The following is a 72,089-nucleotide window of genomic DNA, read 5'->3' as shown; positions in this document are numbered from 1 at the left end:
AGAACTGCCCAGCTGACCATCCTGCCAGAAGCGCCCTGCTGCCTGGAGACCCGATCCGTGATGACCAGATCCTGAAGGTCCAATCTTAAATTACAATTGGACTGTAAGTATTATTAGGAATCCTAGTAATCCATAGTATATTTGCCTTGTCCTATCCCAATCTATAACCCATCCTCTTTTTAACTTACTTACCTCTAATATTGTAAGAACCATTTTTGCAATCCTGTTTGTAATCCCTAGTGTTAGCGCTGATTTTCTTTCATTTGTTTTACTAGACCATGAGCCAGTAGGATTTGGATTATATAAAGTAATTCCCATAACGAAAAACTGAGTATCCACCACGTGAAGGGTTACAATTGGCCGTGCGTAACTTTGGAGATTCACGGGTGACATTCTCTTTTTCTTAGTCATTAATATAGTTTAAATAAAACCAATCTGTCATTTTTAAAACCGAATTTCTGCTTTTCTCTGTTCTATTTTTTTCAAAAACACCCCTCATTCAAACTTGCATAACTTCTTCAATTTTATAGCTAGAAACTTAATTTCAACTCTCAGTTAAACCTACGACCTCTAGCTATATCCACAGCCAATAACCGCATTATGTAACAGTGTATTTGACCCGTTTTTATTAAAAATCGCATAGTGAAATTTAGGCGCGAATCTGCCTTTTTGCAAACGTATTACATGTGTCTTTTCCCATTCAAAGTGTTTCTTAACTTACATTCTGATTTAAAGTATGTTCTGTTGCTCATATTGTAGCTCATGTTGGTTAGAATCTGTTTAGTGTTGCTCCCATAGGAATTTATATAAATTTAATGATGTTTGCACACTTTTCATTGTTTCACAAAGCCATTTTTCAACTGTCATTTTAAAAGTGTCAAATTTCCCAAAACACTTTTCTCTCTTGTTTGGGGAGGCGAGATTATATTCAAACACTGTACACTGTTCTTTTATTCCTGAATACCTGCTGCTTACTTGCATCTGTGTAGAATTGCTCATTTGTGAATTAAGAACTTTGTAGGGGGACATCTTTACCTAAGCACTATCTTTTCACAAGCCAAAACTGTTCTTTTTCCTGTGTTTTATCTTCTTCTATTAATTTGTGTTTGATTTGCATTTTAAATAAATAAAAAAATATTTACCTTTACCAATCAGCCTGCTTCCTGATCCACTGTGACCTGCGAGGTATTTTGAGACGGGTGTGATATGAGTGGTATATCACTCAGAATATTGAACCTATAGGCACAATAAATAAGTATTTCATTTGGGCATTACATGCTAGGTGATACCCGGGTGTGTGCCTGATTGAAATCCATAACAGATTTGGGGGCTTGTGACTTGATTCTGAGTTCAAGTTACCACCTGTGACAGTCTAACACAGCATACTAGCCTGCGGGGTACAGACATCTTGTTTGGTTGGTGTACTGTGCTACACTGTACAAACGACTCTCAAAATAAATACTCCAAAATCAGGCCTGTTTTTAAATGTAAATTCACCCTAAAATAAGTCATAAAATAATTGATTTTTTCAAAATGGCGATCCCAGTAGAAATCGATATGGTTAGGGAACACCTTCTGCATAAATGTATGTCAGGGATGAGTGGCCCGAACAGAATGAACAGGTATGGTTGCAGGAAATCAAAGAACAGGTCACTGCCATGGACCTGGATTAATGGCAGGACAAGGGCCCATTACTCTAAGCTACTTAGTGAACTGTACATGGCCCCAAAAGCAAAAGAGGAGCAGAGTAAAATTGCCTAAATAGCGGCCTACCTGTACCTCAACATAGGAGTAATGGAGGAAAAGCATACAGAAAACATAGTTCTGGCAAAGAATCAAGTGGAAACACTAGAAAGAATCCCAACTGATCTGGCCTCTGCAGAGCAAAGGCTACAGAAGAGCTAAGAATCAGAGACAGAAGCTAGGCAGTTTCTGACAAAAATAAAGGAAGATCTGGCTCTCCTACAGCAAAAAGAATGCAGACCAAGACACCCAATTACAGGCACTGAAAGAGGAGTGTCGGGAAAGCGTGGAATCTTTACAACAGAATCAGTAGAAACGGGTGCAACAATTAAATTATAATAGATTCTGCGCAAAACAGATAGCCACCTTACAAAACCACATAGAATCCGTGAAAGAGGAAAATAATACATTAATTATTAAAGACCTCCACTCTCAAGAGGAATTTGATGAGGAGCACCAGAAATCCAGTGCATTCAAAAAACAAAGGGATGACTTGGCTGAACAGAGGGGCACCCTAAGTCAGGAGAGCGACACCTTAGGCAAGGAAGTGAGCCAATTAAAAATCATGCTAGAGGAAAGAAAGCTGGCTCTACAGGAGCTCCATGAAGCAGAAACCGAATATGAGAAGCTACTAGAGCACACCAGGCGGGTGGAGGATGCTCTGGAAAAGAACACCCAGACAAATAATGATAAAATTCAGGTGGTGAGACTCCTGCAGCAGAAATTGGCCCAGTATTTCCAAACCAGGCAGGAAGCACAGAGAGACAACGAGGCTCTCTGTGAAAAGAATGATGTGCTCCAGAAACAGATACAATGCAAGAGCAAATTATTGAGACCAGTAAGGCCCTGATAGAGGAGCAAATGATTCCGATTTTGGCATATCACCAGGGAATAGGGGCTGAAAGAGAAGAGGTAGGGAGGGACAGAGAAACCCCTGAGCATAACATCAGAACCCCTGTGATCAGGGACTCTAACCCCTTCAGTAGCATGGACTCTGCCAGCTTCATGTCCGCTGGCTCATATGAACCAAGGGCCCTGGGGATGGTAGACTTCAGCAGAATTGGTAACATTGGACTGACAGATCAGCACCTCCCAGAAATTGATGGACAGCGTCTCTGTACAGATCCCCAAATGTTAGGGCAAACCTCTCTGATCAGGAGCACTCATGTGAGTGGAGAGTCAGGGAATTGGATCCTCGAAAATACCACCTACCAAAGCATCAGTTTGTAAAAATTTGGGGGGAACTCCAGGAAATCAAACCCAAGAAGAGTATCTTAAAAACCTCTTCCCAGGTAGGGCAGTGGGGGTGGGGGGTACTCTGCCAATCCTGGGAGCAGGGGACAGTCAGAAGACTCTTCTGAGCACCACATGAATAGGGAAACTAGCCCCCGACATTCTGCAAGCCCTTCTCAAGCTCATAGAATCAGGCAGAGCCTAGAGGATCAGATAGACACCTCCAGTAGTAGTGCCTCTGAGTCAGAGGATGAGTGGACTCTGGTGACTAAGACCAAAAAGGCCAACACAATTAAGAGGGCTAAAAGATCCCCGGAAGCAGATCAAGGCCATTAGGAGTGTTATAACTCCCTATCACAAAAATGCCAAGTATTCAGTCTGGGAACACGATGAATTGTATGAACCGATGATGGATACTTTTCATCCGAAAGATAGTCAGAGTTGCATCCAATATATGAAATGGGCCTTCTCACCTGAGTACTCCAGCTTCTTTGCGGGGATGGGGGATCAGAACTACTTAAGATGGTCCACCTATAGGGCATCCATCTTAAAACACTTCTCTGTCCATAGAAATCCCCAAGAGGCCCGCAATCTGCAGTGTGGGGAAGACCAGTCCCCACAAGAATTTGTGCAAGAACTAAAATGTGCCTGTGCGCAGACCACCAGGAGGGTGCGCACAGACAGCAGGGAGTTCATTAACACCTTTTTACATGCACTCCCCAAATACATCATGACTCAGATGGTGAGGGACTTTCAAGATAAGAGATCACTGGACTGGGTCATTGAACAGGCGACCCGTATTTATGAAGTGCAGAAAACTGTAGAGAACAAAAACACCAATAAAAACCGCAAACCAGCCAACACCCCTGCTACTGCTAAGGTGGCAGAGGTGAAGGTTGCCCCCATTTCAGATCTGGAGATGGGGGGGCCTAAATATATACCTGCACAGAACCCATCCCATCCAGGAACCAGAAGGCTCTCGGGCAATCCCAATCAGGAAGTCAGGAAGGTAATCCCACAAATGAGACCCCTAACTCCCTTGATTATATTAGCCCCATTACAAGGGCAACAAACCCATCCTGGGGTATGTGTGGACTCCACCAGACCAAGGGGGGGTCCAATCAGGTAGGCACCACCCCTGGAAACTTCCCTCCTAACTTTCCCCAGGAGGGCAGTAATCCCCCAAATGCCGGTTTGAACTTCTTTCCCCAGTACCCGCAAAATTCAACCCACAAAACAACCCTCCTTTCTTTCCCCACTTTCCTGAGCCTAGACAGCTCAATCCGGGATAGTGGAAGCCAAGGGTGGAGGGTTACCCAAATTATCCCAACCCAGGGTATTATGGGAGAAGGGACATTTACCCTTCCCGTGATCCACCTAGGATGGACCAGAGACGACGTACCTGCCAGAGCTGGTGTCCCAACCTGAGCGCAAGGTCCAGAACTTGTCCCATGATCTGGGTCGCATTTTGAGGGCTCAGCAGAACCCTCAGTTGAACATGGCAGCTCGGAACCCCTCAAACCAAGGGTCTGGTACTCCAGAACAATGACGGGGAGAGAACCCTGACAACTCACCGGTTCCAAAGGAGGAGGCATGGGGGCAGTGGGGTGTAAAGCCTTAGAGGAAGCTTCCTTCCCCACTTGTGAAAAGCCCCTGGAAACCCAGGAAGCAGAACCAAAATCTCCTGCCCCCGAAAGTCTGCAACCTAAGGAACAGAAGGCGGGTAGGAGAAATAAAAGACCTAAAAAGACCCATTTTGTGGAGGAGGTTAGTGTCCTCCAATTTGACGGAGAGGGGTCCTCAGAGGATTCTGGGGAAAAGATCTTCTCCTTCAGGGATGGGGGAAATCCTCCCAAAAAAAGGGTCCCGAGAGATCCTAATCAGGACTGGGTAAATGTGGGGACTGAGTTGGAATCGCCCATCATTGAACCCCAGAATGTTAAGCCAGAAAACTACCTTGCCCAAACATATTCTGGGGACTGCCTCCAAAAAGGGGGGGGGCAGAATCAGAACCAGGGGAGCCCAAAACTCCCCCAATAGCCAACTGCCACATTTTCCTTATAGATCCCCAAGCTCCCACACAGAATCCTGCCCAAACTACCCCGTGTCAGAATCAAGAGTCAAGCAACTAACCCACCAATTGGCCCAAAATGCACATTATCTTTGCCCCCTTGAGGAGAATGAGGGAAGCTTTTATGCCCCGGTCCAAGTACAAGTTCAATGCACATTTTTGGCACTGGTGGACACGGGATCCCAAGCCACTCTTCTGTCAAAGAGAGCCTTTGATCAGCTGAATTCAGGAAGTGGGGAGAGATACCAGATCCCTCTCACAACTCTTCCTGGACAACTTCAGAACTTTGATGGGAATGAAATTCCTGTTGAGGAGACTGCGGATTTGGAAATTAAAATTGGGTGACATAAGGTAAAACACCCGGTCATAGACGTGAATCCGGAGGGCACACCATGTTTACTGGGGAATGACATCCTCCGTAGGTTGTCAACCCTAATAGACAGTGTAAATAAAGTCCTCTGGACCCAGACTAACTGACCAATAAAATTAAAACATAGGGCCTCCTTACACGGACGGCGGTAAGGGTTTACCGGTACCGGTAAGGGCACCGGTACCAGTAAACCCTTGCCGCCTTACTACGAGGTCCCTTTGCGGGTTTGTACTTTAACGCCTGCTGTTTAGCAGGCGTTAAAAAGCAACCCGCAAAGGGACCAGGGTGCTAATTACGGTACCGCAATTTGCGGCACCGTAATTAGCGCCTTCCCCATTCCCATAGAGCCCTATGGGGCAAAAATGGGAATGGGGAAGGGCAATGGGGGAAGGGGGAATTACCGCCCCGCCAACCTTGGAATAGGGCGGTAATTCCCCTTTCCTCCAAGGCGGTGCCAGTATTTTACCGGCATGGACCAAGGAGCTAGTAGCACCTTGGTCCTCCGCGTACCGTGTAATGAGGCCCATAGTGTCAACCATGTTAGTTTAAATGGCACATGCCACATGGTTGAACAAAAACAGGATCATATTGAAGTCCATTTTCAAAACAACCAAATCCCTGACGTGACAGAAATTGCAGTAGGACAACAACTGGTGATGGGAATTCCTCTCTATTTTTGAAAATCAACGTTCCTTCCAGTTTCAAGAGGCATTCCTCACTGGAAGGAAATATCCTGAAATTCTATTCAAATTCAAAATCAGAAAATCCCATTTCCGTAGACCAAAATGATGAGAAACCAGCTCAAAGCTTAGCTGACATTCAGAAGATTAGAGAACAGTTGTTCATCCCTATTCAGTTAAATGAGTGGAAGGACTCTGTTCTCGCCTGAGTGTGCATGAACAACGGTAAGAGCTTCACCAGCGAGGCCATGTTCCATAAACTCCCAAAAGATCCAGCCATTCCCACATTTAAATTGATAGACAAATGGGAAATAGATCTGGAAACTCCCAATTCTAAAAGTCTCCTGCCTAGCAGGTGTATGCTCAAAATTTGTATAGGCAACAACAGTATAATACATAATTGTTGGGATGGGCGAGATGTCCCTGCTGCATTTTATTTAGGCAGTGACATTCTCAATTGCTTTGCCATTAGTTTGGACCTGATAATCTAGTGGGTAATCTCATGGACTTTGATGATTCAGAAAAAGCATTTTGGTCAGATCAATTGCTGCCGTATGGGGTTGGAGTTCAAATTGGAGAGGAAGTCACCATCCCAGAATGTACCCGACTAGCCCCACTTAAAGTAAAAATTAAAAGAGAACAGAAACTGCAAAATCCCTGATGCATACGTTCACCTCAACACCCATCTCCAACAGCAAGGGTTGGGGTTCAACACCATTAGTCAATACAGAACACGACACCATTCCAATATTAGTGGATAACAGCGACCTTAGTGGGTGCAGGAACCATTATTGGAATGGTGGTTGATGACCAACATTTTTCCATAGATTTAGGTAATGAACTGATAGGACCATTCCCTAATGACTGTTTTGACAGTGACAGCGAAAATGACACAATACCAGACAGGATCTTCACCCGGCATGGTGGAATTTCCTGGTGTACTCTTCCTGCCCTTATGGTAAGGTAGAGGTGACCTGTGACTTCAGGAGGGATGAGGTGATCTTCCAAGGACTAACTTCCCTGCCTGGAACCCTCAGTCCAGGTCAACACTTTAACCAGGGACTTCTCCACTCAGCTGGAGGAGGCCCCTGAGAAAGCCAAAGCAGAGGTCTTTCCGGGCTTCAGGAAGATGGTTGAAGAGAGAGTCAACCTAGCTGATGCCTGTGAGACTCTGGAGCAAAAGCAAAAGTTGAAACAAGTTTTCTTAGATTTTCAGGATCTCTTTACGGTGGGCTCATATGACTGTGGTCGCACCAAAATCCATACAACAGCAATTCCCACGGACCCTGGTATGACTCCAGTGTTTGTGAAGAAATTCCACTTGCCTCTCACATCCATAAAGTCCCTCACAGAAAAAATGTAAAACCTTGAGTCCCGTGGGATAATTTGTCCAGTCCACAGCACCTTTAATAATTCGGCTCTGGGGATTTTAAAACCAAATGGCCAGTGAAGAATCTGTGCTGACCTAAGTGAGCTAAACAAACGGGTCCACACATCCCGATGGCCTTTTTCCTACATTGACCAAGGGCTGGCCCAGATCCAGGGGTCGAAGGTATAAACTGCCATTGACCTGACCAATGGGTACTTGACCGTACCTGTCAGTAGGGAGGACCAATACAAGCTGTCCTTTACCTTCGGGGGCAGCAGGACAAATGGACCCGGACTCCCTTCGGATACATCAACTCTGGCAATGAGTTTAATATCTTTTTACACAAGGCCATGCCGACTTGAGTGAAAGGGGTAACCTGGCCTATGTAGATGATGTTCTGATCAAAAGCTCAACTGTGGAGGAACACATAGCGGAGATCGTTATGTTCTGACACAGTTGAGGGCTGCCGGAGCAAAGCTATCTTTCCAAAAGGCACAGTGGTGCAGGACCCGTGTCTATTTCTTGGGGCATGAGATAACTCCTGTGGGTCTCTGTCCCCAGGAAAAGGAAGTGGAAGCACTCCGGAAACTAAAAGACCCCACAACTCTGCTTGAGCTAAGGAGACTCCTTGGACTGACTAATTAAAGTAGAAAGTTCATTGAGGATTACGCAGAGATCACAAGAGACCTGATCCATCTGTTGAAGGGAGGGTCAAGTGGGAGTAGGGTCCAGAACAAGCCGAGGCAGTAAATCAACTCAAAAGAAGCCTCTCACAAGCGCCTTGTCTAGCTTACCCTGTCACAAAATCAAGGAGTTCTTCTTGGAGCAGGGTTCTCAAATACATGCTTGACCGCAGTATTATACCAAAAGCATGACAAGGTCAATAAAGTCATCTGCTATGCAAGCAAGACTTTATCCTCTGTGGAGGAAACATTCAACGATTGTGAGAAGGCACTCCTTGCAATGGTGTAGGCATTGAAAAATGAACGCCCATTCATCCTGGGGGAACACATCATGGTGTAGACTCCATACCAACCTCTGCAATATCTTCAAAGTGACAGAATACAGGCCGGAAATGTGAGTAATTCCCGAATTACTTCCTGGATTCTGTCAATGCAAGGCTTTCCTGTGGAGGGCAGATATGGCCAAAACAAGAAGAGTCCCCTCACACAAGGTCTGGCTGACTTGCATGAGTGTGTCAGAGAAAACTGTCTCGAGGACAAAAGTCTTAAAATGAAGGACAACATTGAGGCATACCTCAATTCTCCACACAAAGTCTATAAAGAAGACAAGTGTGAGGGAATGCCCACTGTCTACGTGGATGGGTGCTCCTACCATGTTGACAACAACAGGGAAAAGGAACTAATGGCCGGTGTGGGGAATTCCTGGGTGAATGATGGCCCGGAACCCTCCGCTGGGTACCAAATCGGTCCCCATAGTTGTGAGGTGGCAGAGCTGATGGCAGTGCATCAACCAATCCTCACTGCTGTCCAACACCAACTCCATGAACTGGTCATAATCACTGATTCAGATTATTTCCGGAACAGGTTGGTGGAGCACCTGGTTTATTGGAAAACCAGAAGCATGCTATATGCTAACAACAAATCACTAAAACATGGAAAATTAATACAAAATATTGATGATCTGGTCATCTCTAGTGGGATGACCATCTACTGGTAAAAGATCAAGGGTCATTCCAAAGTAGAGGGACCTGCTACGCTCAACTGGTCTCTGCGGAGGCGTTGGAGCACGGTTGCAGACCTCCCTGAACTTAAATCACCCCCTTTAGGCCTTTCTCTCAGTAGAAAAGCTGTGAGTGGTGGTACATGGTAATACTGCTCCTGCGTGGAGAAAGGAGTGTGTGAGTGCACCAATCTGTGATTGTCGTACCTCTCAAACACTTCACCCCAAAGTGCGGTTTCTGTGAGCATATGCCGGCCCATAAAGCTCACCTGTGAATTATGGAAGATAAGCTCTCCGTCCTGCTACTTCTGGCAGGGGCTCGTCGAATGGGATCTAGTTCCTTCACGGATCCCTGATAAGGATTAGTCCAGTCGAGCTGCAACTATGCTTCTCCCTATGATATGATATGATATGATATGATATGATGATATGATATGATATGATATGGCATTTGTAACGCGCCTATACACAAGTGTTTCAAGGCGCGACGAGGCAGGGAGGGGGGACAAAGGGAGACAGACAACGATCCTACTAGGCCAGGTGTCATTCAGATTGTGCAAGTGCAAGGTTAAGGGGACGGGAAAAGTGCAAGGGGGAAAGGGAGGGGGGAAAGTGCAGTACACGGTTAGTAACGAACAAGATAAATAATAAGGGCCAGCTGGTGGCAAGTGCAAGATAAGTGCAGACAAGTGCTGTGGAGAGGGGCTGTAGCGATCCAGAGACAGTCCCGCAGTGCAGGGGTTGCCGGGAAGGCAGTGCAGGGGAGAGTGGCTGGGCCAAGGACCGAGATTGGTGAGTGGCCCAGTTGCTGATTTAGTACAATTTCAGTGATTTAGCAGGGGAGAGAGGGAGAGAAAGCAGAAGCAAAGAGGAGGGTTTTGAGGCACTTCCGGAACCGGAGATGGTTCTCCTCAAGTTTTAGGGAGGCAGGAAGGCTGTTCCAGAGGGAGGCCCCTGCAGCAGAGAGAGATCTCCCACCAACTCGTTGCTTAGAGAAGTGGCTGACCCTGAGGGAGTTGGAGACGGATGAGCGAAGTGCAAGAGAAGGAAGATATTTAGGAAGGGAGAGTTGAAGGTATTTTGGCCCCAGGCCTCAGAAGGCCTTGTGGACAATGCAGAGGGTTTTGAACTTAATCCTCGCAGCCACAGGGAGCCAGTGTAGCGATTTCAGTCCTGGAGAGATGCGGTCCTGGGGCTTGAGGCCAAGGACAAGTCTCGCAGTCCTGTTCTGGATGAGTTGCAGAGGGCGGAGAGTAGAGGCAGGCAGATTTAGGTAGAGGCTGTTACAGTAGTCCAGCTTCGAGAGAACCAGGGCTCTGGAGACAGTGAGCATCTGGGAGAAGGAGAGGAAAGGAGGGATAGCTCTGAGGAGGTGCAGCAAGTAGTGTGACTTCTTAGAAACATCAGAAATGTGAGGCGAGAAGGAGAGAGTGGAGTCAAAGATGACCCCGAGGTTTTTAGCCTTGCAGGTAGGAGCAGGAAGAGGGCCAAGAGAGGCCGGCCAGAGAGCTGCAGGGAAGGAGGGAGTGGGTGTGCCGATGAGTAGAATCTCGGTCTTACTGGCATTAAGGCAGAGGTCGTGAAAGACAGTCAGAGATGAGGGAAGGAGAAGAGGAGGCCGAGGGTAGCCTGAAAATGAGCTGGGTATCATCAGCATAGCACTGAAAGTAGGGGCAGAGAGCAGCGATGCGGTGGGCGAGAAGTGCCAGGTAGTGGTTGAACAGCCAGGGAGAGAGGTTAGAACCCTGGGGGACACGACAGGTAGAGAAAAAGATGTCAGACAGGAAAGACCCCAGTTGGACCTGGGAGGGTCGATTTGAGAGGCAAGAGGTCAGCCAAGCCAGAGCCTGACCAGTGATACCCAGGTTATCACGGAGACGGTTGAGCAGGATGGTATGGTTGACAGTATCAAAGGCAGAAGAGAGATCAAGCAAGATGAGAACACAAGGAATGTTAGAGTCAGGGTTCGAGAGCAGGTCCTAACAGATGTTCAGGAGAGCAGTTTGCGTGTTTCTGGCAGCTCTGAAGCCAGACTGGTGGTCAGGAAGGCTACCAACAGATTCAGCATGGAGATTAAGCTAGGAGATGGCAAGTTTCTCCAGGAGCTTGCCCAGGAAAGGAGTGATAGAGATAGGGCGATAGTTAGCTGGGCAGGATGGGTCGGAGGAGGGTTTCTTAAGAAGGGGGTGCACAAGGGAGTGCTTGAGAGGGGATGGGAAGACTCCAGAGGCGAAGGAGTGATTGCAGAAGTCAGCAAGGGCAGGAGCCAAGGAGTCGATGTGGTCCTTAATAGTTTTGGAGGAGCAGGGGTGGACCTGTGTTGACGAGACTTTCATAGATCGGACTTGTCTTGAAACCTCTTCAACAGAAAAAAGGGGAAAGGCAGAGAAGGAGAGAGGAGGGGTGGCTGCAGAAGGGCGTTAGGACGGGCAGGGAATAGAGGGGGGGAGGTGATGGGAGGAGAGTGAGGACAGGATGTCCTGAGTTTTTGAAATGAAGTGAGAGGCCAGTGCCGTACAGAGGGCCTGGGAGGGGACAGGAGAGGTAGAGACTGCAGCAGGGTTGGCCAGCTCCTTGCAGATTTCAAAGAGTTCAGCCAAATTGTTAGATGCTGCAGTGATGCGGGCTTGGATAAGGGCTCTCTTTTTGGTGAGAACGGAGAGCCGGTAATGCCTTTGGAGTAGGCGACAGGCCAGTTTGTCAGAGGATGAACATGAAGCAAGCCATTTCCTCTCTGCCACCCTGCACTTGCGTTTGAGCGTGACGAGATCCGAGTCAAACCAGGAGTTACATTTGGCTTTGGGCTTCAGGCGGATTCTCATGACAGGGGCAAGGATATCAAGAGTATCAGATATAGCAGAGTAAAGAGTGGAGAGGGCTGTGTCAGGGTGGGTGTCAGCCGAAGGGGGAAGAGGGGGTCAGAAGGCGGCAGCAAAAGCCTCAACTGACACACGCTTCATGGGTCGGATGACCGAGAAGGAGGATGGCAGTGATGAGGGTGGCTTTGCCTGCGGGGTAGGGAGGGTGAGGTGGGAGGAGAGGAGAAAGTGATCACTCCAGGAGAGAGGAGTGGAGAGAGGGACAGAGAGGGGAAGATCAGAAGAGATCAGGGCATCAAGAGTGTGCCCAGCAGAATGGGTCGGCCCCGACGGGAGAATAGAGCGTGAGAGAGAGTCGCAGAGGTCGCGAAAGAGTCCAGAGGGGGGACAGGAGGCATCCAGGTGGATGTTGAAGTCTCCAAGGAAGAGGAGTTGAGTGGTTGAGGACAGGAGTGAGGAGGAGAGGTCCGCCCACTCGGAGAGGAAGGAGGAAAATTGACCAGGTGGCCGATAGATAGTAGCCACGGTAAGGGAATGGCTAGGAGAGAGATAGAGTCGGCAGACAAGACATTAAAAAGAGGAGTAGGTCTGCGTGGGAATAGCAGTGGCAGGAATCCACTCAGGGAAGATAAGGGCCACACCCCCCCCAGCACGGTTGGGCCTGGGCACGGAGAGGATCTTGTAGCCATCAGGTAGGAGTGTGTCAAACCTGGTGACAGAGTTGGCCGTGAACCATGTCTCAGTGAGACCGAGTATGTCAAGGTCCAGTTCCTCAAGAAGGTGGCAGATATCAGAGGAATGTTTGACGGCAGAGCGAGAGTTAAGAGTGGCAATGTGGAGAAGGTTGCCATCTTTGAAGGACTTCCGGGGAGGGGTACAGATCAGAGGTATGCCCTGCGAAGGAGAAGAAGGAGCAAGGGAGGGGGCAGGGAGGGAGGGTAGAGGCAAGGTAGCCGAGGACAGTGGGGGGGGGGACAACAGGAGAGGAAAGGAAGTTGATGAGGCGCGGGAAGCGTCTATCAAAGAGGTGAAGGTTGGCCTGAGGGCCTTGGACCAAGACGGTCCCATTTGCGTAGACATTAATGATGGCCTTAGAGGAGTGGAAGGAGGCCAAGAGGACATCCCAACGGGTGCCACCATTAATGGGAGAAGAGGAGATAGGAGAGAGCACAGAGACCATATGAATGGTCCATAGGTCAGGTGAAGGCACGAAAAAGAGGATGTCAGTGAGAGTTTCCTTAGAGGAGGCACTGGTGTAGGTGTCAGCGATAGGGAGGCCTGGGTTGGAGACCAGGATGTCCTTTTTAAACTTTTTCCTACCAGGTTTAGTGATAAGAGCAGGATAGTCAATGGAGAAGCAGTTAGAAAAGATAGGTGAGATAGCGAGCACCATGGGATAGGAGGGAGAGGGGGGGTAGGACAAGCACGAGCGGACAGGAAGTGAGCAGTAAGCCCTAGTTTACCACAAATTCAGAACAGAACACAGTGAACACAGTAATGCAATATCAGGTACCCAGTGGAGAGGCCACCTAGGTTTATGATTGATAAGTTTTTCTTGAGCTCTTGTGATGCTGTTTGTTCTGTTTAATGTCTTTATATGTTGCTCCTATGTATGCCCGCAATAATGTCTCTCTACTGTTTTCTTCCTTTAGATGGAAATGCAGCCTCAATGCAGCTGTGAGACGTGAGACACGGCCGGATGGAAGATGGATGCTGCCGCAATGTTCGACAGCAGGTAAGTGATGGTTTAAGGAAAAGCACAAAGTATGGTGAAGCAAAACCTTAAACTGACAGTTTTTTCGATGTATAACCTTGTCTTCTGTTTTTCCTTGCAGGCGCTGCTGTCGACAATGGAGCATATCGTGCTGTGGTGCCAAGATGAAGATTTCGGCTCGGGAAAGTGTAAAGATGATACTTGGTTTGCTGAAGAGATGTACAGGTAAGAACAGCTTCCCCCAGTTGGTAAGTATGCTGGCAGGAAGCAGGATGTCCAGGAAGCAGGATCTTCAAAGGTAAGTCTGACCTCAGACTTACACTGCTTGCAAGTGCTGAATAACATGAAGCGTCTGTCTTGAGGATCGTGGCAGCTTATATAGCTGAGATCGTGGGCACACCCATTAGGGCCGGCTTACCAGCCACACCCTGCCACTCCTAGAGAGTGAGCATGTGCGATGGCAATCCATTAGCAACCACACCCAAGAATACACTTGGGGCTGCTTAATGAATGGAATGTTCAAGGTTAATGCATCCTGCTTAATGGATGAATGTTCAAGGTTAATGCATCTGAAGTGCTATGTCCATAATAAAAGATTTTTGGTGTTAAATGGATGTTCTTGTTTACTTTTGTTCATGAGCCTGTCGCCAAAGCCACCAGGACAATGTCCACCCAGGTCTCCTGTGCAAGCGACCCCTGCATGCCTGTGCCCCTGACTTCATGACCATGACAGCACTCCCCCTCAAGGACCCTCTCAAGGGTGGTTCTCCTACCGGTCCTGGTTTGGTGGGTATATTTCGATGGAACTGTCTGATTAAATGCGGAGCATGGACGTGTTCACTGGGTTCCCAAGTTCCGTCTTGAGGTCCGTTACCTTTCCAGTCAATTAGGTAATACAATTTTGATCCAACCACCTTGGAGTCCAGAATGGATTTGACTTCATATTCTGGTTGTCCATCTATTACTTTGTGCTCTGGTGTAGAACTAAGCCGTTTATTGGATTTCATTGGTTGTAAGAGAGAGACATGAAATACGGGGTGAATTTTCATGTGAGATGGTAACTCCAATTTCATGGCGACAGGATTGATTATGGACTTTATAGTGTAGGGGCCCAGGTATCTTGGGCGAAAAGATCATGGCCCCTTCAGGGGAATTTTTTTTTTTTTTAATTATTATTGTTGTTTTAATCAAGCATAAAAATACTTGATTTTTTCAACATTAATTCATATAAAATTCAATAGTTTCAAATTCAGTTAAAATTCATAAACATAAACAGAATTCATATACAACATTTCCAAATATTATAACATTATATCAGTTATTATTCTTTCTCAACTTTTGATTGCATAGTTTCAAACCATAAAGAAAATGTAATATTGCATATCTAACAGATTTTCTTGTTGTATGGTATAATAGGTGCCACAAGTCCAATGTTGTTTCAATTAATGATCCCTCAAATAAAGATTTGAAGTGTATGATTCTCTGTGGCAGCAATTCCACACATTCTGTACAAAGATAGCTTAAGGTTTCAGGAGCAGATAAACAAAATTGGCAAGTTAGTGCATCTGGTGGCAATATTTTCCTTCTGCATAATACCTCATGAGTAGGCCATATGTCTAGACGAAAGCGCATTTGACGCGAGTTTGGAAAGAGTATCATATAATGTTCAATCATGCCATATCGTTTTAATTTGAACGGATTATTTTTAAAAGATTTGTACATGGAGCAAGCCTCCCTTGTTTTTATCCAGTCTGATTTCCATAATTGTTTTTTGACCGCATTGGGCCTCTTAATTAACGTAGCGTCAGAGATGTTTAGTTGCTTTAGGGTTCTCAGCGCTTTCGTCCGCCATAATATTGGGAAACTATCTTTTGATTTTAGCAAGTAATTCGCTATGATGTACATCAATCCTTTATGTGTTCGAGCACTTGCTATCAAACCTTTTCTGTACATTGCGCAAAGTTTCCATTTACAAATTGCATATAATGACAATAGCCCTAGTTCATGTCTTAGTAACACTATGGAAATCGACATTGGCAGATTCAAAACTCGTTTCCAAAAGCTACTCTCCAAGGTGGACCAGTACTCAAAGGTTTTAATCTTAAACATTTCACTGCCATATGTGACAACCGGCACACATTTTTGCATGTAATATATTATGATAGGTTTCAGAGAAAACTTACAAAACTTGGCCTTAATTACTCGTGCCTGGGAAAGGGTCATGATTACTTTTTTCTTTATATAGTTTTCATAACCCAAGGGACTCGGATGTTGGGTAATTAGTGTTCCCAGATAGACATAAGCATCTACCGACTCCAATTTTTCTGATTGTAAAGGCCATTAATGATGTTCAAGTCTCTGTCTGGGAGTGCCAAATTGAATAACTTTAGTCTTTGAAACATTTATAGAAATATGGTTTTGTTCACAATAAACCCCCAAGGCATTTAATAAAACAAGTAAGCCATTCAGTGTTTTAGAGAGCAACACCATATCATCTGCATACAATAAGTGCTTGACATGAACATTATCTATTTTCGGGGAATCCGTCAAGATCAAATCGAATCGTACTTTAATATCTGCAATGAAAAAATTGAACAAAGTCGATGCTAGGAGGCATCCTTGTTTCAATCCACGAGTGGTCTTGATTGGCTCTGATAAATGACCTGTACTGTTCAGTCTGATTTGAATTGAGGTGTCCATGTGAAATTCAATTATCCATTTAAGGATTGACCATGGGAAACCATTATTCATTAATTTTAAATACAGCAGTTCTCGGGGGACAGCGTCGAACGCCGTTCGAAAGTCAATTAAGGCAACATATAGCGGTTCCTTCTTCTCCTGCGCTCAATAAATGATACTATTTAAGGTGATAATGTTTATTCCTGTACCTACTTCAGGTATAAAACCTGTTTGGAAGGTATCACGCAAGTATCTGCTATCCAGCCATTCATTAAATTTAATAAGAACTAATCGTCCAAAGATTTTACCAGGACAATCTAGGAGAGCTATGGGCCTATAGGCTTTCGGATCCGCTCTGTTGCCTTTTTTGAATATTGGCACTATTACGGATTGTTTCCATGTAGGCAGTATTTGCATGGTTGTTAGTGTATTTTGAAATATTTGCATAAGAATGCAGGCCCATTCATACAGATATGCTTTAAACATGCCATTATGCAGACCTTCAGGTCAACTGGCTCTGGAGTTACTCAAGCCTTTGATGCATGTTAAGGTGTCACTCAGCCTGATTTGGAAAGTGCATGGTATGGAATGCAGTTGAAACTCTTTGTCTAAATTCTTAAAGGGTGATTGATAAAGATATTCAAAGTGCATTTTCCAATCTTCTTTCTGTACTGAATTACTCAGAAGCGCTATTTGTGGGCTTGTAGATACACTGTTCATGCAAGCCCAGATGCCACTGGTCGATTTCTTTACCAGTTGGGTGAGCATTTGCTCACTATTCTGCTGATGCAACTGAATTTTCAGCCCCTTCAGCCATTTGGCATAGGTTTTCTTAAGTTGATTTCACATCATATTTCTTGAATTAACTGGATGGTGTATTAAAGCTCTTATGTCTCTTTTCAGATTGATTTTAGCTTGTTGGATTTGCATGTTGAATGGCGATGACTGATCCTAGTTACAGATTTCGAAGAACTAGATTGTTTGAACAATTGCATTTTGGTCACATAGAAATTCTAGGTATTGGTTAGATTGTCATTGTACATCTCATGAAGTATTTTCTCAAAATGCCAAAGATTTTGTGGATTCCATCTAAGACGATTGCCTTGATTGTTAATAGCAATACACGCAACTTTTTCGTTGATCTCCTCCATATACCATGGAATTGGGGTCGAAAAACATAAGGCTAACTTGTTGTGGTCACTTTCAGTCGCTGGCACAACAACCATTGATTGAATTTGTGGCAGGAATTCTTTGCTTACATAGATGTAATCCAAAATAGCACCGACGGTGCCCCTTTGCCATGTGTTACACAGAGAGTTGCCTCCCTTACAGGTATTGTTGAGCATAATTAGACCTCTTTCCTTCATAATTTTATTCCACATATTTTCATCGCTCGTCCATAAGGTCTTTTGAGTTGATAGTAAGTGCAGATTTAAATCTCCCATTACGAAGACTACCCCAGAATTCGTGTCTACTGCAATGTTATCAAGATGCCACAAGAGGGTGGTAAAGAAAATTTCTGGCGTAAGATTCAGTCTGCTCCAGTATATATTCATAATGGTTAGGTTAAAATTTGCCGCAGAGAAACTAACGACTTGAAAGTACGGGGATGGGGAATAGTGCATTTTCCCGATGAAACCACATGACTTTTTAATTGCTAGTAAAAGACCTCCTGATGGTCTACCTTTTGACTTTTTGAGCGCTGGAGTGTTAAAGATGATATGAGTATCCCACGCTGGAGATTCCATTAGCCACGTTTCTTGCAAAGCTATGACATCATAGTCTTCCAGCGTACTTAATTTAGAATTTATGAAATGTCTATTGCCTCTTGTGTTCCATGATACTGATTTAATGGAAGTTTGAGTGATGAGTTGTTATGATCTCTTTCCATTGTTCACTGGTAGCATTGACGGGTTTTGTCTGTCATTGCTTGGTTGGCAGATGTTTATATGTAGTTTATCTGCCAGATCATTAGAAGCACAATTTACTTGTGTTAGTGCAAATCCCATATCAAATAAGTCCATTCTGGCCTGCCATATTAGATTGTATATTAGGGTGGATTTAATATAGATGTTGGCTTCGGATGTGTTTTCTTGACTGGTAAATTCAATCAAATCGAGATCAGACGATGTTAATTCTTTCAAAATTTTAACTTCAGTGCATATATTTAATATGCTTGTGCGATTAAGCACATATGTTTGAAAGGGATGTTCTCGACATTTCAAATTCAGGCAGGGGACATCTCGCCTTTTATTTGGATTTTGCCAGTTTGGGTTCGCCAAGGCTTGTAAGGATAGCTGAGTCTGAGTAAGCGACTTTGAAGGCACACTTAGTTCTTGCTCATTGGATCTGCCCCGTATGCTCGGGCCTTGTAGTAACTGCCCAACTTCTGGGAATGCTCCATTAGACTGCTTCGGTGACATGGAGGTATAATGTCCTGTGTCACTTATATATGATTCAATAGACATTTTGATCAACTCACAAAGTTCTTGCTGGAATGAGATGTTAGGCAAAAGATTGTTTACAGTAGTTGGTTGAATTTTACAAACGTCAAGATTGGCTTGCGTATGGCACTATGAATTAACTGCTAAGCTTGTGTTCTCCAGTACTTTTCCAATTTGTTCCCGGGCATACACTCTCAATCCTTCTGGATTCTGAACAAATGATACTGTCGCCTTCAGAGAGTCAGGAGCTTTTGTAAGTATGGGTACATTATTGGTTTTAGCTACATGAGTTATGAAAGGGTCACTCTTCTGGTTGTTCTCAATTTGATGAGTCTGATATGCTTTAATATATTCTCTGATTTTCTCTCTTAAAGCTTCAACCGCCCTGAGCCGGTGCAGCTCATTGGCACTAGCGATAGGACATGATTCCGTCGCTGGTGCTGGAATCTTTTCCTTGAACATAGTTGTATTTGTTGCAGGAGTGATCATCTTATTTACATCCCAAAAAGCTAGTTCTCCACTTGCTTGAGTTAGTTGCTTGGTTAGAGCCACTTAGGAGTCTAGAGATTCGTACGGCACTATTCTTTGTATTGATGCGCTTGTTGTCTGTGATAGCTTCATTTGCTTCGGATTTTTGTGTTGCAGTCTTACATACTTGCGCTTCTTCAATTTCGCCTTTTTAGAGCCAGCTTGAGCATTGGATTTATCCTGTATTTGATTTCCAATCTCAGGCGTCTTAAGCTTACTGGTGTGGATTATTTGGCCTTTGTTACTCGATTTAAATACATTGAATATATTTTTACTTGATTGCGGTTGACTATTGCTTCCAGTGAGGAATTTACGGCTGCAATTGGTTCTTTCCCAGAATGTTGATTCAGGTGTGGTTGGGCATCCAGTTCCCGCAAGTTCGTCTCGATTTGTAATACTGAACGCTCGATGATTTCTGCTATCGATTTTTCTGAATCTTTCAGTAATAATGAATAGTATTCAAACGTTCCTAATTCTTTCGAAGGCACATAATTGCATGCAAAAGGTAAGCACTCTGGTTTTCCCTTAATATCCAATGGTTTTTCTGCAAGATTTCTTGTTGCTCCTGAGTTTCTTAATTTCTCCCGTCTTGACTCAGTAATGAAACTCTTATTTAGCAGTTTTTCGAGTAAGTTTGTTTGATTTTTCATTTTACTATCTAGCGTTTCATACAATTTCGCTATCACCAGAAGAGCCGTGTTCATTGCGCTAAGCGTGTTGTTAAGCGCCGGAGCCTCCGGGAATGAAAAAACGCTTTGTATGTGCATTATGAATGAAATAATCAGATTCCCGTGCTTCATCGAGGAATCTTGTCCGCCTTGGAGTGGGAGCAATGAATGATGGAGATTCATTTACCATTTGGGCATCTGACTGAGCTGAGGTGTTAGGCTGAGGAGAATGAGCATCATAGATGGCATTGCAAGCACACCCCTGTGGGCTAGTCATTGATGTATCTGGTTTGTCGAACAAGCTCCGTGTGCGACTCTCTTGGAGCTGTATGAGATCTCCTGTGTTTGAGCAGATATATAGAACAACGGCTTCCGGGTTGTCCGAACTCGAGGAAGCATCCATGAAATCGAACGCATCCTGATCAATTTCCCCCGTCAAGGTTAGGTGCTCATATGCATTGAACAATTTCACTTGGGCTTCGATTGAGCATATAATAGGCTCCATTGGTTGGAGAGGTGTCGGCATTGGATTATTAGTAGCCACTCACCTTGTTTTGCTTCTTTGAATGCACACTCTTTTGTTATTTCTTCTGTAGGTGCAATACTTTGGTGTGTTTCTTTCATAAGAAGATCTCCTGATGTTACTGCCAGTTCTAGTGTTGTGTCTGTGAACTCATTTTGATGGCCCGGTTTGGATGTCTGGCAGGACAAAGATTGCAAGCTTTCCTGTTCACCGGGATCCTCTTTTTCTTTTGGCGCTATCGCCTCATGCTCCATTTTGTCAATGGATGATTCACTTTCAGCTACAATCACTTCAGTGTTGACATTCGGCAAGTCTTGCGAAGTTATTGGTTCGTTAAATTCAACGGCTATCTGACTGGGCATTGTCTTAGATGAAATTGGCAAAATGACTGGTAATTGCAAATTGGAATTGGGATGATCAATTAATGGTAGATTAAATAATTTGTTACTGGCGTGCTCAAGCGGTAGTTGTCCATCGCTTTGAGAGTCCACATCCTTCCTAGCTCGGTTCTTTACTTGTCAGGATGTTTCCTCTAGTTGTTACCCCGTCATAAGTGCTTCCATTGGATTTTTGATTCTGCTTGCCTCATGGCCCATACGTGCTCCGGTTTGGTTTTCCATATCATAAAAGGAGCGAATGTCCGCAGATGCGAATGTCCGCAGATGCTGTGCGGCGGAGAAGGGAGCTCACCGCCCCCGCTCTTGGCAGTGCAGACTTTGCCTGGGAGCACTTTGTTGTTGTAGGTTGTGGTTTGAACTGCAGCAGCGGCATAGTCGCCTTCCCTGGCATGCCAGATTTAAGTGTAAACTTTTTTGATGTCATGTTTTGTTTCTAGGTATTGCTGTACAGGGAGTGGAACAATGGCAATCAATCACTTCAATGGTATCATTAAACAAAATAAGTTAATATAAATAAATAATCTAAATACAAACAAGACACTTGATTTGGTAAAAAGAAAAGAATAATGATAAAATTGTACCCTCTCTCACTCAGTGATATCGATTAGGCTTCTGTGCTTGTGCCTTAAAAATTATAAGGAGCTGTAACATGCAAGTTTGCTTTCACCACTCTACCCCAGCAGACCACAGACAGCCACAGACAGCCCTTATCAAACAGCACTTTCCGAAAAAGCGCACGCGCAAAAGCGCGAGTCCTGCAAAGTTATAGTGCTTTGTGGGTAAAAGGGGGCGGGTCCGGCAGTCTTTCCTCTAATAATTGGGAAAAAGAAGACAAAAGTCTGTCAGGACTGCAAAAGGTTGCAAAAGCTTTGACAGTCTTTTCTCAAGTTCGCTTTTCAAAGCTTGAGGCAGGAAGCATACCGTGAGTCCAATAGGTCCGGAAATCGCTTTCTGGATCCTGCAAGTCCCGCAAAGTCGGAGGTGCAACCACTGACAGCCCTTATCAAACAGCGCTTTCCGAAAAAGTTTTCTTTTCTGTAGTTCTGTCCTTTATTTGCGACTGTGCACTGAAGACCTCAGTCTCGTGTGTAGATCAGGGGTTCCGCCTCAAAACGTGCCAGCGTTGTCTGCACCAAATAAAGGTAAACACATTAAAATCGCATCTTCCAAATAAAAGATTTAAATGCAAACCGGAGTACACACAAAGGAGCGCTATTGCTACTGCTGGACAGAGTAGTATCTACGTAACTCCCGTATTTGGATGCTAACCACACCTTTTCTCCAATCTGGTAGGCCGGAGCTTCCTTCCGATGTCGGTCAGCATACAGTTTTGTCTTTCCTTAGCCTTGGCCAGATGCTCTGTCACCTCCTTAAGAACCTGAGTAATGGTTGTATGCAAGATTTTTATGGCTGGCATTTCCAGGGTATCGGGTGGATCAAATACTGATGTCCTCAGATGTCTTCCGTGCACAGTGTAGAATGGAGTTTGCCCTGTGTTGTGTGAACTGAGATGTTGTATGCATACTCAGCTATCCAGAGTATACTTTTCCAAGAATGCTCAGACTGTTGCAACATACACCTGAGATATTGCTCTAAGGTTTGGTTGGTTCATTCAGTTTGCCCATCAGTTTGAGCATGATGGCTTGTGCACAGCCAGACATCGATTTTGGCAATCGTACAACACTTTCTCCAAAAAGCAGAAACAAATTGGGTTCTGCGATCAGATACTAATATTGATGGAAATCCATGCAATCGAACAATTTGCTCTAGGAACACTGAAGCGAGAGTTGACGCAGTTCAGAGTCCCTTCAGAGGGATGAAATGGGCCATTTTGGAGAATAACTCACAACGATTAATATGGTGTTGTATCCATTGCAGGGTGGAAGATATGTGATGAAGTCCATCGACAGGGTATGCCCAGGTGCTGGCGGAACTGTTAGGGGGTGTAGTAAGCCAGCGGGGTTCTGTTTCTGAGACTTGTGTTGTGCACAGGCACCGCAGGTTTCAATACATTGGGCGATGTCTTTTTGCAAGGTTGGCAACCAGTAGTTTTGTATTACCTTAGCCTGAATTTTGGCTATTCCTTGGTGTCCTTCCACTAATGAATCGTGGTCATTTGTGATGATTTGCTTTTGCAGTTTATGGTCTTGGACATATGATCGTCCTTGGAAATACAGTAGACTGTCTTTGATGGTGTACTGGTCACCTTTTAACAGCCATTCCTGTTGTGTTGATTGATCCATCAGGGATTGCAAACTGTTTTTTTGGTCATCCACACATTTGGTGGCAGCTATTCTGATAATAAAATCATATTTTGCCTTAAAGAGAGCTCAACGAAGTTGCCACGAGGATTGTGCTTTGGTGGTTTTCAAGTATTGCAAGTTACGGTGGTCTGTGATGACAGTGACAGTATGTCTTGCCCCAAGAAGGTAATGTCTCCAGGCCTTGAATGCTGCTTTAATCGCCAGTAATTCCTCTGTGATTGTGTAGTTCAACTCAGGGGCTGAAAATTTGCGGGACCAGAATGCGACGGGTGTAGTTGTCCTGTTTCAGGGTCTCATTGTGACAATACTGCTCCCATGGATATTTTTGAAGCATCTGTCTCAACTATGTAAGGTAGGTCTGGTCGTGGTTGTCGAAGGACTGGTGCTGCAGTGAATGCTAGTTTAAACTTCTGGAAGGCTTTTTCAGCTTCTGTCGACCAATGGAACTTTTGATTTTTTTTTAACAAGGAGATAATTGGATGTACAATTTGTGAAAACCCAGGTATAAACCAACGTTAAAAGTTGGTGAATCCAAGCACGCTTTGCACTCCTTTCGTGGATGTTGGTGAGGGCCATTGGAGGATTGCATCCACCTTTCGTCTATCCATATGTACGCCTTGTGGTGTGAACATGAAAACAAGAAACTCAACCTCGGTTACATGGAAAAAACATTTTTCCAACTTGACATACAATTGGTGTTGTCGAAGCTTCTCTAAGACTGCCCGTACATGGCCTACATGTTCTTCCATGGAATTTGAGTAGATAAGAATGTCCTCAATCTAAACAAGAGTGCAAACATCAGTAGTTCACGGAGTACATCATTCATAAAGAATTGTAATGGCGCAGGGGCATTGCATAGCCCGAAGGGCATGACCTGATATTCATAGAGGCTGTACTTCATGCGGAAGGCTGTTTTCCGCTCATCTCCCTCTTTTACTCTTACAAGATGGTATGCTCCTCATAAATCCAGTTTTGTGTAGATTTGAGCATGTTTCACTTGGTCCAGGAGCTCTGGTATAAGTGGTAAAGGATATCAATCTTTTACTGTTATCTGATTGATGGCTCTATAGTCGATGCAAGTTCTTAAGTCCCCCTCCTTTTTAGGCACAAAGAATAAGGGCAAGGAGGCAGGTGACTTGGACGGGCAAATACGACCTTTTGCCAGGTACTGATCCATGTATGATATGATATGATATGATAGGTTATTTGCAACGCGCTTAATACCTGGAGGTTTCTAAGCGCGGACCCGGGGATCGAACCTGTATTGCTCCATGTCATCTTGCTTCCAAAGCGAACACGTTGCCACTAAGCTATCCTCCCGAGACCAGGTAAGTTCTAAGATGCTGATTTTCCTGTTCTGTCAGAGCGTAAATTTGGCTGCAAGGGATCTGGGCTCCGGGTACAAGATCTATTTGACAATCGTAGGGTCTGTGCAGGAGCAGAAAGTTGGCTTTCTCTTTTTTGAAGACATCCTGGTAATCTTGGTATTCAAGCAGTAAGGAGCTGATGAGGCCCAACATGATTCCTTTCTTTGGTTTCAGATTGGTGTCATCTTTTTTGTAACATGTGTTGGCACAATCATGAGCAAATGTCAGAACTGGTTTTCGCAAGTCGATTTTAGGATTGTGGGTCTCCAGCCAAAGCATTCCCAATATCATCTGGAACTGAGAAGCAGCGATGAGATCGAAAGTAATGTCCTCTTGAAACCCGTCCTGACACAGAAGCTTGACTTTTTCGGTGTATTGTGTCACTGGGCCGGATGATAGCTGAGAACCATCCACAGCAGTGACGTTTTCCGATTTCTAGTTCTTTCGGAGACGAAGGCCTATTCACAGAGCCAAATCTTGGTCAATGTAGTTACCCACAGCTCCACAAACAATATATGCCTCAAAGGCATGTATTTTTGATGGTTGCTTGTGATTCACCAAAAGCACTGCAAGGATTAGATGTGAGGTCAGTACGGATTCCTTTTTCATGCTCGACAAGCGGACCCCTACACTTGCCAGGCATTGGCGTTTCCCGAGTTGTATTCTTCTTCTTCATCAGTTTTGTCTGTTGCCACAACAATTTTTTTGGGTGGTTTTACCGGGCAGTCACGGAGGAAGTGACCTGCTTGTCCCCAATATAAGCAAAGCTGTCGTTGTCTTCTTTTTTCCTTTTCAGCATAGGTAAGGAGACTTTGTAATCCACCAATTTGCATTGGCTAAGACTGTTCATGTCGTTTAGTCTGATTCTCACGTGATCGTACGTAAACTGACCGTCCCTCTGATCCAGCTCGATCCATTTTCCGATTCTGCAACCTTTTATTGAGTTGCACCGTCAGGTCTATGTAATCCGCATAACTCTCAGGGGGATTCATCACTTGTGCCAACACATCCTTAAGTTTTCCATGTAATCCTTGGTAAAAGAGTGTCGTCCTCTTCTCTTCTGGCCAGTTGGTGTGGGCTATGAGATGATTGAAGGTTGCAATATAGGTTAATAGATCTTGACTCCCTTGTCTGAGTGACAACAACTCGTTGTCCAGAGCTTCACCTTGAGTATGACGGGCAACACATTTCACCATCACATGTTGGAAATTCCCATAGTTCCGGAGGAAAGGTTCATCTTGATTTACCAAAGGTATAGACCACTCTGCCGCACTACCTCCTAAATACGAGAGTACAAACACCACTTTTGCTTGGTCATTAGGAAAGGATCCTGGTCTGCACATGAAATGAAGGCGACATTGGTTCATAAATACAGCAAACTTTTTTGGGTCACCGATGAAGCATACGGGAGAGGCTAGAGGCACTGCTCCTGGAAGAACCACCTGAACTGGTGTTGATTGTTGTGGTGTGGAAGAATGAGAAGAATGGGTCCCTACAGGCAGTGGAACCTGTCCTGCTTGTGCTTGTAGCATTTGTCTTGTCAATTTGTCGGTTCTTTCTCGAGTTACAATAAGATCCCGCCGTAATGCATTGGTTTCCTGTCTTGAAGTATACACATCAGCCCGTAATTCCCCTAGTAAGAGGGCTAACTGATCTGTTTCTGAAGTTTCCATAATGCCCAGGTAGAGAGTATTAGAGGCTTCGCATTCGGTTACGCTCACCTGTTCACTGTGGAGGCGTTGGGGCATGGTTGCAGCCCTCCGTGAACTTGAATCACCTCCCTCAGGCCTCTACCTCAGTAGAAAAGCTGTGAGCAGTGGTACGTGGTGATACTGCTCCTGCGTGGAGATAAGAGTGTGTGAGTGCACCAATCTATGATTGTTGTACCACTCAAACCCTTCACCCCAAAGTCCGGTTTCTGTGAGCATACGCCAGCCAATGAAGCTCACCTGTGAATTATGGAAGATAAGCTCTCCGTCCTGCTACTTGTGGCAGGGGCACGTTGAATGGGATCTAGTTCCTTCACTGATCCCTGATAAGGATTAGTCCAGTCCACCTGCGACTTTGCTTCTCCTTATGATTGATAAGACTTTCTTGAGCTCTTGTGATGCTGTTTGTCTGTTTAATGTCTTTATATTGCTCCTATTTATGCCCACAATAATGTCTCTCTTCTGTTTTCTTCCCTTAGATGAACATGCAGCCTCAATGCAGCTGTGAGACGTGAGACGCAGCCGGATCGAAGATGGATGCTACTGCAATGTTTGACAGCAGGTAAGTGATGGTTTAGGGAAAAGTGCGAAATATGGCATAGTGCAACCTTAAACTTACTGTTTTTTGATGTCTAACCTTGTCTTCTGTTTTTCCTTGCAGGCACTGCTGTCGACGATGGAGCATGTCGTGCTGAGGTGCCAAGATGAAGATTTTGGCTCCGGAAAGTGTAAAGATGATACCTGGTTTGCCGAAGAGATGTACAGGTAAGAACAGCTTCCCCCAGTTGGTAAGTATGCTGGTAGGAAGCAGGAGGTTCAGGAAGCAGGATCATCATAGGTAAGTTTGACCTCAGGAGATGGTGAGCGTTATGCTGCTTGCAAGTGCAGAATAACACGAAGCATCTGTCTTGAGGATCGGGGCAACTTATATAGCTGAGATTGTGGGTACGCCCATTAGTGCCGGCTTACCAGCCACACCCTGCCACTCCTAGAGAGTGAGCATGTGCAAAGGCAATCCATTAGCAGCCACACCCAAGAATACACTTGGGGCTGCTTAATGGATGGAATGTTCAAGGTTAATGCATCCTGCTTAATGGATGCAATGTTCGAGGTTAATGCATCTGAAGTGTTATGTCCATAATGAAAGCTTTTTGGTGTTAAATGGATGTTCTTGTTTACTTTGGTTCATGACCCTGGTGCCAAAGGCACCAGGACAGTGTCCACCCAGGTGTCGTGTGCATGCAACGCCTGCATGCCTGTGCCCCTGACTTCATGACCATGGCAGGACCATACAAAACTGGAAATGACTTAGCTGATCAGCTGGCCAAAACCAGAGCCATCCAAGGGGATCTCCTTGGGATTGACTACCTGTGGGGGAAATCCAGGTCACTGCTATCACTAGGTCCCAGACAAATGCTCACAATGAACTCTCAACTGCCCAGTGGACTAAAGAGACCCCAGATGCTGATTTAATCATGGCTCAAATAGGGGATCAAATAATTGGTAAGTTTTATCAACAACTTGACGGTGACCGATTGCATTGGGAAAGAGGACCTCAGAGTCTTTATGAAATGCCCAAAAATGTTCCGAATCCAAGACGCTTTGTTGGTGAGAAGATCCATATCTGGCTATGAAAAGTGGGTGGTCCCTACCTCATTCCAAAGCCTGATGCTAAGTCACGCCCATGATGCAGCCACAGCCGGTCATCGGGAGTTTCATACTACATTAGAAATCTTGCGAGAGGTTGAATACTGGCCACACATGGGGCAGGATTTCTACCAATACTTGAAGGGGTGTCTTATGTGTGCACAATTTCAGCCAACATCACTCACGCACCATGCTCCCCTCCAAAAGAGGGGGATGACACTGCCTTGGCCAGATTTGCAAGTTGATTTCATCGGGCCCGTGATTCGCTACTCTAGGGCGAACAAGTACATGTTAACCATAACATGCTTGTTTACTAAATGGGTGGAATGTCTCCCGGCCCCAAATTGCAAGGCAGAAACAGCAGCTCCCCTGATGATCAATCACATCTTCTCGCATTTTAGACTACCCCAAAGGATTGAGTCAGGCCGAGGTAGTCCCTTCACCAGCAACGTGATGACAAAGATGTGGGAGATACTTGTGGTAAAAATGGAAATTATACATTGCATACCAACTGTCCTCTAGTGGTGGAGTAGAGAGGTACAACAAAACCATTGTGAGCATATTAAAAAAGTTTGTGTCAGACTCTGGGCCAAGTTGGGATATTCGATTACCCCTTGTCCTGATGGCCATCACATATACCCCTTCTTCTGCAAGTAAAATGTCTCTATTTGAGCTGATAACTGGACGAAGGATGGTGCTACCCCAACATCTGCTCTATAGAAGCCAAGAGCAGACATTGATAAATGCCTCCACAACTCATGAGTATGTTGAGAATAGTAGAAAACATCTTCAACATGCTTTTGATTATGCTCAGCAGAATCTAGAAAGATCTGCAGACTGTATGAAGACCCACTATGACCTTAAGACAACCAAAAACGAATATCAAGTAGAAGAGAGGGTCTACTTGTACAATTTCCCAAGGAACCAAGCCAAGGAGCGCAAATTTCTGCCCAGTTTGTGGGGACCTTTTGAAATTGTGGACAAACTCTCACCATTCGCCTACAGAATCCGCATCCCCAAGGGAAATTTGACAGAAGGGGAAGACAAGTGGGTCCACATAAACCAGCTAAAGAGTTGCCATCCTAGGCATACTTTGTGGCAAATAGAAGAGCCTACAGGAAACCCAGAGGGGAAGAATGATAAAACCTAGAAAATTGTAAAATTCTCATTGAATACATGCAAGGAATATTTTAATTTGTTATTGAGTTTATTCAGTAATATTGTAAATTGTCACTAAATGCCTGCATCTGTCCCACTGCTGAAATCCCCATGGGAAAAGTAGTGGGAAAATGTTCATAACTGGGTTATGTTCTGTTTTCTAGTATTGCACCAAGTATACCTAATCACCAAGGAAGACCTCCTTGGGTACTCAGGAGGAAAACCCAAAGAGATCCGGAATGTCGCTGCACACTGGAAAAGAAAGCATGAGAGAAGACGGGGTATCATTCCTATTCCAACCAGAGCCGGCGAGGAGAGCGTGTTGCATCATTCACTGACGGGAGAAGAAACCGTCGAAGGAAATATCCCACTAGCCCAACTTCCCCATGACTGGAAGTGAAGCCGAAGTCGGGGGGGTCTTACGTGGGATATTTTTACCCATGCCGATGTGCCCCACTACACCCCTTTACCAATCGGGAAAGAAACAGCCAAAAATTGATGCGCTAACCCCTGTGTACGCAAAAATCTGCAAAACTGTGTGTGGGTCACAATCACAAAAGGCTGCACACACCTGCATCACACAGTCAAAGTGGGGGTGAAAACCGAATTCTCACTGCAGGAGCATGCTAGTGGGTGCTGTTACATTTAACATGAAGCAAGGCCACATAATTGGGCTAAAACCCGAAAATGCCTTTAAAATGCAGCTTTGTAACCTTCAAAGTGCTATTTTGGCACTAGTTCCATTTAAGTTCCAGTGAATCCTTGAGAGTAAAAGAAGTACAGATCATCCTGTGAGGGCAGAGAAGCCGGGCCTCATTGACTGACAGCAGCTCAGAAATGTATTTCATGAAAAAGGCAGCCCAGCAACATTTGTTTGCTGTTCCACAGGAAAAATGTGACTAAAAATGGCAATATGTAACAATTTCAGCTGTGCAGAGAGAACTCCAAACAAAGGCTGGCTACATGTATCCAGACTGAAAAGAAATCCCAGCACTCAAGGACAGGAATAATGCTGAATTAAATGTGTGTGCTGCATAAGAAAATCTGATGTGAAAGACTCAGTTTAAATGTGCTTTTCCCTGAAGAAAGTGCAAAATCGCCTGTTAAAAGCATGTTTTTGTGAAAGGCCTAATTCTTTAAATGTGAAAATCCATCTATAAACTGTGTTCATTTTTATGTTTTAAATGAAAGATTTAGGTGAAACTTAAAGTAACTCAGTTTGGAGTTCAATATTTAATTCTGATCTGACAGCTTCAGCCTGGGAATGGTTGACACCTCACTGCTAGCAGGAAGGCTTAATTGCTGCTGGGAGGTTCTCGCATACTCAGAACAAAGAACTCATTAGCCATTCGTTTCTGGCCCAGCCAAGGACAATGGCAGGCTGAATACTGATCCCTTCAAGGGAGGGGCAGGAAGTGTCCCTATGGACCCCACACTGATCAAAGGAATATGACAGCTGTTGCCAGTTGAAAGAAGTAAAAAAAAAACTGCTAAATGATATTTGTTGTTTCAGTGCCTATTTGTGATGAAGTTTTGAAAAACTTTAACTTTGCCACATGAAGGAGGACAAATCTAAAAATTGGTAGTTGTAAATATAATGTTATGCTCTTTTTGTGGGTGTGAGTGAACCTTGTACTACATAAGGACAAAAAGTTACACAAAAACAATAATTGTGGCAAGACTATTGATGCTGCAAATATAATATTGTATGCCCATGTTCTAGGGGTGATTGCACAGATATGTACTGAATTAGGAATTGTTAGGCCAAACCGTTGTGATTAAAATTGACAAAATTCCACAGAACGACAAAGTCAGCTCTCACTGAGATGAGAGTTAGATGTAAGCATAACCCACAACATATGTAATATATGTGTACGATTTTATTGGAGGGCATAATTATAGAAAAGTGTATTTGTGGGAAACTTAAATTGTGGTTCAAATCATTGCAGGAGTTCCCAAATCACATCATAAAATATGACAGCTCTTTCTGGCTTCCAACCAGAAAAAGGCAAGTGCCTTTGACCTATCACAGCCATATGGGTGTGGTTTGTAATTCTGCCCTACCATAAACTGAGTGATGTCACTTGGCATGATACATAAGGAAACTTCACCAAACACAGGACACACAGATTCCTGGCTCCATCCTGATTTCCACAAGATGCTCTTTTCCAGAATTCTTCATCTTGTTCCTGTTCCAGATTTCTTTACCAAGCCAAGGCCTCAGCATTTGCTGAACTCTTTTCAGCTAGGACCAAATCCTGAACCATCGCAAACTTCAGGGAAATCATTCTGATCCAGTAAGGCTTGCTACCATTCATGCTTGCCTGCTGAAACTCGTCATACCCCCAATCTACAGTGTCCAGTGGCCAGAAGGGCCAATCCAATCCAATCCGGGCTGAGGTGCAGTCCAATTGACCAAAACCGCCCAGCTGACCATCCCGCCAGAAGCGCCCTGCTGCCTGTAGACCCGATCCATGATGACCAGAACCTTACGGTCCAATCTCAAATTACAAATGGACTGTAAGTATCAATAGGAATCCTAGTAACCCATAGTATATTTGCCTTGTCCTATCCCAATCTATAACCCATCCTCTTTTTAACTTAAGAACCTCTAATATTGTCAGAACCATTTTTTCAATCCTGTTTGTAATCCTTAGTGTTAGCACTGATTTTCTTTCATTTGTTTTACTAGATTGTAAGCCATTAGTTATTTGGAATTAAATAAAGTAATTCCCATAGCGAAAAACTGAGTATCAACCACGTGAAGGGTTACAATCAGCCGTGTGTAACTGTGGAGATTCATGGGTGGCATTCTCTTTTTTTTAGTCATTAATATGTTTTAAATAAAACCAATCTGTCATTTTTAAAACTTAATTTCTGCTTTTCTCTGTTCTATTTTTTCAAAAACGCCTCTCATTCAAACTTGCATAACTTCTTCAATTTCATAGCTAGAAACTTAATTTCAACTCTCAGTTAAACCTAAGACATCTAGCTACATCCACAATCAAAACGCATTGCAAAACAGCTTATTTTACCCATTTTTTATTAAAAGTCGCATAGTGAACTTTAGGCGCAAATTCACATTTTTGCAAAAGTTTTACACATGTCTTTTCCCATTCAAAGTGTTTCTTAACTTCCATTCTGAATTAAAGTGTGTTCTGTTGCTCATGTTGTAGCTCCTGTTGGTTAGAATCTGTTTAGTGTTGCTCCCATATTAATTTATATAAATGTAAGGATTTTTGCACACTTTCCATTGTTTCACAAAGCCATTTTTCATCTGTCATTTTAAAAAGTGTCACATTTCCCAAAATGCTTTTCCCTCTTGTTTGGGGAGGGAAGATTATATTCAAACACTATACTCTGTTCTTTTATTCCTGAATGCCTTCTGCCTACTTACATCTGTGTAGAATTGCTCATTTGTGAATTAAGAACTTTTTAGGGGGAAATCTTAACCGAACGCTATGCTTTCACAAGCCAAAACTGTTCTTTTTCCTGTGTTTTATCTTCTATATTGCTATAAGTGAATCCAATGGCTTACTTACTTTCTGAATTGTTTTGTCACCACATTGGTCATTGCTGCCCCATATATTCATTTGTGATTGATTTGAATTTTAAATAAATAAATAAATATTTACCTTTACCAACCAACCTGATTCCTGGCCCACTGTGACCTGGGGGGTATTTTGAGAAGGGTGTGATATGAGTGGTATATCACTCAGAATATTGAACCTATAGACACAATAAAAAGGTATTTCATTTGTGCATTACATGGTAGGCGAGACCCGGGTGTGTGCCTGATTGACATCCTTAACAGTAGCCCGGCTGCACAGCAGATGTAACAACAGTTATACAAGTTATATGCCACTATAAAGAGTATTGATCTGTTGTGGAGTAGATAAATGCAGTTGTTTGCTGTTCTGTGAAGTCTGCGCAAATATGTATTACATCCTGAATGTGGTGACCAGCAACCAAATAGCTAATTAGTATCTGGTAAGGGTCAATGAGCTTGTTGCAAGCAAGCTTATTGGCCTTCACAGGGGCATTACCTGGCTGACAAGGCTCACTCACTGTCACGGCTCTGAGGTTCATTCCGTGACTGACCGCTATGGGGTGGGGGGCTAATGACAAAAAGACTCTCTGGTCTCTGGCCTGTAACTATATGCCCCGGCGCATTACCGGATGTGGCAATGGCCCCCCGGCTCTAGGCTTATTGCCTTAATATTGCCGTGAAATGTGTCAATTCGAGAAATAGTATCTATTACATCTGTGCTTTTTTTATATTTCAATATCAAACTGATAGAGTCGCTATCAAAGATGTATTTTTATATCAAGTTCATTGGGTTCTTGTCAAATGTATATCAAATTTATAAAATAAATGTGAGGGGTCATCAAATTTATTGGGCTTCAATCAAATATATATCAATTTACTATAACATTTACTGCGGGCCATCAATAAACTCAATTTATCAAAATTCAATCACATTTATATTGAATTTATCGAAGATGTGTTGGTGGTAATGACATGACATGTAATTTATCAGAGTTCAATCACATTTATATTGAATTTATTGACGATGTGTTGGTGGTAATGACATGTATTCGGGTTCAATTACATTTATAGATGTTTGGATAAATCTATATCACATTTTTAAATCAAACTCATTGGAATTCTTGACAACTTTATTTTAAAAATATCATAAAAACTATATACTTTTTTGGGGGGTCATCAAATTAATTGAGGTGCAATTAAATGTATAGGATTCGGATATATATCTATCAGATGTGCTATGCAATACAGCGGGGTTCATATCACGTATATATCAAATTTATTTACCTTTTTGTTGGGGGTTATTCAATTTAATAGAGTTATTTCAACTGTATAGGGATTCGGATATATCTCTATCAAATGTTATATACACTTACCATGTTTATATAAAATGTATCTAACATTTTTGGTGGGTCATTACATTTATTGGGGTCAAATCAAATGTATAGGTGTTCAAGGGCGTGGTAAATGGGGGGGCACATGTCACTTGAAATGCTCAATGAAAGGTATGCCACTATACTACTCCGTTCCTCATTATATGTATTCACCTGGCATGCCTCATGCTTCTAAATAAGGTTTCTTTGCATTTTATATGGAAAGAGCTTAATGTGATGCTTGGATGTAAGAGAATGAGTGAATGAAAGACTTAGTGAGCGAGTGAGTTAATGATTGAGTGAATGAATGAATCAGTGACTAATCAAGAGAATATATAATTAACTGATTAAGAGAGCAAGTGGGCGAGTGAGTGTGCATATCTGAATAGTGCTTAATGCAAACGTAAACGCCCCAAAGTCCTAATCATGACCTGTATTAGAGTAAGAAAGAGGAAGAGGTAATTGATAAATAAACTATTTTGTGAACTAAGAGAGCCCAAACCCATTTAAAGTTTACTCTAATACATTATATGCATTAAACACGTTCTATTTCCCAGTTTCGAATCTATTTCAATCAGTATTTCAATTAGCAACATTATTAGGACTTTCTCTATGCACTCACACAAGTGTGCAGGTGTGTGTGTTTGTGTGAGAAAGAGAGAGATAGAAACACGAGAGAGAGAGAGAGAGAGAGAGAGAGAGAGAGAGAGAGAGAGAGAGCATTCTATACATTCACAGCGTTCTGCCTAGGCTTAATACACAATCCATTTGGCATAAACAGAGGGTTTATTAAAGTAGAGCTCTTACAAAGCCAAATAATAATCAAGTATCGAAGAAAGTGGCTAATTTAGCATCCACAACTACTCTGTAAGCTTTCTGAAGGAAACGAATAACAGAAATAGCTTTTAGAAAGGGACATTGGGCTCAACAGTAGTTTACTTATAATTTAGAGACTTGTCGCACTTAATATTTAATGCAATAATCTGCACTGTGTCATTTGTCATTTTGTCTGGGCCCCAGATTATAGCTTAGGGCAGTGCATCTGTGCACAGATCTGGCAGAAAATGGCCTAAAAGGCTTGCGCAGCTGAGCGGGAGCCCTCCGCATAGCTGGAAATGGCCATCTCTGCTCCATAGGTCACTGCAAGCTACAGTACCTGACAGGCGGAATTGGTAAGCATGTGACTAATATGCATACAGAGCCGGGGCTGCCTGATGTATGCTACAAGCGTGATGGCTGGTTAGCGACTAGTACTAATTGTATGTGACAATCCGAGGTAGCGAGGGCCGGGTGGGTGACTAAATGGAGCATATTGATGTCCCACTGGGTGTAGCCCCTGTTGTTTTGACAAATACTCCTCGGCGTTTATCAATCATGCTTGCAATGGGGAGGGTGGGGAATGGCTCATTCGGACCGGCTAGCCAGGACTCCGGGTGCGAAAGCATGTTATTCAATCTGTACTTGTTAGCAGCGTCCCACTGTCGCAGGCAATTTACCGTCACACTTCACAAATGAAAAGAGAAATGTGCTTCATTTCAAACGCTTACATGAGTTACAAGCAAAATTTTAATTAGCGTGTCTTTACAAAAATAATGTATTGCCTCTTCGGCGATGTCCTAACATGCAGATGCCCTATTCTGGTGCTGTGGGATGCCCGCTAATATTAATGCGGCAGGTCCTGAATAAAGCTAATTTACGAAAATGTGCTGACTTTAATGTTTGTCTCCATTTTGTATGCAGTAGTGGAACAAATGCACACACGGTAATTTGTAGTAAATAATATGTATTTACTCCTGCCATGTGTAGTAAATAATATGTGTTTATTCCTGTCATTATTGATACTGCTTAATAATTAATGATTTTAATTAATAATTGATCAATTCGTATTAAGCATGTCTCGCAAAGACTTAGGGCCTGATTTATAGAATAAGGGCATAGACCCCGCAAATGATGCCCCTTTGTGCATACTGCGTATTCATGGAATCCAAAACGCAAAGCAACTGCAAAGAAAAACAAGCTGCGCGCAGAACGCCCACAACACGCTCCCACGTAAACCAAATCTATTGCCAAAGACCAACCTTTGTGCAAACCTTCACGCCCACCTCTGACCCACCATCCAGCACCCTGTGGACACTCCACGTGGTCCCCAGTAAGTCAATGCTGCAACCTGGCGAAACTCTGCAAGGTCCTCCATAAGCAACGGATGCAACACTGCAAAACTGCGCAAGGTCCCCGATAAGTAACAGATGCACCCCATCAAAACTGTGCAAGTTTCCCACATAAGCAATGGATGCACTCCAGTGAAAACTGTGCAAGGTCCCCCTTAAGTAACGGCTGCACCCTTGCAAAACTGTGGACCGTCCCCCCTACTCCCAGGGCACCCAAACTGACTGCTGGCAGATATCCCTAAGTCATAGCAGCCCCCTCAAGTCCTAACACCACCCACCAGCCCCACTCACCTCTGCCACTACCCCATTCAGTCCCCTCAAGTCCTGACAGCACCCCTCATCCCTGACCTCTGCCACTACCCCCAAGCAGTCACTACCATCCAAGGCAGACTTCTCATGTCCTGACACTACCCACTAAACCTCTTCACCTCTGCCACTACGCAAATCAGCCCCCTAAAGTCCTGATACCACCCCTCACCCCTTGACCTCTTCCACTACCCCCAGGTAGCCCCCTCGGGTCCTGACCACCAGCCACCAGCCCCACCCACCTTTGCCACTACCCCCAGGTAGACCTCCATGTCCTGACACCAGCCATCACTCTCCTGAACTCTACCACCACCACAGGCAGCCCCCGCCTGTGGTGGTCTTGACACCACCCACCTGCCCCCTCACCTTTGTCACCACCCCAGGGAGCACCCTCAAATCTTGATACCATCCACCAGCCCCCTGCCCTCCACCACTGCCCCAGGGTGCCCCCACAGGGCCACACACCACCCACCAGCCCCCCACACCTCCGTCACCACTCACCAGGCAGCCCCCTGACAGTACACACCCTCTCCCCTGAGATCTGCCAGTACCCCCAGGCTGAACCCTGCTGATCGACAACTCTTACCAGTCCAATGTTGACGAGCGACTGACCTCAACAACACTGGCCTATAGCAATCATGAAGTACACTGGCCACATATCCCCCTCCATCATGAACAAGGGGGATCACAGCTGCACATCAACAGGACAGCATAAAGTTGCACCTGCAACACGGTGACCTAACAATGTACATGTGACATACTAATGAAATGGAATGCCATGAACCTATCATTTAGCCCATGTGCCATTTAAATGGACTCAAAGAGCTGTGATTGAATGCCCGTGGAGCCCCCAAGTCTGACACATCACAAATTATACTGAGTCACATGTATTGTGTGTCTGCATAGTAGCCCATACAAAGGAATCAAGGAAGGCAGTGAGATAGGCAGTCAGTGGTGGAAAATCCCCCGCAAGTGACACAAGTCCAACTGGCATGTGTAAGGGTGATGAGAAGGCTGTCTGAGAGTGTGCGAGTCAAGAAGATGAACAATGTGCACAGGCAGACTCAATAATAAAGAAACAGAGAATCCTGCATGTCAGGCTGATGTGCAGGCAGCATGAAGTGAGAGCAGGTTGAGGGGGAATGGTGTTGTGTGAGGGTGGGGGTCCATGTCTTGGGAGGGATACAGCTACCGAAAAATGAGTGCACAAGTGATGAGTGCAGCCCACACATACACAGTGGGGGTCATTCCGAGTTGGGTGGTAAGGGAAAAATGATGCCGGTAAAGGACTACCGGCATCGTTTCCCGTTACGGCCCAGTCTGACCCACCAGACCGTTATTTAAGGCGTCGTAAAGTACGATGCCGTAAATAGCGGTTTAGTGGCGCGCGCCCGACACGCCATGCCGTAATTAGCGGCATGGCGTAAACCGGAGCTGATCCCAAGTAAAGGGGACATGGAAAAAACAGCCTCCACAAGACCGCAAAGTACCTTACCGCCATGGAGTAAATACTGTCATCGCCGAGAAGGTGTTAAGGACCCTGAGCAGTGTTTCCAAGAGGAACTGGTGCACTCAATCAGCACAGGTTGAGGCAATGGAGTCTGGCACAGCACAAAAGGAACACACCACACCCCCTCCCACACCAAGATGATACCAATTGTAGCAGCATTCCTGGAGCTGGAGGACCTGCTTGCAAGGCAGCAACTACAACAACCACAACCCCCACCACAGAGGATACACAGGAGGAGAAGGAGGGTGAGACAGGCCCAGCATGCCCTACCGGTGCAGCCACCATTACCACGCTGGCAGCCCCAATCCCCCGCATCAGAGCCACCCGCTTCAACCTCACACCAGAGCAGATCCACACCCTGTACCGGCTTGACTGGGACACCATTACCAGCATAGTGGACATGATACATGATGATATAATGAGCCGCATAGAAATTCGCACTGCCATCCCCCCTCTACTGAAGGTAGTGTCTGTGCTCCACTTCCTTGCCACAGGCAGCTACCAGCATACAGTGGGGCACATGCATGGCATTTCACAGCCCATATTTTCACGGATACTCAAACAAGTGCTGGATGCCCTCCTCACCCACACAAGGGAATACATATCCCTACCCCGTACTCCCCAGGAGATATATGACACCAAAGCTGCCTTTCATGCACTGGCAGGAATGTGAAATTGCATAGGTGCCATCGACTGCACCCACGTGGAATTAGTGGTCCCGCATGCCATGGAGGTGCCGTATCGCAAACGCAAGCAATACCACTCCATCAACGTCCAAATGGTGTGTAATGCCAGTAAATCCATCACACATTGCAATGCCCGATACCCCGTATCAACTCATGACTCCTTGGTCCTGCGGAACTCAACACTACCACGCTACATGGAGCGCCATGCCGGACGACGTGCCTGGCTGCTTGGTGAGTAACCTGAATGGGCCATGGCAGTGCATTGGGGCTGTGAGTAGGTCGCCTGCATACTCCACCTGGGTGGGAAAAGGGGGGGAGGGGTACATACTCCACCTGGGTGGGAAAGGGGGGATGCATACTCATCCCAGTAGTCATCTGCGGCCATGTAAAACTAGTACAATTCTCCACCATGAATGCACACACAATTACCTCCTTTCCACTTCCATGCAGGTGATGCTGGCTACCCTCTAAAGCCGTGGCTCATGACCCCGGTCCGCAACCCACAGAACAGGCACGAGGAGGACTACAATAGATCCCATACCCATACACGGGTGTTGATAGAGCAGACCTTCGGCCTGTTGAAGGCACGATTTCGTTGCCTCAGCCGGTCTGGTGGGGCACTCATCTACAGCCACGAGAAGGTGTCCAAGATCACCATGGCATGTGTAATGCTACACAACATGTGCATCCGTCGGAATGTGCCACTGCCCCCTGACGTGGAACTGCTACCACCAGATGATGATGAGGGGGAGGAGGAAGGAATAGCAGGACAGCAGCACGGTGCCGATGCACAGGAGGGATGTTCAGTGCGTCAATCATTGATTGGACAATATTTCTGACTCACAAGACAGCTGAGGGTGTGAGGGTGAGAGGACATTGGGCACTGGTGTGTGGGGATACATGTACATACACCATGCAATGTGCGACATTAAAAGACACAAGCAAAATGAGCAATGTCCACTCTGTTTTTTGGGAATGAACAACCAGTGTATTCAACATTTATGTAGGAACGTGTACAACAAAACCACCACCCTCACCCCCCCCGTCCCCCCCAACTCCCACACACACCCTCACCCCCCCTCCCCCTCCCTCCCAACTCCCACACACACCCTCACCCCCTACCCCTCCCCCCACTCCCACACACACCCTTACCCCCTCCCCCTCACCCCAACTCCCACACACACCCTCACCCCCGTCCCCCTCCCCCCACAACAACCCCACAATAGTCCCATCAGTGCAACATAGGCCACATGTGTGTGGCAGTATGGTCATTGTGTACTTTCAGAGCCAGGGGTATCCATGTTCTGGCGGCGGAGTGTGCGCATTGACCGATGGACAGGGCTGGTCTGCGTGGAGGAGCACTGTGAGGGTGGGTACTCCCACTGGGGCTGTGGTCTGGGGGGTGCTGCCTCCAGGGCATCAGCGATCCGGCCCAGCACCTCACAGAGCCGGTTTGTGTTGGCAGTGATGACTTCGCCCAGGGCCTGCAGGTCATTGTGGCACTCCGACCTGGATTCACGGTTGTCCCGGATAAAGTCCTCAATCAGGCCCGTGAGGCACTGGGAGTGCAATCCATCCATGGCCAGTGTGGCAGATGTGCTCGGCAGCCATGGTGTTGAGCCTGCAGCCCTTTCGGGGCTTTCTGCAGAGGAGGTGGATCCAGGACTGGCAGGTGGTGCTCCTTGGCCTGTGAGGCCTATGGTGTCACTCTCCCCGGAGTCGCTGTGTGCAACTTGACTGTAGGATGGGGTGTCTGGGCTGTGTACAATGTCATAGGGCTCCTCCATGTCGGATACGGGAACTGATGTTGGGCTATCTGGCTCCTCGAGGAGGCACATGGCAGCATTCTCCCCTGCCACACTGGACTCCTCTGAGTGCACCGTGGGGCATGTCTCCGTCGGCAGTGCAGGCATGGGTAAGGGCGTGGGTGTGGGTTGTGCAGCCTCCATGTTGGTTGCTGGTGCAGGTGGTGTTGCCTGTGCCTTCTTCCTTCCTGCAGGTTTACGCTGTCCCCTGGCTGTGCCTCTGGAGGTACAGGGCTGCGTGGCTTCCTGGCCCTCACTTTCATGGCCGCTGCCTGTGGGGGGGAAGAGAGAGATGGCATGAGCTATGATTTGGGGGTCAGCATTTCTTCAAGCCTATGGTATAACAATGGGATTGCAGCGTTTTGTTGACATTTGGGTGGGGAGTGGGACAGTGATCTGGGCTTGGATGGTAAATGCATGCAGGTGTCTGGGCCACTCATGTTGGTGGAGTACTGTGCTGACTCACATTGACTGCCTCTTTGTGTGCTATGGCCAATATCGGTTGGAGCCTTGCACCTGGCATCAGTCTGGGTCTCACTTGTGACGGCATGATTTGAATGGGGGGGGGGTTCCCATATGTGATGCGACTGCTTGCCCAGCCCTTGGCGGTGCCTTACATTGGGAATGCATTTACTATATTGACTCATGACACTCACCTCCATCTGCAGATGACGGGGCACCGCACTCCATCTCGCCGACCCCCTCTATGGCTTCAGTGCCCATCATGTCCGCACACGTTTGCTCCCAGGGCATCATCTTGATGGGAGAAGCTGGGCCTCCTCCTGTCTCCAGGGCCTGTGTTCGGTTGGCCGATAGGATGGCCCGCACCCTGAGACGGAGGTCATCCCACCGTTTCCTGCAGTCCCTCGTCGTACGGGGGGTGTTCGCTACGGCGCTCACCCTCTGTGCAACCAAGTCCCAGATCTCCTTCTTCCTGGCAATGGTGGGCCTACACATGTCACTGCTGAATACTATCTCAGCATTTGCGTGCAGGGTGTCCACCAGGACCTGGAGCTCGTCCTGCGTGAAACACTCCTTCCTGATGCGGGCGGCACCTTTCTTCAGTGCTTTCGGCATGATACTGGTCAGTGATGGCTTTTTTGAGGGTCAAAATATACCTCTGGGTACTGTATTAAGAGGATGGCAATGGATTGTGTTTTTAAAGATGGCCGCCGCGCTCCTTCCCGTTCCTGTGCAATGACGTAATTTCCGTATCCGTTAATTAGCGGTGACCGTAATTTACGGATACCGTAAATTACGGTCACCGCTAATAACGGACAGCAAAGCTTTGGTGGCGGTGTTGTAATGACCGTCTCGCTTCATGCCGCTAAGGGGTTTTACGGGCCCTTTAGCGGTATGCCGCTAGGGGATTTACCGGCATGGCGGAAAGCTTGTGCCCGCAAAGTCGCACTGGCCTGTAAATTGCGGCGTCGTACCAGACCGGACTCGGTCTTTCCACCATGCCGGTAAAAACCCATACTTACCGCAAAACTCGGAATGAGGCCCAGTGAGTCCCCAACCCATGTGACAGACATAGTTGAAATGCAATACAAATACATACCAAAAGTAATTTTGCACATAGCCAAAAAGAGACAGCAACAAGTGTCTGATCATGAAACATAAAACTGCATTATGAAATGCACACAATAAAACAACAAACCAAGGTTGATACAAAAACAAAATGCAAAATGAAACCTATCACTAAGAACTATGTACACAGGCAGTGGGCCTATATGTCCTTCAGTGTGTCCTCCAGGGCTGAGTCACATTCAGCATCTTCCTCCTGTAAGCGGGCCTCCATTCATTCCTGGAGGTCTTACAGGCAATCCATCACCCTCCTCTGTTCCTCCTCTGCATCCCTGCACACTGCCTCTAGGATGGTGTTCCACCTCAATTCCCACCTCTCTAACATCCCTGCCCTGGCCCTCACAATCCTTGTCTCCCTAGCCCACTGCCTTGCTGCCATCAGCTGCCTAATGTAAGTTGACTGCATGCGCACTCGATTACTGAGCCGCCTCCTCTCTTTCTGGCAAGTGACATCCATGTACTACCTCAATTCTCTAATCGGTGTAGATTTGCTCTTCATAGATTGCCTCTGCACATCCCTTATCTGTCTCTGACTGGCTGAGTGCAAGCCCAGATACCCCCACCGTCTGGATGACACATGTCAGGGGGAACAGTACCTGTCTGGCCATTTCTTGTCCAGGACTTGGCGCCTGAGCAGACACAGTTACAGCCTCATCTGTTGCATGTGGAATTTGCACCGGAGGCAGGGACATGCGGTGTACAGGAGACGTGATGGAATGTGGCAAGGAAGGCTCCCAAGAGGATGACTGGGCACAGATGAAGAAGTAGAGGAGGGTGCAATTAAATGTGCAAGTGCACGGAGAGCACCCGAGAGCAGTGCTCTTGCCAGCTGGCCCAGGTACTGGCACATCAACTCTTGATGCTCATGATGCTAAGCCAGCTCCTCATGAGGAGCTGACACAGCATCACAAATTGTGCCAGTCTGCCTCGCCAGAGCAGCCAGGAGGTCCCACACCAAATCAGGTGTGATCTCCTCAGGCACAGAGGAGCCTTGGTCTGGGTGGAGGCATCCATGAAGGTGGTCACCGCTGCAGCAGGTGGACCAGGGACATGATTTATTGTAGCACTCTCCATGGTACACTGCACATTCTTGTGTCCCTGGCCCAGAGGTTTGGCTGAACACCCTCCTGGATGCCCCCACCAGGCACTATGTGCTGTCCTTCAGTTGTGTACTCCTCCAACACCACCTTCATCTCCCTGGATGACTCCAGAAGGTCTTCCTCCCTCGATGGCCCCTCTGTCCCGGCACTCTGGCCCACAACCGCTGAGTAGTCCCCCATCACAACCACCTGCTGTGATTTAGACCGAGCAGCTCCGCCTGATAGAACTTGCTCTCCCCAGTCAACTCTCCCTCCGAAGAGGTGGTGTAAATGGCAGCAGGCCAGGGGTGTGCACTTGGGTCTGGCAGCTTGGTCCCTGCCCTTCTGCTCCACAGCAAGGTCTCCTACCTCTATACGAGCTGCAGCAACTATGGAAAATGGAACAAAGGACATTGACATCAATTACAGTCAATGCATTTTGACATGCACGAAATCAACATTACCAATCATGGAGCATGTGTGAACCAGAAACTGACACACATACGCAACACACACACACAGCCACCCATGCAATCTGCATGACTACTGCCAGATGAGTGTAGTGTAAATGTTGAATCACAGTCATGACACACACACATGTCAACACAGCACATTGTCTTGTGGCCACAAAGACATTACCAAAAACATGCAATGCCACCATACAAATGCCAAACCAACACAATTATGACATGCAGCCAGGGGCAGGGGAACATCATCAGGGCACCCGTCCACCCAATTACATTCAGCAACATTCATCCATGACAGCCTGACCTGCAAGTGATCAACATGTTCTGGAACACATATCTGCGGATCAATTGCATATGTTGTGTAGCCAAGCACATACATATTGCATGTACACAGGTAAACTTTATCTTCAAATGCAGTGAGTTGACACATCACATCCCTGTCCCTGAGACGTTGATGCACCAACTTGACATTCACAGACATCCATGCACATGTGTCACTCTCATCGGCTGTGTGTGCATGGACGTACTTGCAGGTGTGCCAAGCATGGAGGTGTCCTTCATGCATGTCCCTCACGTGGCCACAACATATCTTGCCGGTATCCGTTCAGTCCCTGCACTTGGTCCATGATCTCACACAGCATGTGTCCAAGTTCTACAAGTCACTGAGAACAAATTCAACAAATACCCATACATATGCCAGAAAACAATGTCTGCTAACACATGTGCACAGTATTGGAACGAGGCACCATGCTGCAGTGTCTCACATCTACACACATGCTGCCTGTCGGCCCACAGAATGGGTCACCTAAAATTATGCATGCCACACAGACACTATGGAGCAGTGCTCCACATGGGTACTCACCAGTAGTTTCCAGACGTCTTCTCCATGACATATCTGAGAGTGAAGGTCCGGGTAAAACCTCTTGAGGACCCACAGCTGGTTCAAGGACAACAAGGGGCATCCCACACTTTACAACTCCATGGTGGGCTCCATGCCGAGGGCTGCCCCTGCCTCTGCATGGCTACGGGTCTTGAGGTCATCCCCACTTTTCCTGGCGGTCTTCATCGGACGGTCTGCCACCCCCTCTGTGTTGATGGTAGCCATGATGTCATCCCAGATCTGCTGATGTGCGTCATGACCCAGCTGTGTTGCAGGGTTGCAGAGAGCATCATAGGAACCTATAATTATAATTACAATTATAATTGTTATTTTATAACATGCTTAATACCTGAGAGGGTTTCTAAATAGGAGACTGGGATTTGAACCTGGGTTGCTATGTGCTGTCTTGCTTCTAAGACAAAGGTGATGCACCTGAGCTATCATCCTGGTCCTAGGACCCGATCCACCCAGATGCCAAGTTCAGTGTGTGTGAAGTTGGCAGCCCTTTGCCTCACTGACATGGGGGTGCTGCTCTCTCCTGAAGAGGATGATGGTGCTGATATGGCACCCTCCCCACCCCTGAGGCAGGTGAGGCTTCACAGGGTCCTGGATAGGTGCTATGTTTGTATTGGAGCTGCAGAGTTTTCCAGACATGGTGAGAGAAAAGGTGGGGGCCCTGCATCCTGCGCAACGGCCCCATCTACACGAGTGCCAACTGATGCTGACATTACATAAGGACAACGGGGGCAATCCTCACCATTGGAGGCACATGGTTCAAGTTTCTACTTAAGGAAAGGAGGGAGGGGGGCCTACTGGCCCCTCACTTCCACACATTCCCCCTTTTCATTACATCTAAAGTAACAAACTATCAGTTCTTTTGTTCTCCCTTCGATAATACTCGCCTTAAGCTATAGCTTCATCCCAGGCTGGTGTACTTTTTAAGGGCATCCATGCCCTACATACGCTCTTCAGGCTGTGCCCTTTCCTCACATATTCATCAGGGATACATGTCATATAAATCCCCCGTCCCCATCCATGTCAACCCACACTTCATTGTACCATTGCAGCTCTCTTGGTTCTTTCATGGTGGTATGCTATAGATTGTCGACCCTGTCCCCATTCTGGCGGTACACTGCTGTCATGCAATATTTTGGTGGGTTAGGTTCCCCAGTTTGCATCTGCACATCTATCGTGGTTGCTACCATTGCCTGTCGGCCCATCGTTACCATCATCATAGCTGAATTAGGCATAGATTTTGCACACATCGGATACCTAATTGGCACACACTGAAAAATAGCATTATAAAGACGATGATAGGACAACATTTTCATCATTGTGTTCGGTATCCAGCTGAACATGTTGTTGCTTTTTGCAGGTGTTAAAAACCAACCCGCTAAGGGACCTCGGAGCTAATTACGGCACCGCAAAATTGCGGTGCCGTAATTACTGCCTTCCCCATTCCCATAGAGCCCTATGGGGCAGAAATGGGAATGGGGAAGGGCACTGGCGGAAGGGGGATTTACCGCTCCACCAACCTTGGAATGGGGCGGTAAATCCCCTTTCCGCCAAGGCGGTGCCGGTATTTTACCGGCATGAGCCATGGCGCTAATAGCGCCATGACTCACTGCCTTCCGTGTAATGAGGCCCTTTGTCTTTTAAGTTGTTCATATGCTGAAGCCCTTTTACTTCTGGTTGGGGCGCTGCCAATGTGTAAGCTGATTGCCCTGCTGCCGATATGCCAGCCGATTCTCCTGCTGCCGATCTGCCAGCCCATTCTCCTTTTTCACCTTGAATGTGGCTTTCTGGGATTACCATCAGAATCGAATGTAGGGTTGCTAGGGCACAAGTGCCCTTCCACGATGTCGGGAGATGCAGGTATGCTTGTTTGCCACAGATCCAATACATATCCATGAGGGCTGCCGTGCCCTTCTTCATGTCTGGAATTATGATTGTCTTATTGCATTGCTTGTTGGCACCCATGAGCACTTTCTCTTCTCCGTGAAAGCATAGTTCATGCAGTATTTCTTTTTGCATTTTGATTGGCTTTTCTAGTGCTGTGACCCACGTGAGTTTGGCAATGTGCTGGGACCAGACGGTGGTGCATGTTTCTTTTACATATTGAAAGGTCTCTTAAGTCAGTCTTCTGAATGCCTCAGCTTTGCACTCGATTGTTTCTTCATGCCATTTATTTTCTGTGAATCTCATTCCTTTTATGATGCAGAAGGGGTCTTTGATGTTTATTACTCCTTGGTGTCTGCTTGTGCATGTTCTCTCGTTCTGAAGCATCTCTATTGTAACTGTGTGTGCCTGGAAGGTGCTCCGAATACTACACAATACAAGATGAATTAAACATTGGGCTTCTGACAAGGGCACCTCTTGTGGCACCAGTATTTTGGGCATCCCTGATGCGTGCGGTATGAGAGATCAAACATAGCAGCTCTCATTTGTGGCTTGCTATGCTGTGGCGCTCATGTCTGAGTACCATTTGTTTGACTGGTCGTGGTGGGGTGGGTCTTCTATTTCATCTAATCCCAGGCAATGGTAGATGTCATATCTTTTTCCATCCGCCCCACTTTTCCCTCTCCCCTTGTGATAGCTTCTTACTTTTCAATAATGTATTGGGAACACCCCAGACCATGCTGTATCATTAACATTATTTACTGTGTGTCCAGCAAGCCAGGCTGGTGGTTCATGAAAAACAAGTTGGAACTCAGACATAGGAGCACTGAGGTACACCTAAACACTCAAACTGAATACTGGCGGCTTCACGGGTTCCTGGAAGTTAAAAAGAGTTGGGCTAATACGCCCGAACACTGGTAGTTGTTAGAGTGCCGAGTTAGGGTTTGCTGAGTAAAATTAATGAAAAATGACGGGCTTATATGCCCTAAATTGTATTAGAAAGATTCACTCTAATTAAGCAAGATAACTGTATCAGACCTTTTAAAGCAATAACTAACAATGGCGTTGGACAAATGCAAAAGTTATGATGATAAATACGTCACAGAATTACTTGAAAAAGCAACTTTTCTGGGAGGCTCCGAGGAAGCCACTACTAACATCACGACGAGCTAAGCAATATGAAGAAAAGACTAATAAGAACTGAGCTTCATGGCTCCATTATGCTTGAGTACATGGGAAAAGGAACATTACCTCAAGATTTGGTCGTGAGAAATGAGCCAAGGCTCTTTCTAGATAACCCAAGGTTTATACTAGTATGGAGCTATGTGGCCAATAAATGCGGCCGGGAATGGCTGATTTTGATAATAGATACTGCCACAGAATGACAGAGAAAATACTGATTGACCTTAAGAAACTTGAGGAAGAAATACAGAAAACCATCCCCATTGACCTCTATAAAAAAAGAGTTGATGATCTCTTGATGGAGATGAACATCTTTAAAGAAGACACTTTGCGTGAACGGGTAAGAAGAATAAATAAAGATTTTACAAACTTCAGCCATGTGAAGGCCTTCCTGTACACACAAGAAAAGTATTTCACCCAAGAAATAACCAATGATACCCCGACTCAAGGGGGACAGGGAAGGAAAAAAAGTTTCTTTTAGAAATACCTCCTTCAGTTCAAGCGATGGAAGTACATTTGGGGATAACACCTCACACCGTGGTCGACACAATCGATGCAATATGAGGAGAGGAAACAACTCTAGAGGCCGGAGAGGCAATAGGGGAGGGGGGAATCAGGGAGGTAGACCACACGACCAAAAACATTTTTTAGAGAAGGGCGTGATGGCCTGGGATCTGGAACCCCGGTTCACTCGAAGCATGGCAGCCTTGTGGTGAACCTTTCAGACTACCAACCCACAGAACAAGAAATGCAGGTCTTGGTGAAAGGGATGGGCTTTGTGCCGACGAATTTACATAGCCCATTCTCGTTCCGACAGGAATTCAGCCAGTTCATGAGGAAAATCCATCTACACCAATTCTTTGAGGACCACGCTTATGAACAAGAGACCTCTGAATCAGGCTTTTGTAACAAATCCACCTTCTGAGTGCCGATAGCAGCCCAGACTCCAGAATCATTGGTATTCCAAAAACGGGTTCTCAAAGAGATCAAAACCCTAGAACAACAAGCCAAAGGAAAAAGGATCTTCCATAACATCGGCAACAATGAATCCCATGCTATTAAACAACTGTCTAACAATCAAGAAATCGTAATACGCAGGGCAGACAAAGGAGGAGCTACAGTGATTCTAAATCGAGCAGGTTACATAAGGGAATGCAATCGTCGACCTCACATGCTACCAACAACTCACAGAGGATCCCACACCACGCCTATTGAAAACGATTACCCACAAAGCTCTAAAAGCAAAAGAAAGAGGCTGGATTAGTCAGAAAGAATGTGACTTTGTTATCAAAGACAAACCCCAGATTCCACAATGTTATATCTTACCAAAAATACACAAGGCGATGGTCAATCCACCGGGGAGACCAATAGTCTCGGGGTGAACTCCGTCCTAGAACCCTTATCGCGATTTGCAGATAAATTCCTTCAACCAATGGTGAAGAAGATGACCTTGTTTGTACTGGACACCGTGCAAATCATATCTGAAGTGGAAGATTTGGATTTTGATCCACAAACTGAGTTTCTGGTGGGGTTAGATGTAGTGGCTCTCTACACTAGTATTCCCCAGCAATTGTCTTTGGAGGTGCTAGAAGAAAAACTCTTAAGAGACCATACTGTCAAGAACACCCCCGTCTCCTTCATCGTATGGTGCGCGGAAATGGCCCTAGTGGAAAGCTATTTCCACTTTAATGGCACATTTTTCAAACAGATACAAGGGACAGCCATGGACGCCACCCTGGTGCCGAGTGTGGCTAACCTGTACATGGAGGGTTTCGAAATGAACATCACCATGAACGATTCCAATCCATTCAAAAGCCACATTAGAAAATGGCGAGGATACATAGATGATATTTTTATCATCTGGACTGGCAATAAACATGAACTGGAGCACTTCTTCAAGTGGATTAACCTGCAGAATGGATTCCTGAAATTTACACATCAATTCAGTATGATCTCTCTATACTTTCTAGACATTACCATCTGTGTCGAACCTGAGACAAAAAAACTGAACGTGAAACCATTTAATAAACCAACAGATAGAAACTCCTTGTTACACTACTCCAGTTTTCACCCCTGCCATGTACGTAATAATTTACCATTGGGACAGTTTCTAAGACTGAAAAGGAACAGCACCAACAGTACAGACTACCAGACAGAAGCAGCCAAAATGAAAGACAAATTGGAGAACAGAGGCTATCCGAGAAAGATCACCCAGGACGCCTGGAAACGGGCGAATAACAACAATAGAGATGCCCTCCTAGAATATAGGGAACAGCGGACACAGAAAGAAACAAATAAAAGACTTGTTTTTGTCAACACCTACAACCATCTTTCGAATGGAATCAAAAGAATCATTGGTAAAAATTGGCACCTGTTGGAGAATAGTGACCACCCAATCGCAAGACCCATTATTGCCTTCAAAAGAAGTCGGAATGTTAAAGAACACCTGACTAGAAACGGCATCAGCAGGAAACCGATGAAGCAAAAGACATTACCACAACAATGGGGGTTCCCAGTATTGACGGGACATACACAATGTGGAAATTGCTTATGCTGTACATCCACCTTTAAAAGTACAGCAGTAGACATCGGTCTGCCAACCCCGTGGCAACAGAAAAGCTTCACCAACTGCAATTCTAATATGGTCATCTATGCAGTCTGGTGCCCGTGCAAAAAATTCTACGTGGGTAAAACGGATTGAAAAATCAAAATCCGGATTGGGGAACATAAAAGCTGCATAAGAAATAGGACTCGGAATGCACCCATTGTAGAGCATTGGATTGAGCACAACCACATGGTGGAAGATATCAGCTGGACAGTTCTATATAAACAGAGGTCATGGTTGGATAGCAATAAAGAGAAAAGAACCCTGTTGAAAAAAGAACAGCAGCTCATTTTTCTTACTGACAGTATGAATACAGTACTCAACGAGAAAAGTGATTGGTGGGTTTGAAGTGTAGAAATCATCAATACGGCAACTGAGTCCTACAATCAGGGCTCTAACCCAATTAATATTATGTGGCACCAGAATACTAATGAAGTGGACACTCAAAAAGACGCTGTATCAAGTTTCATTTTTTTCGAAATGACCAAGGGCTTAATGAACGAACCAGAGCAGCTTTAAACATTCACGAAATCCAAGATTCGTGCAGAGGCCCATTGCGCATGCGCTCATTATCAACATCAATGTATTAAAACACCCGGGATGCCGGAAAACGAACAGACGTGAACCCGGAGGTGATTGACGGTCGAGAGAACGCGGACGTTCCAGCTACACTTGAACGTGGAATCTACATCCAACTACAGCGGTAAGAGAACTCATGACGACTTGTCCTCGACTGTATAGGAGTCCATACAAGGGTGAAAAATGTTTACCAACATGTGCTTCCCAATACAGAACCTCTTCGTGTTTGATTGTAATGTTCTCGTGTCAATCACAAACGTATACTAATTGGGAATTTACCGATCAACAATGACGGAGATTTACAGAAATCGATTTCTATGATGCACGGGTGGGAGAGTCTGTGGGGTGTTACATGAACAGGAACCCAGACTGTTAACCGGAGCAATAAGGGATCAATGCGTAATCCTTTTTTGATCTTTCCCGTGCAGATGAGAACAAACCCGTGCTCTTAGCAAGAATGGTGTTCACCGCACAACGGGTGTATACGGGAATGGCGTTTTGAATTTACATCGGCGCCGTAGACCGCTTGAGCTGAACAACATAGCGCATTTGAACAGCACGCCCAGATGGGACATTAGTCAAAGTGAGTTTTACGGCCGATATACTTTGCACAAGCAATCATGTGTTTTCACTTCCTTAGAGACCTAAAGGCTGAGCTAGATGGGACTAGTGCTCACACAGCATGCCCAGTAGAAGGCAAGAGTGTTTCCAGACGACCCTTAGAAAACTATAGAAACGGAACCCGCCCCAAAGGGTAAGCCGCATGGATAATGTGTATAAATAATATCATCTGATTGGATCACTCAGCACCTAAGGAACCTCTTCACATACATTTCTTCCCGAACCAGCGAAAGCTGACCTCTCCGCACAAGTAAGACGACCCTCACCCCATGATCACATTGCCAAAAAGCTGCAGATTAACAGCCAACAAAACGGGTGAGTGAAAGTTAGTCCCATTTTCTACTAATCAATGGGGGAATCAAGTAGGTCATGTCTCTACCCCCAAGACACATCCCTAAAGCTCTGTTAATAGTGTAAGCTCAGGTACAGCATAGATAGTTATCCTCTTGGTTCCAACTGTTTTTCACTTAAACAAGTACCTCTAAGACTCTTTTCGGTGGCTATTATTTCTCCAGACTGAAGATAGAACTTCTATTATTTGATTATAGTTGTTCGAATGAGTACAGTAAATGGATAGGTTAATAATATGCCTATTCTTTGTCACTGTTCTCTGTTAGGTGGAAGGCAAGGGCACTACAAACCCTTAAGAAGAAGATACCACTAGAATCTCAACGCGGCTTGTGGACATGACATTGATTGTAGTAATCATTGTTTGTTTTTAGGTTATGGCATTGACAGAAATGTTATGCACTGTTTACTAGCCCTTTATCAAAATAGCCCCTGAAGAATTTCCAAGTATTAATCACATATACAACAAAACAGAAAGAAACATGTTGGGCACTAGTTTGTGTGTGTGTAGAATGAGATGGTGACAGTGACTGAAGAAAAGAGTGAATGGAATGTGTTTGAGTGAGATGTGCGAAACAAGGAATGATCAGACGTGTTAAACAACACAGCAAAAGACACTCTAACGGTTTAAAATCAAAAATTCAAATTAACTGAATCACCGATGGAAAGGGTCCTAGTTTTGTGTGTTTTTTAACATTTGCGTGTAAATGAATAATAAAATATGTTTATTTTTTTACAAATCCACGTCTAAGTAGATGTTGTTTTCTTCTCTCGCCCTGAATTGAATAGGGTATAAGAATAGAACCCACCCAGAGAATGCAGTGAAGATGAGTACCAGCTCTGTTGTTGCAATTTATTAAGGATTAATCTCTTCACACTTAGAGTAGGCTGGTGCCATATACCCCTCTATCTCTCTTTTTGTTGAAATGGGTTCATGAGTAGCAGCAACATAAAATGAGGTAGGGTCTCTGGTTGTATGTCATTAAAGTGCATCATTGTGTAGGTTACATTAGCATCATCATCATTGGCAGAATAATTTTCTTTCCACATCGTTTTTACCCCTGTCCATATTAGTACCGACCCTTCTTGTATCAGTCGTGCCCCACTCCCCCCTTTGTTCATATCATGGACAAGACATAGGAGCGTATAGTACCAGGCCATGAAAAATAGCATCACAGACAACAAGACTGCAGAATACTTTAAAGCACATTCAACATTACTATACTTATTCGCTCTATTGGCAATCCTATCGCGAACTAACATTGAGCCATTGTCTGTGAGCGGGTTCCTTTCGGCCATTGTGTTACCTGGAGGGGCGATATAAAATCGTTAAGTGATGAGCATATATTCATTATTTAAATTGAATAGTTCAATACTGGTTGTGATATTCTTCTTATTAATCACTTACATATTACTGTAAATATTTTACAATATGGTTTTTTCTACTGATTGTGTACTTTACTTGTATTGGGCTACTAAGATCATTTCTATATGTACACACTTTATGGTTCTTTTCATTTACTTTGATAGAGAGTATGGGACAAGCGAGCAAGAGATAGAAAGAAAAGATGAGAGAAAGAGAGAGTGAGAGAGAGAGAGAGAGAGAGAGAGAGAGAGAGAGAGAGAGAGACATGCAAGCACATTCATGCGCACTGTTCCTGTTGCCCTTTTTGTTATTATCTTTCACTTTTATTCACTATTTCAGTGGTGCTTGCTTGCTCACACAAAGGGAGTGCTGTATTGCATACCTTCCTCACATCTGAGAGATGCACCCAATACTTCAGTCCCTTCACTTTAACTGCTGTGGGTGTGCAATAGATGAACTCACAGGGTCCATGAAACTTCGGCGAGTTCTACCGCCGAACAAAACTCCTTACGTATACGTTATCTCCTGCCATTAATGGGCCTCTTGGGCTGTCCGTGGCTAGCTTTACAGTGTCTGTAGCAGCAGACAAGATATCCCTTAAATTCTTCCCCCAGCACTTTAGCAGCCCGGTGCGCATCCAATGCTTTTGTCATCAGGGAGAGTGGCATATGGATACGCCTGCCAGTTACGATTTCATGGGGGCTTAAATGTTGGTCCTTGCTTGGTTGCGTTCTGAGTTGGAACAGTGCTAGGGGCAGGCAATACACCCAATTTTTCGTGATTGTGTTGCACAATTTTTGATGATTTATTTTTGAGCAGGCCGTTGTTGTTTTCCACCAATTCCATTAGCCATTGGATGGTAAATAGAACACAGTTTATGGTTTACCCCCAGAAGCGATGTCACTTCCTTGAAGAGGTCATTCACAAAATGTGTGCCATTGTCTGATCCTATTACATCACAAATACCCCACCTTGAGAACACCTCCCGCACCAAAAACTTGGCAGCACACTTTGCGTCCGGGTGGGGGCATGGGCCTGCCTCTACCCACCTTGAGAAGGGGCATACCACCACAATCAAGTATCTTGCCCCATTACACCTCTCCCCCATGTCTGCATAATCAATGTGGAGCTCTCTGAAGGGCCCCACGGGATGCGGTAAAGTTCCTCGCAATGTTCTTAGAGTCATTCCTGAATTGTATGTCTGGCATGTGGTGCATTCTATGGTGAATTTTGGCAAATGCTCCTGCAGATTGGGAACAAACCAGTGCTTCTGTATGTCTGCTGCGATATGTTGTTTTGCTACATGGGCCGGGAACTGCAGCTGTTGGAATGCTACCTATAATAATTCCACTGGCATTACTACCTTCCCAGTAACCTCCTGTTTCCAGATCAAATCTGTTGGTGATTGCTTGCACCCTTGTTTAGTCCATAACTCTTGCTCTTCTATTGGGGCTTTCCTCTGTAACTCTATTATTTGCGTTATTGGTGTATTGCTATACCCTTCTTCTAATGGTTGTGCGGTGGGTGTTTTAACAATGCATTAAATCGTTGGGGGTACATTGAAATATGAGGCGTCTTTCGCTGCTGCGTCTGCTGTCGCGTTTCCCAATGAGATTGTATCTTTGTTGTTAGTATGGGCTTGGCATTTATTCATTTAATAATGTTGCATGTTAAACTGGCGACCCATTTGCCCGTCGGTACCCTCTTCGTCGCCATCGCAATGGTCCTGAATGTACCGTTGTTGTGGCATATGCTGAATCATAACATATGGTCACTGCACATCCTTTTGCTGTATGCAGTGCTTCAATTAATGCCACCAGTTCAGCCGCTTGTGCGGAATAATGAGAAGGGAGGCATTTTTGGACAATCGTTTCATAGTTGTCTTCTTCCATTCTTACCACGGCCATCCCCACATGTTTTTCCCCTGTTTCAGTATCTATGGAGTATATTTCTACGTCCTGTAAAGCATTCTCACTTTCTTTGGGGATATCATCTTCCTCTCCCTCGTATGTTGCACAGTCGTGCTCCTGCATGTCTTCTACTGTACATGGTTCTGTAATGATCGTGGCTGGATTTACTGTTTTACATCTCATCACATGCACATTTGGGCTAGAAATTATTATCTCATAAGCTGTTGCCCTCTGTTTTGTCAACGTGGATTTGGATCGCTCTAAAATTGCAAAGAGTGAATGCTCCACGTACAACGTTACTGAGCAGCCCATTACAATTGTGGCGCTCTTTTCAATGGCGAAGGCCGCTGCAGCGAGAGCCTGTTCGCATGCAAAGTGACCTTGCATTACTGCGTCCAGCGTTCTGCTTTAGTAGGCAAATGGCTTGTGGCCCAGGGAAGTTTTCTGCGTTAACACTGCAGTCATCAGTGTGCCATTGCAGTGTGAGAAAAGGTAAAATTCCCTGTCGTAATCCGGGTTCGCGAGAACTGGGGCGTATGCAATCAGGTCTTGTAGCTTGAAATACTTTGTCATCATTTAATTTGTCCATTTTATTGGGACATTATTCTTTTGGGACTCTTTCAGTGCCTCTAGCAATGGGCGCGTGTAGGCTGCGTAATCGAGTATCCAGGCGCGGCAGTAATCACAGATGCCGAGAAATGTCTGCGTGTCTTTTACAGTCTTTGGTATTATCATGTGGCCTATGGCCGCTGCCCTGTCGGAAAGTATTCTTTTGCCATCCTTAGATATTAGTTGTCCTAGGTATAGATCCTCAGCTAGGCAGTATTGACATTTTCCTTTATCTACCTTATATCCATTCGTAGCTAGTAAATTCAACAGTGTTATAGAGTCTTCTGTACTCTTTTCTTCAGTTTTGCTGCAGATGAGCAGATCATCTACGTATTGCATTATCGTGCTCTCTACATCAATGTTTTCAAGATCTTCGTGTAGGATCTTATTGAAAATGCTTGGGCTTTCACAATACCCCTGCGGTAGTCTGCAATGTTCGTACCTGTTCCCTCCTAGCGTGAACGCCGTAAGGTACTGAGAGCTTGGATCGAGTGGTATAGAAAAAAAAACATTTTTCAAATCTACCACCGTAAAATATGTGGCTTCTTTGGGTATGCTGCATAGTATTGATGCTGGGTTAGGGACTAATGGGAACTCTTTCTGAATGACATCATTGAGTGGGCGGAGATCTTGTATGATTCTCCATACCCCTCCTTTTGCTGTTGTGATCGGAAAAATTGCTGTATTACATGGGGAGTTGGATGGGACTATTATTCCTTGTTTGAACAGAGAACGTATTGTTTCTCTTATCCCCTCCTCTGCTTCTTTTGATAGTGGGTACTGCTTAACTCTTGAGGGTATGGCACCTGGCTTCAATATTATCTTAAAGGGTGTTACTTCATGCAATAACCCTACATCATGGGGATCTGTGGTCCAGATCCCAGGCAGTACTCTCTCCATATCTTCCTCAAAAATTGTAGGTGCAACATTAACCCTGGCCATGAGTGGGTTGTGTATTTCCCTGTATTGAATCATGATGTCGCATAGTATGCTTATTTCCATTATTATTTCCCCATCACCCTCATTGTCAGTGAAAAGCTCTTCATCAGTTAAATCGTGCAACATTATGTTTGGGTCTATGCACAGTACTGTTCTCCATTCGCACCCATGTGTGTCCAGTCCTATCATTGCAATACGTTTGCTTGAGACCTGAACCCCCTCTAGATCAATAGAGAAGATGGTTCCTGGCACAACATCTGTATTTACAATTGGGCAGAAAATAAAATCTGCGGGCACCCTCCATTCCTTTTTTGTTATCTCTGGCACCACCCGGGCCAACACTCTGATATCATAAATGAACATGTCCATGTCTATGGGTACCACTCTTACTGCAACTTCATTCGTCATAGTACTGATCATCAGCATTGCCCGTACGGGGCATACTCCCGGAGTTCAACACACTATTCCCCGCTCAGTAGAGGAGATAGTCATATTTAATTTACTCAACAAATCCCTTCCCAGCAAATTGATCGACACGTCTTCATGATACAGTAAGGGTCCCCCCACTGTTATGTCACGATCTTTTGTGTAAGGAACTTTCAAAATAGCATCAGAGAACCCCTGCATTTCCAAATTTTTTCCCGACAGCGGAAACCGCCCTTCCATGAGACATGATTTTTCTGCTCCTGAGTCTACCATAAAGATAAACTGCTTATTTCCTATCTCTGCTCCCACTAGTGGTTCCTCTTCTGCATGTAGGGTAGTGGATAGGACTGGACACGCAAGTGCTCTCATAGGGCTGTCCGAATCTGCATAAGTCTCAGTGACTGTCACTGAGAAAACATTATCTCCTACTACTGCTGTTCCGCGAAAAGGTGCGGGTGCACCATTAGCATATGTCGCAAAAATGTTATTGTTTGCGTTCCCTACTGTATTTTGTCTGGCCATAGGCTGTTGTGCTCCACTTTGTTGTGACTGCTGTTGCGGGGGTTGCTGTCTTTGCTGCTTTTGGGGCTCATTATAATATTGATCACCTTGCCTGCCCCCTCCCATAGGTAACCCGTAGGGGCTTCCTGGGTGTGGATGTCCGTATTGCTGTCCATTTCCCATAGGGGGCTGTCCTTGAAAGTACCCCACAGGTCGCATTCTACAATCTCTTGAATAGTGCCCCCATCTTCCGCAATTCCAACAAGACCCTTGTGGTCCTCATCTCATCCCAGGCCCACCGAAACCTCTGTTTCCCATTCCTCTGAATCCCCTTTGTGATCCCTGTACCCACCTCGTCCTCATGTTGGTCTTCCTTGCCACTGGGGCCCTCCGAATTGTTCTTCTCCATCCCACTATTCTTGTACTCCTGCAGCCCATGCTGTGGCCATTCGCACTGGAGCATTTCCTACTCCATCATCCCCTTCACTGCTTTTATCAGTTGATATGGTTGCATTCAGTGCTGCGACCTTCACTAAATTATTCTGTACTAATTTTGCTTTGTTTGCCAATCTTTTCTGCGCTATCTCCTTTTCTCTTTCCTTGATCCTCCTATAGTGGTGTACAATTATGCTTTGGATCTCAGGCCATTTTATCCAAGGCCTTCTGTACCACCTTTGGAAGCCCTTTTTTGATTATGAAATAGAACAAGGAGGTGGATTGATCCCACGCCGTACCCGTTTCACTTCTCCACAGGTCTTGCACCCGGAGGATGAATTGTGTAGGCTCCTCTTCCTCTCCCATCGTGCACTGCATCACTAAGTGTAAGTCTGGAATGTCTGGAAACGTGCGCCGCAATGCATCCCATACTTATGCTCTAACGTTATTAAATGGCATTCCATCATGGCGGTCGCAGCTCCTTGTCACTCCGCGAACCCCGCCTTCACCCACACTGCGTCTGCTTGATCGCCAACAGCGAACACCAACAAACTTTTCACGTCTCCTATTACTAATGGGACTCCTGCTGTGTTCTTCTCGAACGCGTGTATCCATTTCCCCACCCCTCCCGAAAGTGGGGGGAGAAGTTTCAGTAAATTGTTTTTGTCCATTTGGGCCCACGGAATGTAGTGCAGACTTCCTGCCCCTTTGTGTATCAGTGGCATTTGTAATTTGTGTTTTTTTCTTACTTACCTTCCCCTTCTTTGTCTTGCTCACCAGCATGTTTCATACCCGCTGTCTTAACTGGCCCTGCCATCTTGGTGGCGACCAAGTCATCGAAATGGAATGGCAGTCGGGATCCCAGCGCCGGTACCCCTTCTTCATATTCATCGAGATCACTCCACACCTCCTCTACTTCTCCACGCTGGCTGTCTGCGGTTGTTGGGCATATTATTCTTACTGGCTTACCATTTAAATGGAACAGGAACTCTCTGGATTGCCACTCTTGCTCTTGCCCTCTTGGTATGGGTGCCGATTGTGAGGGCACTGATTGTGATGGTACTGGTGTCGCTGGCACTGATTCTCCTACAACACTTGGTGGGGGCGTGAGGTCTGCCGCTGCCAATGGTGGCACTTATCCTCCCCCTGGTAGCCTCTGGCCCCTATCGCATAATGCTCTTAATAGTGTTATTTCCACCTGCGCGTGTGCAAGTTGTCTATCTAAATCCCCAGTTAACCGTGCTAGGTTTACTGGTGGGGCACTAGTTGGGCCGTACAGCCCCCCTCTGTCATACAGGGGTGTGCAGTGGCTGCTGCTCCTGCTGGGGCAGTCGGGGCAGGGCATGTGGGAACATATTGGGGCTTTCTGTATCCTACTGCGTGCCTTGTCATCAACGGGTATATTTTAGTAGTATCACTCTCAGTTGTGGTTGTCGTGCATTATACTCTTGCTGTCCCACCTACTTCTTCTGGCGTTTTCTCTTTCTCAGTCTCTTTGTCTGTACTTACCTCACCCGCTGGCGTTACTTCCTCGAACATCCACCACAAATCTAACACTTCCCTTCTGTTCTGTAGTTGTTTTCCCTTATATCTCGACAACAAATGTGTGGATACTAGATCCAGCACCCTTTTATCGAAAGAACCTCCCTCTGGCCATATTGGTGTTACACTATCTCCCTTTATCTCCGCCACCCACTGGTCGTGGTACTGTATTTTCTCACTATACAATGGGAGATGCTGGCAGATGTGCGCTAATGGTGTTGTTCCCCCCATGGTTATACAATATCCCGCGACACACAGGCACTTGGTTGACACCCTTCTCGCCTCAATATCGTATTCAACCTTCTCCTTACCTTTTTGTATCGGCACCTTTTGGACAACCTTTTTAACTGCAAATTATTTATTTCAATTGCGAACATCTGTCCTTTTACCAGTTAAAACATTTTCATATACATTGCATTTTCAATTATCTTGATTGACCCTAATTATCTTTTTCAGTTTGTATGCACATAAACAGTTACTAACAGATCAACATATAACACCTTGACACACGTGAAAACAAAAAACATAAAACATATAACCTTTAATATATACTTCCTGTGCGCTATTACTCCCCTTTCCCCTTACTTTAGTTTGTTCCACATCTTACTCCCCTCTGACTACCTCACCAAGAATCCTACACATACAGAAAAAGAATATTCTAAATTACTACTCCGAGTCTACTACATATACGATACTCCTACTATTTTCTCTTTATCTTCACTTATTTAACTGCACTGGACGAGACAATGCTACGCAGCGCCACCTTCTACCCCGTTCGGGCTAGGTTTCCTCACTCTTCTCTTACTTCTTTATCTCCACAAAACCTAATGGCCATATATAGGATAGATCAGAAAAGCCTCAATATCATTCACACAGACACTAACTTTCTTTTAGTCCCCTGCCACCTGTTCCTCTTTTTCCTTAACCCTTCCCTTACCTCTTGGGAACTTTCACAACCGGTACTTATATGTTCAGTCAGGTGGTCCGAGAGTTACCATTCCCAGTCTATCCGCAATCTGGTCCGCACCCCAACCAAGCCGTGGCCCGCCTCGGCGAGCAGCTTTTACAGTTGGGTATTCGTTAACCGGGAACCCTTGAATCCTTCTTGTTGTGCGCACAGGCCGGTCGACCGCGGAGGCGATGGTTTTGCTGGTGGGCGTCCTGGATCTTGCCGCACTGCACGGGCCTCGAGGCACCTGTCCCAAATCACATTGCAGGGGTCACTAAATGTAGGCACCCTCCCCATCTTTAGACGAGCAAAAAGAATAAATGAGACACCCTGTGATGGGGAATAAGGCTAAGAGAACTGGTTGCAAAGTTAAAAAAATATCTTTATCTAAATGGCATCCAAAGAACTCTGCTGCCCGAGAGCGCTCTGACAAATATGACCATTGCAACTCTTTTGAACAAATCATTGTGAGTCTATAAACCTCATGCATGTATTTACATCGTTAATAACAGTGGCTTAGACAGAGCATACGGTTAAGGGACTCGACCATCATGATAACATTGATTGAAGCGAGGGTCTGGGCTTGTGATAAATCTGAGGCATGTTGGCATTTGTTAGTAGTGGGAGACAATATACTGCAACAGAGGTCTAATGTTAGTTGGGGGTCTACTTGGTGGGCATCATGGTGAGGTCGCATATCTGGTACATCAAGAGAATACCTTGCAGGGAGAGAGGGTTACACTGGCAGTAATTTTCCAATGGCGAGGCTGAGAGGGCATGGACATATTTGTGGAGATGGATGAGCTACAGCGCTTGGCTCAAGCTGGTTCACACGCAGGGCAGTGATCTCAGGGGAAGAGTGAGATGCTACATTTGTTCTTTGTTGCAATTACCTCCGGCTTCAGCGTGAGAATGGAGCTGCAGAGTTTTCCAGACATGGTGAGAGAAAAGGTGGAGGCCATGTGTGCTGTGTGCGCGGCGCTGCAAAGGGGAGAGAAGCCTTTTTGTATTATCGCAGTGAGGCCTAGTTACCAAGATGGAGTCAAGGGGGTACAAAATGGATGTGTTCTGCGTAACGGCCCCATCTACGCGAGTGCCAACCGATGCTGACATCACATAAGAGCAACGGGGGCACTGCCCACCATTGGAGGCATATGGTCCAAGTTTGTTCTTAAGGAAAGGAGGGACGGGGGGCCTACAGGCCCCTCACTCCCACACAATATCCAAGCCTGCATCTCTGCAACCTCTAAAAACACGGCCACACTCTTTAAAATCTGCAATGATCTGGCAAATCTCACTGCAGTCTCTACCTCTCCTGATACCTACCAGGCCCTATGTATGACTCTGGTTTCTCATTTCACTACAAAAACTCAGGACATCCTGTCCTCACTCTCCTCTTCCTCTCCCCCTACCTCACTCAGGCCCCCTTTGGCCACCTCTCCCACTCCTCCTCCTTTTTCTTCCTTCTCATCGACAACACCTGATGATGTTTCTAGACAAGTCCGATCTATGAAGGTTATCAAAGTACAGGTGAACGGCTTAATGCGACCAGCATGCCCCCTTACCCCTCATTCTTGATTCAGAAGAAGATTCAAGTACAACACCTACATTTTTACAATACTTCTTTTTTATGATTTGCAGCATCTAGTTGCTTAATGGTTTAGGTATACTGCTGAACATCAATAGTTACATATAAAGCAAATTAGATTTGCACAATAAACAGGGGCAAGTTAAATCACTTGCACATATAAACATACGGTCAACATAGTACAGTTTCTACTATCGATATATAGAGAGAAGGACAGGGGTCATATCACATGAACAAATGAAACAGGTATACAAAATGTATATCGATAAGCTACAGTGAAAAAACATTTGTGACACTGTGGTTTGAGAGTAATCATCTACACCAAGGTGTTTCGGCCTTACGTAGGCGCTATATGAGCCATTTTCTTCTTGGGACCTTCGCCAGGACAAGGAAGACTGTGTTGTCTGGATGTTCATCATCGGGGAATGCAGCATTAGTGTAAATACGGGCAGTGGAGGAGCCGCGCAGTTTGGTTTCCGTGGAAAAGTACACTTCAAAATTGTCAGTAGGCCCAGGGAGAGTGTGTAGGCACTCAAGATGGCCGCACGCAGGCCCACGCACTAGGGTCCCTTTTTCTAATTGCCGTTGATGGGCGATTTATAAGACGCACTCGGCGTCGGTAGCCTCCTCAATCATGCAGCCACGAAATTCGGGAAACATGCTTTAACCCAGTTCTGCTCACTGTGGGTGTGTGTGTGCCGGCCTTTCACTGCTGCCGTTCCCAAAGTCGCCGTCGCTGGATGGGGGGGCGCTGTGGGTACTAGCGGCAGGAGTCAATGGCAGCGAGAGGAGAGTGCTGCGCTCGCAATTAGGTGGCGAGATATGCTCCCGGGGGCCTCGGCGGTACGGCGCCTCATCGCCAAATGAAGTAAAGAGGCACGCCCTGTATAGATAAGTAAGTGCTTTATTCGAGGCCCCCGGAGGGTTCAACAGCTGAGAGCAAACTGTCGAGAGCACTTGGAAAACGAACACAGCGTCGAGAGCATTCTGAGAAGTCTCGTGAACGTATTACCTATAACACATCTCTCATATTTATCCAAGCCACATCAATTTGATAACACACATGTGTCAGCCCTGTGAGCGTAGCTCAACTTTGAAAGGATTATGGGTATTTTTTTTATTTTTTTTTGTTTATTTTCGTACAGCTGAAATCAATCAACTTTTCAAAATTACATATACATAACCATCAAATAAGAAAAACAATTTAAATTACACTTTCATTTCACAATCGGTTACATTTCACATAGGATACTTGGAGACAGGAAAAGGAGCAATGTTAAAAGAAGATAAAATAGAATAAGTAAAAGGGGAAAAATATAGATAAAAAGCAGGAACTCAGCCAGGGGATCATAACAGATGTAAACAGCTAAAAAAGCATTTTAGAACTGACTTCACATTTATAATTTTTACTGACTCAGTTCTAGTAATCAAGTTATTTCAGTCGGTAAGATTTTTTCCAAAAATTGTACCAGGGATTTTATGACAGCAAACCTGGGACTGTTTAATAAAAAGCTCCACGTCTCAATTTCGTTCCTTTCCATATGAAAATTTAACAAATTAGAAAAATATTTATTTCTGATGTTCTTCAATTTGGGACATGATACTACCACGTGTTGCAAAGTTTCTCTTACAAAATGAAGCTCACAAAATCGACAATAGTTTAAGTTAAGAATTTGACGCCTCACTAACTGCTCTCTCGTAGGCCATAAATTTAGCCTTATACGCAAAAATTGCTGTCTAATTTTTGCTGAAGGGCACTTCAAAAGGTAATTCGCCACTTGACCCAATTTCTTAACACCAAAGATTCGGATGTCAAAGTCTTTATAATTAGTGCAGAGTTCATAATTTTGAATCCAGGCCCATTGATAAAAACGTTTTTTGGCACTTATTGGGCTATCAAGTAAGAACTGTAGAGAAATATTGGCTTCCACAAGAATTTTAAGAACAAAAGTTCGCCATGTCATCGGAAAAGTTAAATCGGAAGAGATCAAATAACGAGCAACTGTGCTCAAAATATTATTATTTGTCACACCCAATAAACATTTGCAAAAGAAAACGCACATTCTCCATTTTATTCTACTAGCTAGTGAATTTATACCCATTTCAAAACGTAAAATGGGCATGGGCACACAATTTGGTAAATGTAGCATCTTTTTCCAAAAAGCAGCTTCTAGCTTGTCCCACGGTTGATCATTTTAATAGAGTTTTGATTCAATGCCATATAATAGGCTGGCAATCACTTTTTGTTCATAAAACATAAATAGGTGCTTTAAGGTGAATTTGCCATATCTGAAAACCAGTATTTTAGCTTGTGACACTAAGGATAGTAATTTAGACTGTTTTGCAAAGGTAGCGGGCGCCCCTCTCTCGCAAGAACAGACATGATAACCTGTTCAGTGGTTATTAACCACTTGAGAGTTCGCAGCCACTGCTTTTACTCACTGTGCCTTTCACAGATGGGAAATATCCATTTGCATATCAGTCTTTGTCCTGCCCAGGGGCAGTCCAGCACCGAAATACAATGGCAATTCCAATCTGAAAGAGAGTACCACCAGCAACCCCATACACGTGTTTCACCCTTGTTGGGGATCATCAGTGAGGTGAAGCTGATGCCTCTCTAAGCACAGTGAGAGGGAGACCACGTCTGGTTGCCCCCAGGAGACCTAGGGTTACCAATCCCAGGTTCCTTAAAAATTGTTTTACAAAGGTAGCGGGCGCCCCTCTCTCGCAAGAACAGACATGATAACCTGTTCAGTGGTTATTAACCACTTGAGAGTTTGCAGCCACTGCTTTTACTCACTGTGCCTTTCACAGATGGGAAATATCCATTTGCATATCAGTCTTTGTCCTGCCCAGGGGCAGTCCAGCTCCGAAATACAATGGCAATTCCAATCTGAACGAGAGTACCACCAGCAACCCTATACACGTGTTTCACCCTTGTTGGGGATCATCAGTGAGGTGAAGCTGATGCCTCTCTAAGCACAGTGAGAGGGAGACCACGTCTGGTTGCCCCCAGGAGACCTAGGGTTACCAATCCCAGGTTCCTTAAAAATTGTTTTACAAAGGTAGCGGGCGCCCCTCTCTCGCAAGAACAGACATGATAACCTGTTCAGTGGTTATTAACCACTTGAGAGTTCGCAGCCACTGCTTTTACTCACTGTGCCTTTCACAGATGGGAAATATCCATTTGCATATCAGTCTTTGTCCTGCCCTGGGGCAGTCCAGCACCGAAATACAATGGCAATTCCAATCTGAACGAGAGTACCACCAGCAACCCCATACACGTGTTTCACCCTTGTTGGGGATCATCAGTGAGGTGAAGCTGATGCCTCTCTAAGCACAGTGAGAGGGAGACCACGTCTGGTTGCCCCCAGGAGACCTAGGGTTACCAATCCCAGGTTCCTTAAAAATTGTTTTACAAAGGTAGCGGGCGCCCCTCTCTCGCAAGAACAGACATGATAACCTGTTCAGTGGTTATTAACCACTTGAGAGTTCGCAGCCACTGCTTTTACTCACTGTGCCTTTCACAGATGGGAAATATCCATTTGCATATCAGTCTTTGTCCTGCCCAGGGGCAGTCCAGCACCGAAATACAATGGCAATTCCAATCTGAACGAGAGTACCACCAGCAACCCCATACACGTGTTTCACCCTTGTTGGGGATCATCAGTGAGGTGAAGCTGATGCCTCTCTAAGCACAGTGAGAGGGAGACCACGTCTGGTTGCCCCCAGGAGACCTAGGGTTACCAATCCCAGGTTCCTTAAAAATTGTTTTACAAAGGTAGCGGGCGCCCCTCTCTCGCAAGAACAGACATGATAACCTGTTCAGTGGTTATTAACCACTTGAGAGTTCGCAGCCACTGCTTTTACTCACTGTGCCTTTCACAGATGGGAAATATGCATTTGCATATCAGTCTTTGTCCTGCCCAGGGGCAGTCCAGCACCGAAATACAATGGCAATTCCAATCTGAACGAGAGTACCACCAGCAACCCCATACACGTGTTTCACCCTTGTTGGGGATCATCAGTGAGGTGAAGCTGATGCCTCTCTAACCACTGAACAGGTTATCATGTCTGTTCTTGCGAGAGAGGGGCCCCCGCTACCTTTGTAAAACTAGTAATTTAGACTGCAACATGGTCAAATGTTTGGGGTCGCCAATGGTATTCTTCATAAACAGACCTAAATATTTATAACCAGAAACTATGTACAAAGGTTCCAATTGCAGATTATAAGCAACATTTTGAGCCATGAATTTCCCCTTTGGCCTACATATCATAATTTGTGATTTGTCCAAATTTATGATTAAATGGTTTTTCGCAGCATACTCTGCAAGTGCAGTTAACATGTTCTGGAGACCCCTACGTGTTTGCGATATTAAAACCAGATCATCAGCGTAGAGTAACCATGGTATACGCTGATGACCCAATTGAGGCGCATCAGATATGATGCGCTGAAAAACGTTGCCTATGTCAAAAATAAACAAATTAAATAAGAATGAAGCCAGAATGCACCCCTGTTTGAGTCCCACGAATGTAGTGAAAGATGCTGATAAAGCACATTCAAAGGAAAGTCTAACTCGCATAGTAGTTTCGGAATGTAGTTGAATAATTAAGGATAACAACGTAGATGGACAACCAAGTGAGTGTAATTTATGAAATAACAAATTCCGATTAATAGAGTCAAAAGCAGAACGAAAATCAATGAAGGCAAAATATAAGGATTGTTTTCGATCTGCATATTGGGACTTGAGCATATTTAATGAAATCATGTTAGGTAAGGTGCCAAGGCCGGAAACAAAGCCTGATTGTAAAGGATCCATTTTTGAACAATTCTTCTACCAATTTTTCAATTCTCTAAGAATTAAACGTGAATAAATTTTACCTGGCACATCAAGAAGGGAGATGGGCCGATAGCTGGCAGGATTGGCTCGATCCCCCTTCTTATAAATTGGGATAACAATAGCCTGCTTCCAAGATATAGGAATGATATGTGAGGCATTGATAGACTCAAACCGGAGATACAAAATATCTGCCCAAATGTCCGGGAATTGTTTGAGATGGATATTAGCCAAGCCATCAGGTCCAGGGGCTCTAGAATTGCTTGGCTGTTTTATAAAATACAGTATATCATCTCTGTCAAAGACCAAATGAAACGGCGGTAGGACCACTAAATTGGCTAAATCCCCATAGGAGGAGGCTCAGCAAATAGAGCTGAAAAGTGCTGGATCCACATAGACTCCATCACATCATTTGCTTGGACAGCCACCTGATGCCCCCCTGTAGATTGGTTAATAATAGACCAAAATTGAGCCAAATTCTTTGCAGCTAAAGCCTTTAACATAGAGTAACCATCGGATTGATATAGTTTTGCCCTCATGCCCCTAATCCAATCCCTGATTATGGGTATTCCCCGCAGCCTTTTCTATTCCCAGCAAGACTGAAGCCCAGGGCATGCCACTCTTTGTTCTTTTGTGAGGGCAGGCAACTCCCTTTCCAGTGAGACAACCACTCAGCAGGAAGTGCTCATGGGATCAGGTAGAGAAATCAAAGGGCACACCTATTCACAAAAGGTGTAGCCCCACACCAGGGTGCTGCATATCAAAAGGGTCTTTGATTTTATTGAGAATGGATGGGGCGGGTTAATGTAGGGAGAGGGAGCTCCTTACAGCTGGAGGAAGGTTCCACCATCGTGTTTCTCTCTGCCTCTATCCTTCCTTGCTGTCCCTTCCACTAGCTTTAGTCAAAACTCCTGTGGGATTTTTCCTTTATAAGAAGGGGTCTATCACCCCTTCTTTGATTCATCTCTGGGCCTCAAACCTTCACAAAGTATTCCTTGGACCTCTGTTGGTGAAGCAGTCCTTTCCAAAGCCCTCTGTCAGACTGAGTGTCCAAGGCAGTGACATGCTCTACCCTCTAACCATCCCCAGGGCACATTGGGTATTCACAGGATCTGCCTCTCAGCCATCCACAATGCTGCCCACCAACACACTGTGTTGAAGGATGCTTGCAGTAGTGTGCCAGCCACCCCATGTTTGGAAGCCAAGAACCCATATTTGTCCCTCAGACCTTGCAGTGGGACTCACAACACCTGAGAGCCAAGACAACCAGTATCCCTGTGTTTTCATCGTCAAACCACTTCAAACTTTGATTTGCACTTGTTCGACCAACTTGATCCAACTGGACCTTGTGGTGCTGCCCTTGGCACTCACATGATCTCAGAACCATTGTTCTGCATTCTTGAAATAGTTCATTGCTGCAATGCACAATCTGAGCATGTTGCACAGCTTGAACTTGAAAGTAATTGTTGAATCTGCTGCCTTCAAACTGCCATTTCGAATCGCCAGCATCTTCGTTGCTGATCTTGATTGACTGTTGACCAGACCATGGGGGATCCTTCAAACCATTACCCTCGAAAGCTGCACCAGAAAAACCGAATTAGAACTGCGCATCCAGACACCAACTGCCAGCATCTTTGCTGCTGATCTTCATCGCCAGTCAAACTTACCATGATGGCCTCACCGATCTATAACCTTTGACGTTGCATCGGACTGCCAATCACGTACTGCTCATCCAGACACCAACATCTTCACCGTTGAACCGACTCTGGTGACCATTATAATCCACACTAGAACTTAGTATGCCTGGTACAAAGTCTTACTTGGATACAATCACACCACCATTTGAAAAGTCTTTGCACATGGGAGTGAGACTAAGACCTCTTTCTGTGGACGCCTTCAAGCAATCTTGGAAATAACTGAACCTAGATTTATGTTTGTTATGCGGTACAGCAAGAGAGTCTATGCTGCATTTTAGGCTGATTTGTGTAAAAACAAAGCACTTTTGACTTATGTATTTAAAACCAATACTGAAGGAGGCAGGGATAAGGGATACAGGCTCAGATATGATGCATTTGAGGCAGAACCTTCAACCCCATGCTGTCTTTGCAACCGCCCGATATACTCACAGGTCTTGGTTGCTGAGAAAGAAGTTGTTGAACTTTACCTCCAATAAAGTCTAAGTATGTAGTGATAATCATTTGAGTTTGTGAGTGGGTCTATACTCTATTTGAAATTAAAGTAGTCCGGCAATTAATTTTGAATATTATAATGATATGTATGTAACTTATGTATTGACTTGAAATTTTAAATCCAAATAAAAGTTGTTTCTTACAACCTGCACTTCTCCACCCCAGCTCAACACCTACTCTGACACTTGTGAACCTGATTTGAGCAGCACAAATAGTACAAAGACACATGGTCTGGTGCTGTGGAAACTCCAAGAACTGCAGCAAGGTACTATTGACTCATAACAGCCCCCTTTTTCCAGCTTTGGGCCCTAGAAACTGGTTAGGTCACTGTGATCTCTTCTGGCACTTATCCTTTTAAATTACATTGCTGTTTTCAATTGCTTTTGACCCCTGATTCATTACCAAGAGTTTGTCATCTTTCTATCTGTGCATATTCTGTGTTCTTTCCTCAAGGGTTGTTTTTGTGTAGTATTTTCTATTACGTTATTCATGCAGATGGTGTGTTTAAAGTATATATATTTTTATAGACATTTCATTGGACATTCCCTTTGTTTTGGACTGTTATGCTTTGCTGTTTGGGTTGCTACAGTTTCACATTCACACCCTTCTTGAGAGTACAGCCTCACCTCAGCCCACGTTACCACAAGAGGTGAAGGAGATATATCTATTAACGGTGCCTTTTTTAACTGTATGATTGGGATCACACTTCTTCTGTTGCAGTTTTAGGGCTGAATTGGCGCTTTAGCCACTAGTCACCCCATTGCTACACTGTGCTACTAAGGATGTAGAAAAAGTTCTGATCTGTGAGAGGCCCAAGAAATATAGGCAGATACTCCAGATTCTGAGTGTTCTAGTTACAATGCTGTGGTTGCTCTGATCTGCAAGAAAGTCAATATATGTGGCACGTCCTGCAGATTGTGGGTGTAATACTAACAGCACGGGAGTAGCTCTGCTTAGTGAGAGAGCCAACAACTTGAGGCAAGCTCATCAGTTTTTGGGTGTGCTAGATGTACAGTGGTTGCCCACTCTCTGAAGGTGAAATGGGCAAAGTGTAGCTGTGGTTTTACTATGCAGCTTATTATCAAAACATATTTTAGGGGACCTGGACCTCCATGGTTACAGAAGGAATAACTAGGGCAAAGCTGCATGTCACCATCCCAACTAACAAGTCATAATAACTGTCTTAACGGTGTCTTCATTAGCTGAAAGATACAGCATCCTCATAAGGTACCTGTTGTGTACCAGGCAGTAATCCCTGGTAGAACTGCAGACTTTGCAAGGTGTTTGAATACACTGGCTGAGGTGGCTCAGTGTACCTCTCATTGGGCGTTGACATTGTACTTGTGGCAACTCTGGTCCCGTGCTGCTGTAGAGACAGCCTGCGTTGCCAAAGAAGAGTGGCATTCTAATGCAATCATTATGTGTCTGCATTGTGTACATATGGCTTGACTGTGCATTGGTGCTGGAAAGGTGGATGCAGGATCCACTTTCCAGTTAATAGCCATAGTTTCAGTCTATGATGTGATGTATTTATAGCTGACCCCCAACAACCATATGCAAATCCGCAACTGTGTGTCAATCCTTCCTCTGTTGTTGCTGCCACTCTACACCCCTTCCTTCTGCTAAAGCAGCTCCTTCTGGTATCAGGCTGACATCCACCCTCAGCCACTTACATTAAGCCTTGTCATACTTCACGAACTAACATCACTTTTTAGCTCGCCCTATTAGGTGTCACTAGCAACACCGATAAAACAAACCGATTGCATTGGAGTACAGATAGGGAGAAATGGCAAATGAGGAGGGACACACAGCTTGTAGGTGTTGTTTGGTTATTTGCTCACCCAGTGGCTGCCCATGGTCATGCTAATTCCTATGACCATTCCCAACCAATCCCTGCCCCTCTATGCCAAAAAACGCCTCCTCATGGGAACTCGTTGTGCTCACTTTAATCAATCTTTATCATCAAACGTTGCACTAAAAGTGCCTGGCAGTGTTTTTTCAAGCTGTGTTCTGAGAGTTCATTGTGCTTCATTACGAGTTTGCTGGCAGGCGCCTACCGGCAACCTCGGCTTACCGTTTCTGCCGCCCGATATCCCAGTATTATCGGGATATTATGGCAGCGGCGGGACGGTAAATTCCCGTTGCCATGGTGCCCCATAGGGCCGGTAACACTGCAGCACCGGCACCATTGTTAACAGAGCCGGTGCTTCAGTGATGTATCTGCCGTTAGGGGTTGGAACAACCGGCAGGTCAGGCCTAACAGTAGTTCACAGCCCCTACTGGCAAACACAGAGTGAGCCTGGTCAGAAAAGGTGCTGGTAACCTTGTTTCTGGCACCTTAATTCCTGACAGGCTCACTTGTAATGAAGCCCAATTACTTAATTAGAGCTGTAAACCTGCTACTAGTGTAAGGTCTGCCATCAGCCACTTGATTTATAAGCACTATGCATGTCCTTCACTAAAGGCCTGTTAAAAACAAGCATTGGCAAAGGCAGCAGCTTGGCTTGTGTATTAGTATTAGGCATTTGCCAGGCACTGCTATTAGATGCACTGGCACCATTTTGCACCTCATATAATCGATAACCGGTTAATACCACTGTGGCAGTGCCTAGCAAGTGCCTTTCCCATGCCTTCATAAAATCCCCAACTCCTGCAATTGCCAATATGTGTTCTATTTGAGATTGGCATTTGGTGGCATTTGGTGATGAAGTATCGTTTTATTTGTATCATGTATTTGATTTATTATTGTCATATTTAAATGTCTAAAACAGATCTAATACGTGTTCCTATGTGCATATATACTGGTGTCACGGACTCTTATAATAGACGACTTGTTTGCGTTGGATGCAGTTTAACATTGGCAATGTCAACGTAGCTGCGATGTCAAACCTCCCATTGAGCAGCATAAGGTTTGTATTTTCTCTTGTATGTTATGAAACGCAGGCGATACCAGAGGCACATTGCAAAACTCCTATTGGAAACTGCAGGTTTAGCTATAACATGTCTATGGGCCAATTTAGTCTAAAAGCTTGTATCCTTTTAAGGAATAGTAGAATGACAAATGATGTGTTCATCTGAATACATGGTG

The sequence above is a fragment of the Ambystoma mexicanum genome, chromosome 6p (assembly GCF_040938575.1).
Source record: "Ambystoma mexicanum isolate Mex_15411 chromosome 6p, UKY_AmexF1_1, whole genome shotgun sequence".
NCBI lineage: Eukaryota > Metazoa > Chordata > Amphibia > Caudata > Ambystomatidae > Ambystoma > Ambystoma mexicanum.
Note: the sequence above shows the minus strand (reverse complement) of the source record.